This window comes from Peromyscus californicus, unplaced genomic scaffold (genome assembly GCF_007827085.1).
Source record: "Peromyscus californicus insignis strain IS unplaced genomic scaffold, ASM782708v3 Scaffold_5__1_contigs__length_169319896, whole genome shotgun sequence".
NCBI lineage: Eukaryota > Metazoa > Chordata > Mammalia > Rodentia > Cricetidae > Peromyscus > Peromyscus californicus.
This window is the reverse complement of record NW_026294573.1, coordinates 145,634,427-145,706,515: the sequence shown is the minus strand read 5'-3', so window position 1 is coordinate 145,706,515 and position 72,089 is coordinate 145,634,427. Positions and strand designations below refer to the sequence as shown.

General features: G+C 41.6%; 1 long non-coding RNA gene across 1 annotated transcript; it reads right to left on the bottom strand.

Annotated features, from left to right (window-relative positions):
* Positions 1 to 42,027: 42,027 nt before the first annotated feature.
* On the bottom strand, positions 42,028 to 48,601 carry LOC128097257 (uncharacterized). The gene is made up of 3 exons (XR_008213824.1): positions 48,505 to 48,601; positions 44,518 to 44,688; positions 42,028 to 42,245 (listed from the first exon to the last, which is right to left on the bottom strand). It is a non-coding gene; the product is annotated as an uncharacterized LOC128097257 (long non-coding RNA).
* Between the last annotated feature and the right edge of the window lie 23,488 nt (positions 48,602 to 72,089).

The following is a 72,089-nucleotide window of genomic DNA, read 5'->3' as shown; positions in this document are numbered from 1 at the left end:
GAGTTGCACTGAGAGATTCCATCCCTGTATACATATAGATAGAGCTGGGCTCAGGAGTTCACCCTCTTTTCCATTCCTCTAAATGACGCTGCCCAGACCTGGAGCACTGGCATGGAAAGCAGAGTTAAGCTGAGTTCCGTGGGATGAGATGGCACTAATCCACCTTTGTTGGCAGTAGATTGGCCAGGCAGCTCTGAAACACAGGAAGTGATCCTCTTCATAAATTCTAGTTGTGGGGGTAGACACGATGGTCAGTCCATTTAGGTTAACCATACCATGGCTTTTGATGTGCCGGACAATGTTCTTTTTTTTTCAGAGAGCTTTGGCAACTTGCAGTCTGACCATGTGCTTAGCAGTATCCTTTGACTGTGGTACGATTTGTGATGAGTTACAATGCAATGTGATCATCCAACAGGATTTCTTTCAAATGAGTGGAAGAAGAAGAAGAGGATGGAAGAGGAGGTGGAGGAAGAGGAGGAAGAAGAAGAAAACCAGCAATGGGGGGAGGAAGGAAAGAAGAAGTGAAGGGGGAGAAGGGGGGAGAAATGAGAACTTTTGAAACATCCCCAGCCAGAGTCGGCTTCATTCAGACTTATTAGCACATGGACGACAGTGCTGGGAAGTTGTCAGGGCTCCTGCACCCAGGCTCTCCACAGCAGAAGGTAATCTGGGAAGACACAACTGTGGCTGAGCTAAAAAAAGCCTTCAGCAACAAAGCCCCTTGAAATGGTTGTTTAATGGCTAGCATTGGTACCCCCACTGGTGAGAGATCGTCAGGAAGATGGGAGGTTGGGCTTTTATGTCCTTCTTTCCTTCAGTTGCTTTGTGAAGTGTTTGGTCACAGCAATGGGAAAAGCAGTTTAGAAGGGACACCAGGAGTGGTGGTGCTGCTGTGATGAACCCCATCACGTGGACTTCTAAAATGGTTTGTAGAAGGAATGTGGAAGAATTTAGAGCTGAAAACTAGAGAAGCCTAGAATGCTGTAAGAAGAACTGTAAGCTGTTCGGATGGGAGGTTAGAAGCCCAGAATGCCAGGAGAAATCTGGATGCTACAGACCCAGTGTCAGAGAGGAGCATGGGCACTGTCAGAGACCAGGAGAGAGGCCATTCGTGTCATTTTCTGGCAAATAATCTAGCTGCATCTGACCTGTTCTGAACATTTTAGTGAGGCTGACCTCAAAATTAATAGTCTAATTTGTTTGGTGGAGAGAATTTCAAAACAAGACAATATTTAGGTTGTATCATGGTTGCTGTTCACTGCTCTCATCTAGAACTACAGATATATAGATGATAGATAGATAGATAGATAGATAGATAGATAGATAGATAGATAGATAGATAATAGATAGATAGATGATAGATAATAGATAGATAGATAGATGATAGATAATAGATAGATAGATAGATAGATAGATAGATAGATAGACAAACAGCACACAGTAGATGGAGCAGAAAAATATTGGAAGTGTGTGGTATGGAAAGAAGAAGAATGAGTTTAAAGTTCCAAACGACTGCAGTCAACACTGCTGCGACTGTTGAAGGGATTTGTCCCATCAAAGAGAACTAGTGTTCTGTTCTAGGACAATCGCAAAGATGCCCTACGGGCAGCACCCCTCCATAGGATACTTTGTGAAAATGCAAATTCATTGGATGGCAAGAGCCTGAGAATTGTCCACCTGACACTGGCTTTGTAAGCATGAACATTCAAGAGCAAGGGGGTCATGGGTTCTTGTGCCAGGGTTCTAGAACATGTGCCACCAATGTGTGCCAGACAATGTGTGCTAGTGTCAGATTCCCCTGTAAGGAGGCTCTGAGAGGCCATTCCATGAAGCTGAGAAGATAATGTCTACATTTGAATGATGTTAGAGATGTCAGGACTGTAAGACGTCTGCCAAGGAAAGCTGCAGGCATGGAGCAGCAGCCCAAGCGAGAAGGTGTGTGTGCTGTTGGGGGAAGACTAGAGAGGGAGAGATACCCAAGGTCATTGGAACACAGATGATTCCATCATGTGTTCCAGATATAAGACAAGGAGCTGCAGGGTTTGATGTTTGTCTTGAGGGGATTTGGTCCTGTTTGGCCCAGTCTTTCCTGGCTGTCTTCCCATTCCTCCCCTTGAAATGGAGGTATTTACTCTGTGCCATTATATATTGAAATCATGTAACTTTTTTTGTTTGTTTTATAGGATCTCACATTTAAGAGAGCTCCTTGAATCTCAGAAAAGGTTTCAGGTTTTTTAATTAGGTTTGGACTGTTAAAGACTATAAGGATCTTACAAATGAAATAAATTCATTTTACAATATAGGATAAATGAGACTTTGACCTCAAGGGTTGCAATGGTATGACTGCAGAGTGGTATTTGTAGGCGTCAGGTTGGCGGTTGCAATGGTATGACTGCAGAGTGGTATTTGTAGGTGTCAGGTTGGCAAGGGGTAGACTTGTGATAGTTAATCTTAAAGTCAACTTGATGGGATTTAGAATCCTGATGGAATCACACCTTTGGCTTTTGTCTAGGAGGGTGTCTTCAGAAATGTCCAACCAAGACTCACTGGGAGTGCAGGCAACACCATTGAGTGGCCTGCAGTCCTGTACTAAGAAGGGAAATAGAGCTGAGCACAAGCATTCCTCTCTCCCTCCTGATTGCAGATACACGGGTTAGCTGCCTTCACTCTACTGCTGCTGTGACTCCCCGCTGGGAGACTGTCCCCACAACCGGGAGACAAACTGAACCCTTCCTTGAGTTGCTCTTGACACGTGTTTTGTCACAGAAGTGACTGACGACACTGGCTAGACAAGTTGTTCGCATTTCTGTTTGTGTCCTGAATGTTGGCACAGATTGGCCAGTTTTAAAAATCATCACAATGAACTATATGACACGGGCCAATTTTACAAAGAAATGTATCAAACTCATAGTTTTGGAGGCTATAGGTCCAAACGGCACAGTGCAGGCTCAGGTCAGGGCCCCACAGAAACTTGCAGAGCTCTTTGGGAGGGAGTATCACATCTGTGAGGAAGCAGAGAAGGGCTGTGGCACCTGCGAGGAGGGAGAGGAACCCCAGTGACCCAAGCAGGCCCCACCTCAACACCCTATCATGGGTACTAAGCATCTAACACATGAACTGTTAGGGAGACATCTAACATCCAAAGCATAGTAGTAATAAAGATGAAATAAACCCCCATAAATTTATCCCCATATCACTGGGAACTTCAAAAAGAAAGGGAAGGGCTGGTGAGGCTGTTTGGTGGATAAAAGCCTCATGGGATTGATGACCTGAGTTTAACCTCCAGAGTCCACTGCAGAAGGAAAGAACTGACTTCTGGACGTTATCCTGACTTACACATGTGCTGATGGCGGGCACCCACACTCTCCCTCATACACCACATACACACACACACACACACACACACACACACACACACACACACACACACACCAGGATCCACTATGGAGGAAAGAACGAATTTCTGGAAGCTATCCTGACTTACACGTGTGCACAATGGCATGCACTTGCACACTCTGTCTACACCACAGACACACACACACACACACACACACACACACACACACACACAAAAGGATGATGATGATGATTTTAAAGAATTTTCAAAAGGAAATAAAGGAAGAGGAGACAGAGGTTTGCTGTAGATAGTTTGTGGTATTGGAAAGGAAGGATGAGGGCAACAACTTCCCAAATTGGGAAGAGAAGACCAAGTAGACTGGAACATTTTAAAATATCAGAGCAGAGAATGTGATTACAGCAGAAACAATAGATGGCCAGAGCAGGAGGGAACAGAGCAAACTCCCTTGGTGTCTGCTGCCATGACAGGACACAGCTTCACTAGGTATATAAACATGGCTAACTTCAGCATCCTTCGTACTTGAGGATTCTTAAAGGCTGTGCAAACTGTCCTAGCTCATGTGCCAGGCCAACTTTACATAGCATACATATTCTGTAGAAATGAATATGTATGCTCAGGTAATCGAGCAAATACACAAGTCATTGGAGGGACTTTTTTCCTTTACAAAAGCCGTCAAGCTGAAAAGGAAGCCAGTTTCATGCATAACTGAAATTTGTTGAATCTTCATCTTTACCTGGTGCATAGCTGTGCCAACTTGAGACTAGAGGGAAAGTAATTCTAAGTCTATTCGATGGTTTAAAGGCAGTTGAATAAAATCACCAAGTATCACTTTCATAGGGCTCCAGTTCACTCTTACCAAGTAATTCTAGAGTCAGGAATCTTTCCAAAGAATTCCTGCTGAGCTATACTGGGATAAAATCTGGCCCATTGTGAATATAAAATGGCCATTTTATTTAAACAGTTGGAGCTCCTTGGGTCTCCTCTGGCTGACTGCACTATTCTCCTTGTCTATATACTTTGGACACATTTTCACCTCACTCTAAAAGAGTTTTACTGCTTAATCATCTTCCTCTTGCCACCTTCCCCCTTCTAGAAAATTCTATTGGAACATGAGATAACTTGAGTAGTGGTTGGTTGACACATTTCACAGGAAAAGTTATCACTTATAATTTCTACCACATGTCCCTGAAGTCAGCACACTGGCCAAGTCATGTACCCTTCCAATTCTACCATTTTCCAGCTGTAAAATTCAGCTGATAAGTCTTCATGCTTTGAGTCTTTCAACTGCAAAGGGCTTGTCACATCACCTTCCCAATATTCCTTTGCCCAGAGTGACTCATGACTTTGAAAAGCTAAGTCACAGAGGCTAACATCAATTATTGCTTTGCCTTGTGATTTCTCTGGCAAACATGGGCCACTAAAAATTTGTGTGGCCAAATTTTTAGCTTGTTTTACAAAGTATTTCTAGTTTAAGTCTGTGAACTTGAATCAGCCATGCACCAGATGAATGAACTTATCATGAGACCTAGTCAAGATAAGTTTGCACTTCACTCAAAAATAGATTGTTGTTTACATTTTGATCAGAGAAAAACGCACTTTATTATATTCAGCCCCCCAAATAATAACAATATGCCAGGCTTAGTGAATCATGGTGAGGGCTGTTTTTTCCATCAGTGGGAAAAGGAGCTTATTATGGCAGTGTATTTTAAGACCATGGGGGAGGCATTTCTATGACCTTGGGCATCGACAAAGGGACCCACAGGTAGTGGCCCAGAGAATCTCTCCCTGTTCTGCTCTCTAGGGTCAGCTCAGGAAAGCCAGGATTGAATACTTTTTCTCTACCAGTTTCTTGGCCAGAGTAAAAAAAATGGAGCCTACATCCCTGGGAAGGAATGGCATTCATGATAAGGCATATCATATCAGCTATGTCAGTCCTGGACCTCAGCCCTTAGGGAAACTCATCCTGAAGCCTCCCTCCAGCAATGCTCTAGTCTTTCTTTCTTTTGCTGTTAAGATCTTGAAATCAAAAACTGTGTCTACTGCCTGAATTGTTTACCACTTTCTTGCCCTTCCAGTTCCTCTACAATACCACACTCACTGTGGGATCTGATCACATCACTTTTCTGGTTCCCATGGGTGTACTATGTCAAGTCCATCAAATTCCTACAGTTCAAATTGTTCATTTCTGCATCTTTAATGGAAATTTTGCATGTGCTGAAATAGAGACTAGCACATACTAGCCATCTAAACCACACCCTAATACCTAATAGGAAGTATTCTAATTAGAAAAGTAGCTAGTCTTTATTGAACACTGAGTCCATATCAAACATTTCTGATCCACTTTTTTCTTCACTTTTTTTTTTATTTTGGTTTTTGGAGACAGTATTTCTCTGTGTAGCCTTGGCTGTCTGTGAACTTGCTCTGTAGACCAGGCTGGCCTTGGACTCAAAGATCCACCTACCTCTGCCCTCTGAGTGTGGGATTAAAGGCGTGTGCCACCATACCTGACTGCTATCTGATTTCTAAGTACTAACTCATTTATCTTCACAGCTACACTGTAAGCTTCATGCAGTTAATTATTAGCCCAGATTCCAAATGAGCAATATAAATACCAAAGAGAATTAACTAAAAGTGAGCCATCTCAGAGTAGGTTGTAGTTCAGGCCAACATGATTCACTAAGAACTCCTACGTGTCTGCCACCTTTAATACTTTCTTGACTGGTCCAAAACCATTGCCCTCTGTCAAGAACCTCCACCCATTTCAACAGGATAGCCTAGTGCAAGAGATATGGGTTATCCTTGAAATCAGAGGCCTTCTACATTTTCTGCTAGTTCTCAGTATGCACAGGTGTCTCCAGACCAAATTAAAGTCTGAACTCTGGGGAACACACAAACAATGCAAGAACAAAGACATGCATTATGGAGAACACCAAAAGTGATATTTACCCAGTCTTGTGATAAGAGGGAAACATGGCTTTGGTGTAACTACACTGGGTTGTATATACTTGTGTATACTATACTGTGTTGACGAAGACCCCCTTATAGAGAAAGCAGAGGGAGCCTACCTTGGAATCAATTAAAGCCTTTGACAATCACCAAAAGGTGACCCCAAGCCCTATACACACCTTCAACCTTATCATCAATGGAGCCCCAATGAGTTCCATGAAGGCTGCAATCAGAATCATGTTAGCATTTTGTTTCATGATCTCAATAGATGGTAAACACCTCATTTTTCCTTTAATTGAAACTAAAATTTTTTCTTATGTAATATATCCTGATTACAGAATTAGATTACCCTTCTCCTCATCCCTCCCTCCTCCTCTCTTTCCCCTCCCCTCCCATCCAGATCCACCCCCTTTCTATCTCTCATTAGAAAACAAACATGCTTTTAGGAGATAACAATAAAAAATAAATAAGATAAAACAAAAACTAACACATCAGAAGAGGACAAAACAAACAGACAAAGGAAAAGAACCCAAGAAAAGACACAAGAAACAGATATGACTAAGAGACAAGCTGGTTCTCACATGCAGGAATCCCATAAAAAGGCTGAACTGGAATCCATAGTATGAACCCAAAGGACTTGTAGGGTAAAAACAGAGAGAAACATTTTTTAATTAATAAAAATAAAAATAAGATAAAATTAAAAAGAAAAAGAAAAGGGTCCCAACACCATTACGAAACAAGGAACTTCCAAAAGATGCTGTAGAGTTCATTTTCTGTTGGCATCTACTTCTGGGCATGCAGCCTACCCTTGAGAGTGGTTTGCTTCCCAAGTGAGACTTTCTTGGGGAAACTAAATTTTCATTTGCAGGTGGTTATCAGTTGGAGAGAGATACTGGGTTATGGACAAGGGTGCATGACCACTTCTCCTTTTAGCTCTAGGACCCCACCTGGTGCAGACCTTTGTAAGCCCTGTGCATGCTGCCTTAGTCTCTGTGAACTTATACATATGTTAGTCCTTTTGATTTAAGGGCCTTGTTCCCTTGTGTCTTCCATCCCCTCTGACCCTTTCACTCTTTCTGCTCCTCTTTTTCAGGGTTCCCTAAGACCTTAAGCAGGGAGGGATTTGATAGAGACCTTCCATTTAGGGCTGAATGTTCCAAGGTCTCTCTACTCTTGGTGTATTGCCTGGCTGTGGGTCTCTGTATTTGTTCTCATCTGCTGCAGGAGGAAACTTCTCTGATGATGGCTGAGCAAGGCGCTGATTTATGAGTATAGCAGAATGTCATTAGAAGTCATTTTGTTGCTATGTCCTTTTAGTAGCACAGTAGTGTTTCATTTTACTCCAAACCCAACTAGTTCTCGGTCACACTAGCAGTGTCAGATATGAGTTCCATTTTGTGGAGTAGAATTTAAGGCAGATAAAATATTGAGTGGCTACTCCCGCAAGCTTTGTGCCACCCCTGCACTGGCATACGTTGCAGGCAGGACACAACTGTAGATCAGAGGGTTTGTGGCTGGCTTGGTGTTTACATTTCTCTTTTGGTAGCATGCAGAGTACCTTCCTGCACCAAAGACACTAGCACATAGGGGTGAAGGCTCTTTGTGGGCATTAACTCAGCTTCTCCACGTTCCATGAGTTGTGTAGGTGTTTCTTCAGCAATAGGGCCTTGCAACTGATACTCTTGACAAGAGCTTGGATTGTTTAGGTCCCATGGGGACCCTTGGCCAACAACTCAATTAGATGTAACCCAGTCCCAGTACTGGAAGCTTCATTTGGTGACAAGAGATGTCCAGTTGGGGCTCTTTCTCTCCCATTATGCGGTAACCTCATTTAGATAGCCTTCCAATATGCATATATTTTAGGGAGCCTCTACTATATTAGGTTTCCATACTGCCTCTCTTATGGCCCTTAATTTTAGCTGTATCTCCCTTTTCTACCTCCCTTGTCCTGCTCTTCCCTCCATCCCTACTTCATTCTCCTATGCCAGCTCCCCTTCCCATCCATCCATAATTATCTTTTCTATTGCACTTTCCTAGGGAGATCTACTTGTCCTTCTAGTCTCTTACTTTATACCTAACTTCTCTGGGTCTACAGATGTAGATTGGTTATTATTGACTCAGTAGCTAATATCCACATATAAGCAAATACATATCATATGTCTTTCTAGGCTTGGCTTACCTCACTCAGGATGATTTTTTTCTAGTTCTATCCATTTATCTGCAAATTTCATGATTTCATTCTTTTACATAGGTGAGTAATATTCCATTGTATAAATATACCACATTTTGTCATGCATTCATCTGTTGAGGTACATCTAGGTTGTTTTCACCTTCTGGTTATTATGAATAGAGCATCAATGAACATGATTGAGCAAGTGTCTCTATGGTAAGATGAGGCATCCTTTGGGTATATGTCCAAGAGTAGTATACTAGATCTTGAAGTAGATCAATTCCCACCTTCCTGAGGTACCACCACATGGATTTCCATAGTGACTGTACAAGCTGCACTCCCACCAGTGATAGATGGGTGTTCCTCTTACTCTACATCTTTACCAGCATGAGCTGTCATTTGCTTTATCATCTTAGCCATGGTGACAGGTGTAAGATGAAATCTCAAAGAAGTTTTGATTTTCATTTCCCTCATAACTAAAGATGTTGAGCATTTCTTTCAGTGTTTCTCAGCTTTTTGAGTTTCCTCTTCTGAGAATTCTCAGTTTAGATCTGTATTTCATTTTTTAATTGTGTTGTTTTCTTGATATATTGTTGTTTGTTTTTTGGCTCTTTTGGGGGGCCTGCCACCCAGCTCCCAAATAAATCACACATGGAGGCTTATTCTTAATTATGAATGCTGGCCTTAGCTTGGCTTAGTTTCTAGCCAGCTTTTCTTAACTTATCCTGTCTATTTTTTGCCTCTGGGCTTTTCCCATTCTCTTACTTCTGTAAATCTTACTTTTACTCCGTGGCTTGCTGTGTAGCTGGGTGTGGAGTCCTCCTCCTTCTCTGGCTCCTCCTTACCATTTCCTGTCAGTTAATTGCTGACTCAGCCTCCTGACTGCAGGTGAATTTTATTTAATCAAACACATCTTTGCATCATTAGATAAACATTCCAGAGCATAAACGAAGTAACACACCTTGAAATAATATTCTACAACATTGATATACATTTTTAAAATTTTTTTACATATTTTGGATATTAGCTCTCCACTGGATGTGGAGTTGGTAAAAATCTTTCCTGTTCTGTAGCAGCTACCTTGTCTGAATGACAGTGTCCTTCGCCTTACAGAAGCTTCTCAGTCTTATGAGTTCCCATTTATTAGTCATTGATCTTAGTGCCTGTGCTAATGGTGTTCTGTTCAGAAAGTCTTTTCCTATGTCAACGTGTTCAAGACTATTCTCCAGTTTCTCTCTAACAGTGTCAGTGTATTTGGTGTTATATTAAGGCCTTTGATCCATTTGGAGTTGAGTTTTGTGCAGGATAATAATTATGTGTTGATTTGGATTCTTCTACATGCAGACACCATGTTGTTGAAGATGCTTTCTTCCAGTGTGTATTTTTTATTTTTTAATCAAAAATCAGTTGTCCATAGGTGTGTGGATTTATGTCTGGGTTTTCTATTCAATTCCGTTGATTGACATGTCTGTTTTTGTGCCAATGCCATGTTGCTTTTATTACTATAGGTCAGTGACGGTGATACCGACAGCAATTCTTTTATTATTCAGGATTTTAGCTATCCTGTTTTTTGTTGTTGTTGTTGTGTATGTGTGTGTGTGTGTGTGTGTGTGTGTGTGTGTGTGTGTGTGTGTGTTTCCATGTGAAGCTGAGACTTGTCCTTTCAAGTTCTGTAAAGAACTGTGTTGAAGATTGCATTGAATCTGTAGATTGTTTTTGGTAGGATGGCTATTTTTGCTATGTTAATCCTACTGACCCATGATCATGGAGATCTTTCCATTTTTTTTTTTTTTTGATATCTTCTTCCATGTCTTAAAGCTTTTATCATACGAGCCTTTTGCTTTCTTGGTTAGTTACCCCAGCATATACTATTTGAGGTTATTGCAAAGAGTGTAAACACCTTATCTTATTGTCTCATATACTAGCAGCTAACAATGCTTGGGCGGATCAACTCTGCCTTCATTTGGCCATGAAACATTAGATATTTCTTACTCTATTTGGCAAAAGAGCTGTGTTAAAGTTGCATATAATTCTGTCACTTGCCAGCTGACACAAGGTCATCTTCCCAAGCTCACTCTCTTTGTTCTCTCTCTCTCTCTCTCTCTCTCTCTCTCTCTCTCTCTCTCTCTCTCTCTCTCTCCTTCTGCTCCAGCTACATTGGTACATTTTGTGAGCTCTCTTCACACTCATCTTTCTTTTGTGTTTTGGGATTTCTTCTCAAGGCCCCTCTCTTTGGATAGTTGTGCCCAGACACTCTATCTGTATAGCAATACCACCATCCGTCTTCAACCTCTGACCTCTCCCTGCTTTGACCTTCCAGGCATTTTTTTTCCTGGTAACTGTCTCTTACAAGAGGAGGTTAGCTCCTTGAGGAAGGCTATTCTTGGTTCTCTCTCAGTTGAATAAGAACAACATGAAGTACAGCCATGCCTCAGGGTCAGAGGCACATGGGCTACCAGATCCCCAATACCACCCAGAATACCCAGATCTGAAGCTGTTCAAGTTCCTTTTATGAAATCACGTAACATACATGTATAACACATTGCTCCATAGAGGAGGATTTCTACAAATGTTAGGAAAACAGATGTTTGTCTTAGTTAGAGTTTCTATTGCTGTGAAGAGACACCATGACCACAGCATGGAAACATTAATATAAAGGAAACATTAATTGGGGTGGCTTGCTTACATTTCAGAGGTTCAGTCCATTATCATCATGGTAGGATATGGTGGTGTGCAGGCAGACATGGTGCTGGAGAAGTAGCTGAGAGTCCTATATCTCATAGGCAACAGGAATTGGTCTGGAACACTGGACGGTATCTTGAGCATATACAAGATCTCAAAGCCCGCCTCCACCGTGACACACTTCATCCAACAAAACCACACCTACTCCTGCAAAGCCACACCTCCTAATAGTGCCACTCCCTTTGGGGGCCACTTTCTTTCAAACCACCACAATGTTATACTGAATTAATGGATAATAAAAGGAAAAGTTCATAATTTATTTATTCATTCGCTTATTTATTTTGGTTTTCCAAGACAGGGTTTCTCTGTGTAACCCTAACTGTCCTGGAACTAGCTCTATAGTCCAGGCTGGCCTTGAATTCACAGAGATCTGCCTGCCTCTGTCTCCTGAGTGCTGGGATTAAAGGGTGTACCACCACCACCTGGCACATACTTTTCTGTATGTATTTGATAATTAAAATATTTTTCACCCACAGTTGATTGGACCTACGGATATGAAGGGCCTGCTGTAGTCTATTCTCTTATAACATGGTAAGAGCTTAATAAATGTTTGTTGAGGGAAGTAAGGAAGCCAGTCAGTCTGTAAGTAGATGTAGATTGTCGTTTTCATCCTATAACCTCTGGCATCTGGTAAGTAGGCCTGAAACAAAAGAAGAGCTTCTTAGCTGATTTCTGGTATAAATTCGAGGCATGTGCAGAGAATCTCCCACCTCTACTGAGCAGTGGAACAAGGCACCCTTCTCCGCTGTATGCCCTAGGCATAATGCTCTGCTTTAACCTCACAGCTGTATGTGGTATTCCTAACTGCACCCACTTAGGAAGGGCATTGTGCCAGAGAGCTGACAACACTTTCCTGAGATCAAAGCAGCTGAAGGACAGATCTGGGAGTTGATATCATCACCTATGCTCTTCCTTCTACCTGGTACCTCTCCTGAGAGGTTTAAACCTTTGTTTAAACAAATGGACATTCAACTCCAAGTCCTGTAACTAATGAAGTAAATCAAAGCAGAAACTTCAATTTATTCACCTAAGTAAGCTCTTTTACTTGCCCTGAGTTTGAATTTTAGCTTTTGGGTTCCTTTTCAAGAAAAGTAAAATGGGAGCAGTTGTGATGGTAGATGTCACACTTATTTCAAGCTGTTGTGAATGCAAAGGACTACACAAGACAGAGCAGTTGTGAAGCTCAGGTCATTGCCACAGTTTTCAAAATAGCTACATCACCACCACTCCCAAATTAATTTGCTCTTTGAATTATTTCAACTTACCTTTCACCATTTGTAAATTTACTCTTTTCAAAAACCAAGGGATTTTAGATAGTCTTTGCTACCCAGTGCTCAATGGAAGAGGCCCTGTTCTTGGACATATTCTGTTTGTGGTGTATCCTCTGGGTGTGAAGATTACAGTATCACAGAGAATTCTGTGCTCATAGAGGCCTGCTGGGAGACTGGGCAGTATTTTGCAAGAGCAGAGAAGCTTGGACTGCCTTTTACGCAATCGCTCCTATTCACATCTTCTGAGTCTGCAGTCAGTACTACTACTGCCAAGTGAGTCATCAGCCGGGCCATTGTGATCCATGTGCTCAGAGTTATTTAAGGACACATTCAGAGACAAGAATCCCGAGTAGGGACACCTGCAAGGAGATGTCTGTGTCCCTTTAACTAATAGCCATGGCTGTCATGCTCATAGTAGTGTTGCTAATGGGTAGTCCTGTCAATTAAAACAAAACAATTCAAAATAAAAAGGGTTTTCTACTTGTTTCAGAGCTACTTGGCCTCAGGTTCAAATACTGCCTGTGCACTGATAACTTTTTGGCTCACATCTTCAGAGTGAATCTCTCACATGGACTCCACACTGATCAGTCAGCTACTGCTCAACACCTCCATGTGAGTGTCCAATAGGCATCTCAATGCAACATTCCCCCATCTGAGCATGTATCTAGGTCTTCTCCTCTGTCTATACACACCAGATTCTTCGCTGAGCCCTGTTTCAGCAATGGCAGCCCTGCTCTTCAGATGGCTCAGTCTTATAGTCATTCCCAATCCTCCCTTCTCCCCTTCCACACAAGAGGTCTATCAGACATCCTCTTATCTTTGCCTTCAAGATATTTCCACGGTTTGGCCCCTGTGGTGGTTTGAATAAAGATGGCCTCCATAGGCTCATGTGTTTGAATACTTGGTCTCCAGTTGGTGGAACTGTTTGGGAAGTATTAGAGGGTGTGGCCTTGTTGGAGGAGGTGTGTCACTGCCTGAGGACCTAAAGATTTCAAAAGATTCATGTCATTCTCTGTGTGTTCTCTATCTCCCACTTGTGGATCACAGTATGAGCTCTCAACTGTTCTGCCTCCATGTCCTGGCTCCACCATCATGGAATCCAATCCTCTGAAATAGCAAGTCCAATTAAATGCTTTCTTTTATATTTGCCTTGATTTTATATGTTTTATCATGGTAATAGAAAAGTAGCTAAGCCAGGCCCTTTCTCATCATTTTTACTCTTGCTAGCCTTGTCCCATCACTATTAGTATTCACATCAACTTTATAAGGGATACTGAGATGGAATGCAGAAGCTGGTGCATGCAGGGCAAGCCCTCCACCACTGAGACACACCTCTCTCTGTGCCTCACTAAACTCTCAAAAAGCCATCTAACTGACCCACCATTTCTGCCCCTCTACCCTGCATGCCAGTGTTGTCCTCAATGTAATGTCTTTTTAATGAAAGTGAGATCACATTGTTCCAAAGTTTGAAGTCTTCTAATCATTTTCTCTATCACTCAAAAGATAAGAGAAGTCCCTTAACACAACCATGAAGGACTTTTTTATTTTTCTAAGATTTTTGTAACAATTAGCACAATCTTAGAGACTTAGAACAACAGCCATTTATTCTCTCGTGGTTCTAGAGGACAGATGTCTAGAAAAGAGATGTGCACAAGAGCATTAATGATTTGGGAGCTCCAAGAAGCAGTGTATGCCTTGCCCTCCGGAGCTCCTGGTACCTGCTGACGTTTTTAGCTTGTGGCTACATCTCTCTGGCCCACTTTTCCATCATCTCCTCTATGTATCTGTCCTTAAAAAGACATTTATAATTGCATTTGAAGCCCACCTGCCCATCCACCGCAAGCTCCCTAAGATCCTTAATTGAACCTTTTCTGCCATGTAAGTTCCATAGGAAGGAATATTCATGAGTTTCAGGAATTAAAACATAAATAAATGTGAAATAAAACATAAATAAATAAACCCTATTTATTTCCTGTCAGCTTCTCCATGTCTGTCTCTAACACAATTCTGGACTTGTCTCTTGACTGTTATTCTTGAGATCTCCTCTCCACACTCAGTGACCTTTTTTCCAGTCTTGTCTAACCCAGCTTCATTCCTACCATGTAGCTTTGAATATTCTAGTTCCTCTACTTGATGGGGCAGAGCAGAGACAGGATGAGAATTTTCTAGTAGGCCATTTGAAACACTCAATTTAAAAGATGTCAAGGCAGCAACATAAATATATGTGGGTCCTTGACTTTGGATCAACAGCTCTCTAGGCTTAGAGCTTCACTTGGGTATATACACCCCTGCTTCAGGAGGGTTCATCCCATTAGCCTAGAAAGAGAAGCTGATCCAACATCAGCCTTGGGAATGCATTTAAAACCAGTGTTGTTGAGGAGCAGGAGTGTCAACAAACTTACCAAAAAAGTCATCTGAATATTTTTTGGGTTTTTGTTTTTGTTTCTTTTTTGTTTTGGGGTGTGTGTGTGTGTGTGTGTGTGTGTGTGTGTGTGTGTGTGTGTACGCACCTGCTAATCAATGCAAGCATCATTGCTCCTCTGAGACTTGAGACTTGCTTCCTGCATGTTAACAGACTTCCTGGTAGAGATATTTCATGGTGATAATGATTTCCTTTTGACCTCTCATTTTCAGATCTCTGCCCAAACCAGTCTGAATTATCACAAGGGAGCAAAGATCCTTGTGAGCTGGAGGACAAGTGGCAAACCGGGGGTTAAGAAATATAAATGTGGTGGTTTGAAAGAAAATGGCCCCCAAAGGGAGTGGCACTATTAGGAAGTACGGCCTTGTTGGAGTAGGTGTGGTCTTGTTGGAAGAAGTGTGTCACTGTGGAGGCAGGCTTTGAGGTCCCACATATGCTCAAGCCACACTCAGTGTGACAGTTCACTTCCTGTTGCTTGCCCATCAAGATGTATTAACTCTCAGCTCCAGCACCATGTCTGCTTGCACACTGCCAAATCCCACCATGATGGCAATGGAATGAACATCGGAAACTGTAAGCCACTCCATTTTATGTTTTCCTATATAAGAGTTGCCGTGGTCATGGTGCCTCTTCACAGCAATAGAAACCCTAAGACAGTGAGCTGTCTCATGCCTGCCTTTTCCTCTTCTCACTTAACAAACTCTCTCTCTCTCTCAATGGCCATCTCTCTGTAAACTTGCTCCGACGGATGATCTTGGACTTCTCTGGGGCACCAGATTACTTTCCTGCCTATGTGGTGGGCATCTCCCCAGGCAGCCATCCATCCATTGGTTCATCTGCTTCTCAAACATGTGCTGGGTAGTAAGTGTTTTAGATGCATAATTGCATGAGAAACCTTGCCATCTGTCCTGCAGATGTTTATGGTAGGCAGGGAGAGCTGGAAGGCGTAGAAGCTCAACACACCCAATACACAACCTCAACTTCTATTCTCAGACCCCTCCTTTCTTTTCCAACTAAAGATATTCCCGGCCACAAACTGGTGACATTTACAACTTTGAAGTCCTACCTGGTTCCTCTTCCTCACTTTATCATCCTTGGTTTAGCTTTATTTCTGCCCTTGGCATCTGCTGGCCTGAAGTGAATTTCATTACAGTCCCTAAGCTCCCATCCTTACCTCTATTTCATTCTGGTTTTTTTATTTGCTTGTTTTTTGTTGTTTTAAAGATCCCCCCCCCCCCCCCCCCCGCTACCAGGTGACTGTGGACAAAGAGCTGCACTTTGTGCTTTATTGGCATTTACTTCCTGTCTTTGAAACGTTCCTCTCACCAGAGTTCTCATTTTGGAGGGTACAGTTACCAAGATTTCAAAACGTCTGACAACTCTTTTGTGTGGAAGGCGAAAACAAGCCAATAGACACGATCTGGTTTGTTGAGGCCAGGCCAGAGGGAGAGAAAGAAAGATCTTTGCTGCTTAGAAAGATGCTGATGGTGCTGTTCAGAAAGGGGCTCTAAGGATTCTAGTTTAAACAAACTCTAATAACAAAGCCCTCCAGCCAAAAGTGAAAGCCGACCTTCCGACGTGAGCAGTGCCAGCGATACCACCGTTCGCTCCTTCGGCGACGCTGCTGACGCAAAGTGACGCATCTTCCACTCGGCTTGTGAGAGAGCCAATCAGTTTCCTTTGAATTCAATCTTGATTCAAATGCTTCAGCACTCCAGGGAATGACAAGAGCAGTATTTCAGAAACCCGGGAGGACCCAAATGCCAAGTTTCTGTTCTTTTACTGTTCAAGTTTTGGCCCTATGAATTCCGTCTCAGTTCCATGTTTTTTGCTAAGCTGGTTTGTCTGGCAAAAATCTAACGATAAATACAAAACCCTGAGGTCAGTCTCACCTTACTCAAGAAACTACAGCTGGGAAGCTCAGCTTTCCGTGGCCGGGAAACCTTGGAAGCCACTGATCGGCTGATGACAGCAGGAGGCAGAGATATGGGCCAGATAGTTGTTTTTCTTTACCAACACATGAATCTAGGACTTTACCCTCTCAATCGCAAAGCACACACAAAAAAACGCTTTGTTGATGGCTGGATGGCCAGGTGGAGGAGGACAGGGCAGTCCAGGTGACCCACAGGGAAGTCTGAGTATCTCTCTGTAGCTGTCACTAGGCAGTCAATGGACTTTCTCTTTATCAGTTGGTAACCTCGGTTTCACACAGGCAGTCACCCCTGAAAGGGCAGAACATTAAGAGGAAATGGGTGCAGGAGGAGCATGCTGGGTCTAGGAGGACTTAATAGTTTGCTCTGAAGTCAGTCTGGAACAGTCTGTGTTGACTTCTCAAGACCCAGATCCACTTTCCTCCCGGTGACCTCCAGGTCACATCTACTCACATCAGTGTGTCATGCCCAAAGCATGTAAAATGTATGGTCACTCCCTTAAAATGGAAATGAAGGAGCTGACATGTGAAGAGGATTCTGTTTTACCACTGGAAACTTGAAGGTCAGGGTAAGTGTTTTTGTTCTGTGTGACACTGTGAAATCTTAATGGCAACAGGTATTAATTAAGGGCCTACCAAGTGCTCTGTGTGCCTGCCTCCTTAATCACAACAGTCTCATGAAACGAGTAGTAGTACTATCAGCCCACTTTTTTTTATTACTATGGGGACAGAGGCACAAAAAGAGGCTAAGTGCCTGCTCTAAAGTCACACTGCTGATAAGCAGCAGAGTTGGGATTTCAGCTCAGGCAATATGACTAAGGAATTGTCACACCGACCCAGCCTGACCCCTAAGTAAAGGTACACAGATAGCCAAGTGGTCTGGACAACACCAGCACATTCTCCTGGGTGAAGGGCTTAACGTGAGGGCTACTGGAAACATTGAGAGGACAGAGACCACGGCCATGCTAGGACACAGGGGCCATCAAAGCCAACCCACCACAGAGACCTGGAGGCACTGCAACATTGCCCAGATGAGAAACAGAAACATGAGCAACCAGCCTTAACATGGAGGGGTCCAGTTACATCTGTGTACATCTGTCTGTCTGCCCAGTGACGCTCCAATGATGTGCAGTGTGGAGTCAGTTCCCGGACAGGAAGATGAGCAGCTTAATTATCCTAACACAAAAGATTCGTCCCGTCCATATCAGTCAGCCAACTGCTTTCACAAAATACCATAGATAGGGTGCTTAGATAAGCATGGGTCTCCCACTGTTCTGGGAACAGGTGAGTCCATGATCAAGGCACCAGCAGATGCCCTGTCTGGTGAGGCCTCTTTTTGATATGTGAAAAGCAAGCTGTCTTCTCATGTTTTCACATGACAGAGAGCAAGGAGATGTGAAACATGGTCTCTTGTGATTCTTACATGTGCTCATCCGGTGGCACTTAATCTGTGTGTCGTGACCGTTCTGGGGGGTGGTGGTCACATATCAGGTTTCCTGAATATCAAATATTTACATTACAATTCATAATAGTAGAAAACTTACAGTTATGAAGTAGCAACAAAATAATTTTGTGGTTGGGGTCACCGCAACATGAGGAACTGTATTAAAGGGTCACCGCATTAGGAAGGTTGAGAACCACCATGCTAATCCTCTCGTAGGGCTCAGGACCTAATTTCCTCCCTGAAGCCTGTGTCTATTACCAATGCAAAGGGTTAGGGTTGCCACGGATAAATTTGTGAGGCAAAAACACCTGTATGAGAGGTCATCCTGTAGGTCTTCACCAGCACTGGAAAAACGATGGAGAGATAGACTGTGCAGATCCGGGTTGAACCCAGACCACCTTCCTCACTACTGAGCACCTCTCCCAGCCTGCAACCACAACATGAAATGATTTCTCTGCTCCTCTCTATTCCCAATGGCTGGCTTAATATTGCCATGCCATCAGGATGGACAGTTTATCTGTTTTGTTGCCAAATGTACCCCAATGTCACATTGCCTGAAGTGAAGTGCCCAGGCAGAGCTGTGGAGTCCAAATCATCCCATGACGTCACAGAACAAGATCTGCTTGTATCTCCTCCTACAAAGGTTGCATGTGTCTGAACTTCACAGCGTTTCTCTGAAGCTGTCCCTGTGGACAGACAGTGGAGGTGAATGATCTATGACTGTTACAAAGGAGTCATTCCAGAGTAGAGATCATTCGGGATGGAGATTAACATAAAAGTTGTTCAAATGATCAGAGAGAAAACTAAAAATACTTTTCTTTTTCACTTCTTAATTTAACTCAAGCACAATGGCTAAACTTAAAGAAACCCAAGTATTTGTCAAATCAAAGTCTCTTTCTGTTTCAACAAGACTCCCAAGCCCTTCCACTCTTGAATCTCATCTTCAGTTCTTGAAAATCCATAGATGTTTTCCTCTCAGGACAACTGAACTATGGAGCTGAGTTTAAGTCCATCAAGACCAAGTTCCAAATTGAAGTGTCAAGGACTGACGCTTCGTAAGTCCACCAAGTCATAATTTAAAACAGTTCATCAGTGATTCCATTTTCTCTCCCACTCCATGGATTTGCAGATAACAGCTTCAACGAGTGAGAGAATAAAAGTATGTACGGGTCAGCCAGCTAAGCAGTGTATTAGGACTCAGTATCCAAGATAATAAAATTCAGGATCAAAATTTCAGTGTGAATTGGCAAGAAAAGACACTTTGACAGGGGAGAAAGAAAACAAAAGAATTTCTGCCCTGAAGTGATTGCTCCTTCTTTTGCTCACGAATTTGTTACTGAAAACAAGGTCCTGCAAATGGTCTATGGTGTTCTGCATCTTCCCAGTCAGTTTCTCAGCAGGAAATGCCAACCTTAAGAGTTGAAGGAGGTTTGGGCTTTTTAAATACAGGAAATAGAGACCCATTAGTAATGATACTGTGACTCTTATGCACTGGGAGCAAAAATATCAAACCTTTTAACATTGTGACACATTGTCATTTCTCTCTTTCCACAAAGTTCATTGTCAAGAACAATCAAGTTAGGGCCAGGGTTGATGCTGCACACCTTTAACCTTAGCACTTAGGGGGCAGAGGCAGCCAGATATCATGAGTTTGAGGTCAGCCTGGTCTACATAGTGAATGGTCTACATAGTGAGACCCTGTCTCAAAAAGAAAGAAAGAAAGAAAGAAAGAAAGAAAGAAAGAAAGAAAGAAAGAAAGAAAGAAAGAAAGAAAGAAAGAAAAGAAAGAGAAAAAGGAAAAGAAAACCTTTAAGTAAGTTTACAGTTTCATAGTTTTGTGTTGGATCACACTCAAACTGATTCTGGGTGAGATAGTGCCCATGAGCCATGGGTTAGACATGTCTAGTAAATGATTCTGGTAGGTGATTGTGTGGCTATCTGCATGAGAACCAACCATTAGAGTGGAGCCCTGGTGTAGGTGCTGTGAAAATACATCTCAAGCAGCCTTTATGCATGTTCTTAGTTAAGTAAGAAAAATTGACTGCATGATTATTTTCGATTTTATCTTTACAGTACAACAGTTTTTCAGTATCCTTAATTTTAAAAACTACATTCTGGTTAACTAAAAACAATTTGTTGAAATTTGGAAAACATGACAAAACACAAGGAAAACAATTACTTAGAACCAACTCTAATTCCATTAAGTAGAGAGATTGCTTAGTACAGGGAATCCAAATCTAGTTCCCTGGGTAGACATCAAAAGATCCATGGCCAGGAGCTCTGAAGATATATGGAAAATTGTTTCTTGGCTTTTTCTTTTTTTTCTGACTCTCACATGTGATTTTTATAATATTAGTATTATATGTTTTGAGTTGATATTTATTAATTTTTAAAGTTAGCAGAGTGAGTGATGCAGAGAGAAATATGATTATGACATTTTCATAAATGTGTCACTATATTTTATTCTCATTGGTTCCCCTCTCACTGCATTCACTTACCCCCTGCCCCCACTTCTCGCTTGCTGGCTTCCTTTTTCCCCGTAAATAATCCTCCCCCTGCTTACAAGTAGTCTGTATTTTGTTACTCCCTGTGTCCTCCATTCATCTCCATTTTCCCTTTCAATATTTCCTTTCTAAAATCCTTTCTCATTTTAACACACACACACACATACACACACACATTCTGCATAAGAGTGAAAGCATAGTCACTTGTCTTTTTTAGTATGACTTATTTTGTTTAACATGATGCTCCTCAGGTTGGATTCTTTTCCAACGGATGCCATGATTTCCTTTCCTTCAAGGCCAAATAAAATTTCATTATGCATATGCACCATGTTTTCCTTAGCAGTTCATCTGTTGATGGACATCTAGCCCTCTTCCCTCTTCCATTTTTTGGTTGTTGTGGATGGCAGAACACTAAATAGGGATGCACAAGTGTCTGTCTTGCAGTATGTTCAATTAAAGTCCTCTGGTTATATAGCCACAGGAAGTTTAGCTGGCTCAGGTGATAGCTGTGTTTTCAGGTTTTTTGGAAGACCCCCACACTCATGTCTGCTGTGGATATCGTTCTGTATAAATAAAACACTGATTGGCCAGTGGCCAGGCAGGAAGTATAGGTGGGACAAGGAGAGAGGAGAATTCTGGGAAGTGGAAGGCTGAGCCAGAGAGAGACTGCCTGGAGCCGCCGCCAGGACAAGCAAGATGTAAGGTACCAGTAAGCCAAGAGCCATGTGGCAAAGTATAGATTCATAGAAATGGGCTAAATATAAAAGTAAGAGCTAGACAATGATAGGTGCCCCGGCCTGCAGGGCTTCAATGGGTTCTCGACCACCCTAAGGACAGAATGTAGAGACAGGAGATACAAAGGAAATACACCAAGTCTAGATTCTGATCAAGGTGCAACTTCATTTTTCTCCAAGAGGGTTTATATAGTTCCTGCAGGGTGGGGGGAGCAAGAAGCTGTCATCTGCATAAGGTGGGGCAAGCTAACAGGATGTTTGTATAGGATGTTTACAGGGTGAAAGGGTCAACGGCTCTGACTCAATGTCCTGTTTCTAGGCATCCTGTTTGTAAGATGATCTAGTTCCCTGTCTTATGGGTGTCTGTATTTTTCCACTAACTAGAGATTCTATCCTTGTCCCTGACCGATAGGCCTGAGCTAATGGCCAAGCAGTTTAAATAATGTAAGAGTCTGTGTGTTTATTTTACAAGTGGGCTCCGGGACTGACGGGACTTGGTGGGAGCTGGAGAGAAATTCTCCCACTACAAATGGCGCCCAACAGGTTGGCAAGAGTTTCCACCTAAAACCTGAGTAAAAAGATTCTAAAACAGTGCTAAAAACAGTTCCTAGTTGTCCCTTTCAAGTTAGCGGCAGCGTGCATGTTTGAGCTACTATCTATGGTGGGTTTCTGGCGTGCGTGCTCAACCTACAGTATGGCGGAAATGGGAATGAGGCCTCTGCAAGTGGCACTTTAAGCTGCGTGGTGAATTTAGCCTTTCCTAGTACAAAACAAAAAGAGGTTTCTGGGCTACAAGCTGCTTTGATAAAAGCATAGACCCACTGTTTCTGAGAGTTGATGGCTCCCAGAGCTGGAGGAAAATGTACCACTGCCATGTTGGGAAGCTGAAGTAGGCAGAGCAGGCAGCCACAGCGCTATTTCAGTCTTAGAATGCTGCAGTTTAAAACAATAGGTTCACAATAAGACTGATTCAGATGGAATAGTTTACAATGTATGTAAAAATGTATGTAGGCTTGAAAGAGAGAGAAAAAGGAATATGCAGTTATATAAACAAATAGATAGTTTTAAAAAATAAAGTCTTTAAAGAAACAGTAAAGATAATAAGCCATGTAAAGTTGGCTATCACACAGAAAATCTGGATTATGTTGCCTTTGATATTTGTAACTGAAGAAAAACATTTGATTGTAAAAGCTATTGAGTTATGCCAAAATGTATACTTTAAAGTTACCTTGACTTCAAAATTTGGATATAAGGATATGTTACTTTGGAAAGGAGGCTCTGCTTTTGTTTCCACAGAAAGCCAGAGGCTATGGATTTGTTCCAGATTAAGACACATCAGGTTTGACCAGCTAAGACCACCTGAAAGGTCTCTGATGACACCATGGCCCAGATGATCCAATATCCAGAATGGTTTCAAGGCAACTGGCTCAGACAATACAGCCTCATGGACTACTCCATAATCCTAAAATTTTCTTTGTGTCCCCATAAGATACAGCGCCCCCTTCCAGCAGGAAGTAGTAAGAGAAGCTACACCCAAATTCCCAAATATACCAAGCTGGCTTTAGAGATGGAATTGGCTCACTCCTGCTCTAAACCCAGGCATATTGCTGAAATAAAAGGTTAAGAGATTCTTGTGTCCCATATCAGAAGAGCCCTCTGGTATGGGACAGAGAAAAACCAATATTTTTATTTAAAACAGGTTGATTATAAGTGCAATCTCTTTTTAAAAAAGAAAAGGGGATATGATATAGATATATAGGATATAGATATGATAGGATAAAAGGGTAGATTAATGAACCTACCTTTAAAGAGCAACAACTTGTTTAAAATGTTTTACACTGGTATATATTTTAGTCTATTAATACAAGTTTAAACTTAATTTTGTTATACTGTATATATATATATTTCTATTCTTGTTTGAGGTATTATGTTTATGTAACATATTTAGATTGTAATGGATAATTAAAAATACACATTAATAATTAGTCTTCTATGATAGTCAAACTTGTACCATGTTAGTTAAGTTTTCTAGGTATACATAGATATATTTCAGATAGACAGGTAATCTTCAAACACTTCAAAGACCTACAGAATATGGCATTTAAAATGTTTTAAAAAATTTAGACTTTCTGGACAATGAGACATGTCTGCTCCTGGCAGCACCAATTTACTTCAGAGAGGAGAATGGGCATCGAAGACACTCCGTATGGAGTTTATCTTCACTTTGGCAAAAATAGCCATTGGGGCAAGAAACTGTTCTTGCCTGGACTGCTTGATCGACTGGACATACAAGACCCATGAAAAGGTGACCACTGAACTTTTCTTGGCAAAATGGTCCTTTGGGTTCCTGCTTCACAGAGGAAATTGCCAGACATTCTACAAGACACAGAGAGAAGTGACTGAGAGACTCTAGGCCTGTGGGCTGAAGACAGATGCCCCAACTTTACAAGAGAACTTTGGATGACTGTCAAGGCTGCCAGCTGTCTCTACCCTACAAGACTCCCAAAGTTGCTTGCATCCTTCTCCCATTTCTCAGATAATATTATATCCTTCTGAGGTCTTTGATATAGTTGTAGACTAGTTACAATTTTCCTTAGTTATGATAAAAGATAAGTTAGATATAAAACCTTAGACTCACAAATATAAGATAGATAGGATATCTTCTTTAATTTTGCCAAATAAGACTAGTTATTATAAATAGATTAGATATTATAACTGTAATTCTTGCTTGGTAATTGTTTTGTTATCTGTAATTTTACTATGTGAAAGTTAAAACCTTCCTTTAAAAAAAAAGAAAAGGGGAAGTGCTGTGGATATCGTTCTGTATAAATAAAACACTGATTGGCCAGTGGCCAGGCAGGAAGTATAGCGGGACAAGGAGAGAGGAGAATTCTGGGAAGTGGAAGGCTGAGTCAGAGAGACTGCCAGCCACGCCATGACAAGAAGCATGTGAAAATGCCGGTAAGCCATGAGCCACGTGGCAAGGTGTAGATTTATAGAAATGGGTTAATTTAAGATATAAGAACAGTTAACAAGAAGCCTGCCACGGCCATACAGTTTGTAAGCAATATGTGTTTACTTGATTAGGTCTGAGCGGCTGTGGGACTGGCTAGTGACAGAGATTTGTCCTGACTGTAGGTCAGGCAGGAAAACTCTAGCAACACATGTCCATGGAAACTGTTGCAGTTCACACCCCCACCTGCAAGGTTGAAGGGTTGATCTTTCTCCACATCCTCACCAGCATCTGCTGTTCTTTGTTTTCTTGATGATAGTGATTCTAACTAGGATGTTATGAGATATCGAGGTAGTTTTTATTTGCATTTCCCTGATGGCTTATGATTTTGAGTGCATTTTCAAACACTCATTAGTCATTTTCATTTATTCTATTGAGAACTGTCTGCTCAGTTCATTGGCCCATTCATGGATTGGATTTTCCGAGTCTTTTTGGTGTTTGATTTTTGGAGTTCTTTAGAAAGACTAGGTGAGCTTATGTCTACTATACAATTGGCAGAGAACTTTTCTCATCCTATGTGTTGTCTCCTCAGAGTTGTTTTCTTTGTTGCGAAGGAGCTTTTTAATTTCATGCAATTCTATTTGTCCGTTCCCAGAGTTGCTTCCTTGTACTATTCTTGGCATGGCTTCCTGTGCCATTCAAGTCCCTTTTGGAAAGTCCTTGACTATGTTGGTATCTTGAACTGTTTTCCCCACGTGTTCCTTTAAGCAGTTTCAAACACTTAGCTTTTACATTAAGATCTTTGATCCACTTTGAATGAATTTCCTTGCATGAATCTAGTTTTATTCTTCTACATGTAGATATTCAGTTTTTACAGCACCTTTTCTTGAAAAGATTGTCTTCTATCCAATGTATGTTTTTGATATATTCTAGATGCCTGTAACTATATGGATTGAGTCTATATCCTCTACTCTTGTGACAGTGTCATGGTTTTTAATACTATGACTCTGCAGTATAATTTGAGATCAATTACTGTGATACCTCTAGGCTTACTCTTCCTAGTTAGGATGAGTTTGGCTACTCAGGGCCTTTTTACTTCACATGAACTCCTGTCAAAAGTGGGATTAGTAATTAAAACTCACTCATATATCTAACATATCAAAGATGGTTAAAAATAGAAAATAAAAAAACTAATATAGAATGCGTTATGAAGTCAACTATTTAGGGTGAATACTGACATAGTAAATGAATGAGATAATAAAAAGGCAGTAAAAAGGGGGAAAATGCAGAAGCCAGGATAAGTATGATAAAGGAAAAAAGATGAGTGGGAAGAATGTTGTGGGGAGAAAGAGAAAAAAAAGCAATAGATGAGAAAAACTGAACAAAGAGAAAATAAAGATTTCCCAATGTGGTAGTTTGAATGACCCCTGTAGGCTCAAATATTTGGATACTTGGTCCTCAGTGGAACTATTTGGAAAAGCCTAGGAGGTGTGGCTTTGTTAGAGGAGGTGTCGCCTTATTGGAGGAGGTGGGGAGGGTGGACTTTGAAGTATCAAAATCCCAAGCCAGGCTCAGTCTTGCTCTCTCTCTGCCTGCAACTTATGGATCCTTGTGAGCTCTCAGCTGCTGCTCCAGCACCTGCTGGTCATGCTACCATGCTCCCTGCCATGATGAGAATGGACTGGCCCTCTGAAACTGTAAGCAAGCCCCTAATTTAATGCTTTCTTCTATAAGCTGCCTTGGTCATGGTGTCTCCTCACAGCAATAGAACAGTAACTAAGGCACCCAATAATGAGAAAACTTGAAAACAAAATTAGATAAATGTAAGAAGGGGAATTTAAAAAAGAACAAACTAAAAACTGAATTAAAAAAATCCAATACTACTAAAAACATGGTAGAAAGGGAGAACACAAGATAAAAAAGAAAAAAATAATTACAAAGTGGGAAAAACAAAAAACATTACCCAATAATAAAGATGTTACAAAAGCAAAACTAGGTAAATTTATGAAGGAGACTAAAAATTAAAAAAAAAAACAATGTAGTAAAAATGCTGCTTTTTGAAAATGTAGAAAATTGGAGATCATAAAGATAAGAAATCGGGGGCCGGGCGGTGGTGGCGCACGCCTTTAATCCCAGCACGCGGGAGGCAGAGCCAGGCGGATCTCTGTGAGTTCGAGGCCAGCCTGGGCTACCAAGTGAGTTCCAGGAAAGGCGCAAAGCTACAAAGAGAAACCCTGTCTCAAAAAAACAAAAAAAAAAAAAAGATAAGAAATCGGATAAAAGGTCAGAGCACCATCTTTCTGGGTGTTTGAAATTTGGAGACTTCTGCTGCTGCACAGGGGAATGGGGTGGGTCAGTCACCTCGTGGCCTCTCGTCTTCTGTGGTTTACGCTGGTCATCAGCCAGTGTTGTGTAAGTGTATAATGCCTGCCAGAGCTGTCTTCACTTTATCAGCTTCTCTTGTGTCCCAGGAGCCTCTGCCTACTAGACATAGCTTTGTGTTCTGGGAGCTGGGCAGGTTTCCTCTCCCTCCTAATGCTCCCCAGATCGTACTCTCAGAGGTGGCTAATGTTCTAGCTTGGGGATGGCTCCCAAATGTGTTGGGAGTGTGGGAAGCAGCCACAGCACCGAGATCTGTACTGGACAAATGGCCTGCCACTATACATTTGGTGTTAATCACCATGCTGGAGGGAAGTACTTCAGAGTTCTTATGCTCTATAGCACCCAATGGCAGGTAGGGGCTCCACAGGTTGTTCCAACTGCTGACCTCATACTCAGAGTGATGGGTCTCTTGTATTCTCCATTGATGAGACTGCCTCCCTGGCATCTAATGCAGGGTTATGTACATCACTGTCAGAGCTGAGCCTCCTACAGTCTCCTCTCAAGACGGCACCTAACCATTACATCCTCCAAGTTACATACAGTGACAAATTGGGATCCTTCTCCACTGCTGATGCATCATGGGAAGAACCATTGACTCACCAAAATCCACCATTGGATTGGAAGCTTGGTTGAGGCTTCTGGTCTCTTTGTGCAGTGGCTGCAGGGCTCATCCTTCGATGAGAAGTCCACTTTCTGCTCCTGACCGGGAGCAGTGTGAGCAGAGCCTTAGCCTACTTGACTTTTTTTTTTTGTTTATCTATTTCTCAGCAATTTTCAGCTGGTCCAACACTGCCTCTGTGAATTTCCCAAGCCTCTTACTCATTCTCTCTATTGAATAGTCTGTTCTTTTCTTATCCTGACTCTTCTCCTTAATTGGATTACACACCAGCAGCTTCTTATCTGCCATCTTAACTACAGGTATCCATTATATTTGCTTTGAAACAGATTTTTCCAACAAAAGTGAATACACATTGCACTATGTCCCTAAGTGTTATTTGAGAGTATATCTTTTTTAAAAAGTAAATGATATTCTACCTGCTATTCTCCCATTGTTAGATGGTAATATCATTTGCAGTAAATACCCTTGTACACAATCCCTGAAATTCTATGTCTATATCTATCTCTCTATCTATCTCTCTATCTATCTATCTATCTATCTATCTATCTATCTACTTACCTATCTAATTACAAATACATTGCATTAGTAACTTTTCTATTTCTATGAAAAATACTATGACCAAGGCAATTTATATAATGAAGGGTTTATTTTTTTATGGGTCCAGAGGGATAAGAGACTATCACCACCAGGGTGGGAAAGTTCGGGGTCAGGCAGGCTTGACAACTGGAGCTGGAAGCTGAGAGCTAAGCTGTCATCTTGAACCACAAACAGGAAGTAGAGAGAGCAAACTTGGGATAGCCTCAATGCCCACCCCTGGTGATGCATTTCCTCTAATGAAGCCACACCCCCTAAACCTGCCCAAACAGTGCTACAAACTGGGGAACACATATTCAAATGACCAAGAATGTGAGGGACATCTTGTTCAAACCACCACTCACAAATATACATTTCTTTCTCAATTTGAAATGTGGAATAACTGGGTCTAGTGGTATGTCTTTTTATTTATCTATTTTTTTTATTTTATGTTCAGAGATGTTTTGCTTGAATTTATGACTGTGCACCATATGCATGCCTGGTGTCCTTAAGAGGGAAGCAGGAGGAATTGAATGCCCTAGAACTTGAGTTACAAACAGTTGTGAACCATGATGTGGGTGCTAGGAATCAAACCCTGGGTCCTCTAGAAGAGCAGCCAGTGCTTTTAACCACTGAGCCACCTCTCCAGCCCCCCATATGTCCTTTTAAAGATTTTGGCATCATATTCACAAATTACTTTTGAGAAAGATCTTGCTGATCTGTGTAGCTACGAAAAGTATACTAATGTGTGAGCAGCTGTAGTCATTACATGCTTTTAAAATGTGTTGTGTACCTTTGATTTATTCACTATAGACTCCCCACTTAGTAAAGTTCTTTTAATGACAGTCTGATAAAAAAAAAAAAAGCCCAAGTAACCTTTTAATGAGTTACCCAAAGAGGAAAATCAAAACATTTGTGTGAATTGCCATCCTATCCTGCTTCAGGCTTCAGCCCAGCAGCTCTCCCTCAGAAAAATCTGATCATTCAGTTGTCTTTCCTCCAGTGTGTAAGTTCCATGTGTCTTTGGCACAGCCCTAACATGATGCAAGCCCTGCTGAGAGGCAAGCTCCTATCTTTTGGTACCAGTGCCTTAGGAGTCATCTGCCTCTCCCTGGCACTGGCAAAGACAACTGAACCAGGCTTCACCAACTACATATTCCTACCAGAAATTTTTGTCTCACAGAAACAATGCAAGTGCAGGGATAGATGAGAAATCACGGGGGCAGTTGTTCCAATAGCTGTGTTGTTAGTCCTGTGCTTCAGTCTAGTCCCACATCAGGACACCAGCTGTATGCACTGCATCTGCCCCGGCCCTCTATGGTACACTGAAGACCAGACTCCAAAGGTGTTCCCACTCCCACCCCTCACAGTGTGAATATGGTGCCTTCATGGCTAAATAACTTTGCAGGCATGATTCAGTGAAGGATCTTGACATGAAGAGATGATCCTGGGCTTTTTTACACAGGTTCAACAGAACATCAAGAGTTCTCAGACTAGAAAGACAGGACAGGAAAAGATGCATGAATTTGTTACAGTATATACCATCCTGCTAATTCCACGGCAGTCTCTCAATACAGATTTCTATTTACATTGCATATTGTCCACTGAATGCCACAACCTCCAGCCCCTAACTCTGGCCCCCATAACAATCCCTGCTTAACGTGAGGAAGTTCTAGTCCTGAGTTGGGATTCTCTGCTGCCTGGAACTTCCTTTCCCTACACACTGAGTTCAATAAGGAAAACGGCTGCTTGTGACTCATCTTTGGACCTCAGCACCAAGTACCCTGTATGAATAAACAGTAATTGTATGAACAAATTAAAACTTATTTGTACACAAACATATGTCTGAAGTTGGATATAACTTGTGGGAAAGAAAATTTGAATAGACAGAGAAACACTCATATTAGGCTCCTTTTCCTTAGACAATGAAAATCACATTTAATATATATATATATATATATATATATATATATATATATATATTTATCTAAAAGGAAAATACTATTCTGATTTATGATAGGATTTTAAAAAAGCCAACTAGACATGCACTATGTTCGTTAAATCCCTTTTATGGAACTGGAAGCAGAATCAGTGTGAGTGAAAACCTGAAGGGAAATAAAGTAGGTGTGGCCACGTTTCTCACACATCAGTGTTTCTGTAGACACTCCAGTGGCTGGTGCAGAGTTTTGATGGTCTGCTAGAACTAGCTTGATTTGGGCTGATGTAGAACATGCATTTGAAACACTCGAGCTTACAGGCTCTCACTCCCTTGCACAACAAGGAAACTTAAATGATTTCACCCCCTTCCCACCAACCACATTCCAGGTCTAAATTGTTTTAAGCTTTTGGACTTGATCCCATAACAGTTCTAAAAGACACGTGCACAGGGATATTCTCTGCAGTTCTATTTGTAATAGGGCTGGATTGGAAGCAACCCAACTGTCAATCAACAGTAAAGTGGTTGAATAAATTATGGCCCATCTATAATCCAGAGGGTTATGCATTCCTTTAAAAGAATGAGGCTGTTTTATACATACTTCTTGCTTTATAATAATATTTCATTGCTCAAAACTCTCCAGGGATTCCAGTTGCATTTACGGAGACTCCAAACTCCTTCCTCTAATCCAAAATGCCTTCTGCCTCCTTTTCTGACCCCAGGACCAGTCTCCTCTCCTCCCTTTGGATTCAGCATCCTGGTTTTCTACTTTACCAACTCCTCACCAGCTCCCCCAGATCATCCCATCACAGGGCCTTTGCACTTGCTGCTCTCTCAGAATATTTCCTTTAGATCAGCAATTCTCTGCTTAGTCATACATTAAAATCACCTTTACCCAAGACTGCATCCCAAAGCAGTCAATCCAATCTCCAAAGTGGTCTGGAGGATTGGTCACTTGGGGTTGGTTTGGTTGGTTGGTTGTAAGCTTCTTGGTGATTCTCTGTATGGTCTCGATTGTGAACCAAACTGGCTGCTGTTGGTGGCAACATCCAGCGCTGATGGCATAGGTCCAGCCATCTCATCAGAGAAAGTTCACATTGTACACTACTTTTAAAACTAAAGATTTCACCTATCAGGTGGAGTTTAAAAAACTAAATCAGAAGGAGAATATGAGTAGAAGCTGGAGTGGAATGTGTAAATGTAAAGTTGATTTGAATAGCACATTGTGAAAGCCCTCAAAAGTCAATTAAAAACAGGCCAAGAACTAGTCAGTGTTCCAAAAAAGAACAGAAAAATGGACAGCAGGTACATGAAAAAGTGCTTAACATCCCTAATGTTTAGGCAGTGCAATCAGTACCATGGAGAGACATCATCACATAACTGTTAGGGTGGCCTTTATGAAAAGCACAAGAGATGACCAGTGTTGGTAAGGGTGTGGAGAAGTGGAAACCCTTTGTACACTGGAATGGAGATGTATGTTGGTGCAGCCATTATGGAAAACCATGTGGATGTTTCTCAAAAAAATATGAGTAGAACTACCATATGATCTAGTAATTTGACTTCTGGGTATGTGCCCAAAGGAAACAGAATCACTATCTCATAGAGATACCTATGTCACTGTGCTCAGTGTAGCATAGTCCTCAAAATAAAAAGGATGTAGGGAAAACTGATGTTTGCTTACAGATGCATGGATAATGAAATTGTGGTGTGCATATGCAATGGAGTATCATCTGATAGAAAAGGGAACAAGATACTGCCATTTGCAACAAGAGAGACAAACTTAGAAGACATTGTGCTTAGTGAAATAAGCCAGACACAGAAAGAAAAATCTGTATAATCTCATTTATACATGGAATCTTAAAAAACAAATGCACAGGAACAGAGGGTGGGTGATAGCAGGGTGGGAGGGAAGGGAGCAGGAGGAACATAGCACAGATTTGCAGTTCTGTAGGATGAATCAGCATAGAGATCTGATGTCTAGGAAGACTGGGTTAGTGTGGATCTAATAGGGCCTACCTACTTGACAGGATCTAGAATCCCCCAGCAGACAGACCCCCGGACATGTCTATGAGCGGGACTCTAGATTATGTTACTTGAGGTGAGAAGATCCACTCTAAATGTAAGTGGTGTTTTTCTCTAAGTTGGGGTCCTGGATTGAATAAAAAGTAGAAAGTGAAGGCAGGCAAGATGGCTCAGTGGGAAAGCGTTTGTCACATAAACCCAATGATGGACTTTGATCCCTGGAACCCTTAATGGAAGGAGGGAACTGACTCTACAAATTGTCTCAGACCTCCACATGTGTGTCTGCACCACCCCAAGACACACACATGCCGTACACAGATATACACGTTAATAATAACTAAAACGTAAGTGTTGAAGAAGAGAAAGGGAAAATGCAATGCAACCAGCTGCCTCAAGCTCCCACCACCATGCCCTCTCTGCCACAAGGGACTGTGCTCTCAAACTGTGAGCTAGAATAAACCATTGCATCCTGAAGCTGCTCATGCCCAGTATTTCGTCACATATATACCTTTAAGGATTTGCTAAGAGAGGTTTCGTATATTCTTACTAATTGCACACACACAAAGAAAGCAATTGGGTGTAGCCATGAACATTCTAATTTCCAAGGAAGGGCAGCATAGCTGTATCACATCAGACAGAATTTAGACTCATTTTTTTTTGCTTTCTCATGCTACTTTATTCACATCTCTGAGCCTCTTGGGAAAGACTATAATAGTACTCAGATGGTTTAAAGACTAAAGGTGACCGTGAAAGGCACACAGTGAGTGTGAGGTAAATAACATTCACTTTGTTAAGCAACAAACGATTGAGGCCATGGGTGTCTTAAAAAAGTCATCTGAAATAACCTGGGGTCTGGGTATTAAAGAAGCTCCTCTGCATAAACAGCATGCAGTATTAGTTGTAAAGGTTGAATTTGGAGCAACAGGGAGAACGGTCAGGGACGCCAGCAGCATGCCGGGAAGGGAACAGAGAGAAGGGGGTCAGGCAGAATTCTGTGGCATGTTCAGGGATGTGGGAGTGAAACAGGAGGAGAGAGCTTGTCTACAGAGACAGTGCAGCAGTATGTCAAGATGGTCCAACCTTCTGCTTTCCATCATGTGGCAGGCATCTCCGTAGTGCCAGCATTACCTGTGTTAGGCGGTGTAGAAGAGAGTCTGTGATTGGAAGCAGATCTGTCATGTGCAGAGGCAGAATCTGAAGGGCCATTTCCTTCAGGGGGAACTTGTGTGGTCTCCTGGAGGTTGATTCTAGGGCATAAGTCCAACAACCTCAGAGTAGCAAGCTTCCAGGGCTGCCCAGGGACATATGTCAAACCAGTAGGCATATGTCAAACCTCTCATGGGGCAATTCGGACACTCTTGGGGAGGGCATAGGAAAGGAGGCACACCCAGTCAGGCTTCCAAGGAAAGTCCAAGGACTGAATGGGAGGAATACTAGGGGCAGGCAAAAGTCAGTAAGGACCAAACTTGATTGTGGAGGGTGTGGCATAGGAACTATTCTAGTCACTTTTCTTTTTGTACCAAAAAAAATATATCTGACAAAAGCAAATGAAGGAAGAAAGGGTTTACAGCCTGCAGCTCGAGGGTACAATCTGCCCTGGAGAGGAAGTGCGGCGGCAGCAGTGTAAGGTAGCTTACACTTCATCAGCAATCAGGGAGCAGAGGGGGTGACTGCTGGTGCTCAGCTCACTTTCTCCTTTCTTGCCATTCTATCCACCCAACACTCCAGTCCATTGGATGCTGCCACTCACATTCAGGGCGGATCTTTCCTTCTTCACTTAAACCTCTCGGGAAGCTCAAAAGAACAATACTCAACTTTATTTGTAAAAACAAAAAGCCCAGGATAGCTAAAACAATCCTGTACAATAAAGGAATTTCCAGAGGCATCCTGACCTCAAGCTCTACTATAGAGCTATAGTAATAAAAGACAGCTGATGGGCAGTGGTGGCACACACCTTTAGTCCCAGCACTCTGGAGGCAGAGCCAGGCAGATCCCTGTGAGTTCAAGGCCAGCCTGGTCTACAAAGTGAGATCCAGGACAGGCACCAAAACTGCATGGAGAAACCTTGTCTCAAAAAACCAAAGGGGGAAAAAACAGCTTGGTATTGGCATAAAAAACAGACACGTGGATCAATGGAATCGAATTGAAGACCCTGATATAAATCCCCACATCTATGAACATCTGATTCTTGACAAAGAAGCCAAAATCATACAATCGAAAAAAGAAAGCATCTTCAACAACTGGATGTCAACATGTAGAAGATTGCAAATAGATCCACATCTATCACCATGCACAAAACTCAAGTCCAAGTGGATCAAAGACCTCAACATAAATCCAGTTACACTGAACCTGATAGAAGAGAAAGTGGGAAGTAGTCTTGAACACATTGGCATAGGAGACCACTTCCTAAATATAACACCAGTAGCACAGACACTGAGATCGACAATTAATAAATGGGACCTCCTTAAACTGAAAAGCTTTTGTAAGGGAAAGGACAGCCAATAGCACAAAATGGCAGCCCACAGAATAGAAAAAGATCTTCACCAACGCCACATCTGACAGAGGACTGTTCTCAAAAACACATAAAGAACTCAAGAAACTCAAAATACCAAATAATCCAATTTAAAAAATGGGATACAGATCTAAACAGAGAATTTCCAACAGAAGAATCTCAATGGCTGAAAGACATTTAAGGAATTGCTCAGCATCCTTAGTTATCAGGGAAAAACAAATCAAAACCACTCTGAGATACGTGCCAGAATGGCTAAGATAAAAAAATAAAAACCACTGATGACAGCTTATGTAGGAGAGGATATGGAGTAAGGGGAACACTCCTCCACTGTTGGTGGGATTGCAAACTTGTACAGCCATTTGGAAATCAGTATAGTGGTTTCTCAGAAAGTTGGGAATTAATCTACCCCAAGACCCAATGATACCACTCTTGGGCATATACCCAAGGGATGCTCAAGCATACCACAAGGACACTTGCTCAACTATGTTCATAGCAGCATTATTCATAATAGCCAGAACCTGGAAACAACCTAGATGCTTCTCAACCAAAGAATGGATAAAGAAAATGTGATACATTTATACAATGGAGTACTACTCAGCAGTAAAAAATAATGACATCATGAAATTTGTAGGCAAAGGGATGGAAGTAGAAAAAAAATCATCCTGAGTGAGGTAACCCAGATCCAGAAAGACAAACACGGTATGTACTCACTCATAAGTGGATATTAGATGTAAAGCAAAGGATAACCAGGCTACAATCCACAGCCCCAGGGAAGGTAGGTAACAAGGAGGATCCTAAGAGGGACGAATGGATCTCCCTGGGAAGGAGACATAGATAAGATCTCCTGGGTAAACTGGGGGAGGGAAAGTAGAGGGGAGGGGATGGGGGATGGGAACATGAGGGATAGGGATGGCCGAATTGGGGGAAGGATGGGGAGGGAAAGCAACAAAAGAGATATCTTGATAGAGAAGGCCATTATGAGGTTAGGGAGAAACCTGGTGCCAGGAAAACTCCCAGGAATCCATAAGGATGACCCCTACTAAGACTCCTAGCAGTAGTGAAGAGGGTACCTGAACTGGCCTTCCCCTGTAATCAGATTGGTGACCACCCTAAATGTCATCACAGAACCTTCATCCAGTAACTGATGAAAGAAAATGCAGAAATCCACAGCCAAGCACTGGAGTTCTTGGAGTCAAGTTGAAGAGAGGGAGTAGAGGTCATATTAGCAAGGGGCAGGGCATGAAGATCACCATGGAGAAACTCACAGAGACAGCTGACCTGAGCTTGTGCGAGCTCGTGGACTCTAGACCGGCTGCTAGGGAGCCTGAATGGGACTGACCTAAGCCCTCTGCATGTGGGTGGTAGTTGGGTAGCCTGGTATATTTGTAGGGTTCCTAGCAGTGGGACCAAAATCTGTTCCTGGTGCGTGAGCTGGCTTTTTGGAACCTACTCCCTATGGTGGGATACCTTGCTTAGCCTTGATACAGGGGGAAGGAGCTTGGTGCTGCCTCAACTTGGTATGCTATGCTTTGTTGACTCCCATGGGGGCCATTACCCTTTCTGAGGAGTGGATGAGGGGGAGTAGAAAGGAGGTGGGTGAGAGGCCTGAAAATAAAAAGACACATAGACTGAGGGCAGCACAGGCAGAAAAATGTTTACTCGAAGGAATGCCCATCTGAACAGGAAACTGTTCTCCAACCAAAATCTCAACGGCTGCTTTCAGTGAAAACAGCCCCATCAGGCAGGGATGGGAGGAAAAGGGCTTCCCTGAGTTGTTTGGAGGAGAATGGGTTATTATAAGCTTTTTAAAAAGGCAGCTGTGAAATATTAAATATTATAAAGCATTAAATATTCATCCCCCTACACCCAACATCTTCACTTCCCCAAATCTAGTAACTTTCTGCACACAGAATGAAGTTCAAGCAGCTCACTACAGTATGTAACTTCCAAATCCCACTTCCCACATCTCCTGGCTGCCATTGGTCTCTCCATCAATGGGAAACTATCTTTACTCTACTCGAAAAGCCTCTCACCTCCTTCTTGACTTCACTCACTCTTCTGCAAACAGCTAAGTTGTTGGGTTTTTCCTGACCCGCATCCACTGAGTCAGGTTCCCTTCTCCATGTTTTCATTGCACTAAGGACATAGTTCTTTACATAATTTACATAATACTTTCATATTCATTTACATATACAATTGTGTATTTGTCTCTACCATATTGGTTCCTATTCTTATATTCCCTACAGTGATTTTCAAAATGGGGGCAACTCTGCTCCCCCAAGAACATTTGCTAATATACAAAAACATTTGTTTTTTAACATTTATTTTTAAGATTTATTTATTTTTATTTTATATGTGTGTTTTGCCTCCATGTATATATGTGCACCATATGTGTGCTTGGTGCCTGTGGAGGTCAGAAGAGGGTATTAGATCCACTGGACTGGAGTTACAGGTGGTTATGAGCTGACATGTGGGTACAAGGAACTGAACCCCAATCCTCTAGAAGAGCATCAAGTGCTCTTAACCACTGAAGCATCTCTCCAGCTCCTAGAAAGAAAACAACTGAGAGCCAGAAGGTGGCAACAGTATTTAGTGTAGAGAAGGCAAAGATTTTGTTAAATAGTCAATAGTTCCAGCTAGCTCTCCAGAAATTATTCAGCCCAAACATTCATAATTGAGAAACAATGTGCTACATTTAGTTTTCCCCTGTCAGGGAACATAAATGAGTACATGTTCTCTCTCCAATCTCCACAAAACTATACTGAAGCAGGGTAAAATGAATTTCAGTTTTGTTTGTTTTGGGTAATTTAGTTTTACCATGTATCCCAGGCTGGCCTTGAACTGGAGATCTTCCTGTCTCAGCCTCCTGAATGCCAGGGTTACACTTGTGTACCACAATGTGTGGATTTAAAATGAAGTTTTTGTGCCAGAGTATTTGTGTGTACATGTTCATGTGTGTTAAATGAACCTTTACAGTCCAATTTTCTACTCCATGTCATGGGCCAAATATCATCCATAGCAGGAGAATAAAGTGAAGGAAGATAAATGAGACAATGTAGAAGTCATGTTTGCAGCAAGGCTGGTATTTCATCAACATTGTTATTTCAGAGACTAAATCATCGACCTCAAAAGGTGCTGGACCGAGTCATAATGCCTCTGTAGTCAAGTCCCTTCATTTCATAGCTGAAGAACTGTGAATGGAAAGGTTAGCCTTGCTGAATCCTTGACCTCACATCTGAGTTTCCAGCTTCAGTGGTGAAGCAAAATTTAAATACATGCATAGAAAAGACACTGCAAGCTGACTCCTGAAAAGAAATGATTATCCCTTCTGGTTTGGATTAGAAATACAATCTGTAGGTATGTAAAATTAGAAGAAATAGTTAGAAGCCTAACAGAGCATTAATTCAATTGAGTAATGTTACCAGAAGTTTCACAGGGGTTTATTTTAAAATTACATATCTGGCATTTATGCAAAACAGGCAAATGTATTAAATGCAAAGTTAAGCAAATAATACATTCTTTCTACTGTAGGAGATCTAGTCAGAATCCAGAATTATTTAATAGTTTGTCATAAAACACTCAAATATCCACAGGCTTTCTGGCAAATAGGCTAAAATGTAACTACCTAGTAATGAGTCAGCTCCTCCTGATGATTCCCGACACAGACAAGCACATTTCTTAGCCAGATTTAACTTAGATGAATCATCAGATCTGAGGTTTCAGATCCTAACATGCTATGGATCTTTTAAGACCATTATTTCTATATTTTCACATGTGTGTGTACATGTGCACATGTGTGTACCTGGAGGTGAGAGGACAATTTGTGGGTTCGGTTCTTTTCTTCCACCACGTGACAACTCAGACTGTCAGTCTTGGTGGCAAGGACCTTTACCCACCGATCCATCTCACTGACACCATGCTATGCTTTTTATACCAACACCCACTATAATCAAAATTTAAACAAATTATGGCAAATACATTAAAACATTTATATTTTAACAATGTTTTAACATATATGGACTTTATTAGGTGTTCCATGTATAGTCATCTGGTATGTTTAAAGAGTGAGCAATCATATAAAAGGAAATATGGTCATAAGTGATTGAAGTAATAAAATCCCCAAACTAAATAACATCTCATAATTCATGGCAAAGCATATATTAGATTTCATTACATCAGTATATAGCTTAGCAGTAAATTCTCCTGACGGCCATAAACCTGCAAGGTGTTGTCATCCTGAAAAATGAAAGAGAGGGAGTTGGTGAGGGGACAAAATGGATAAATCTTCCCCAGTGCAGTGTGCCTTGAAGTCGCAAAGTTGTGGTGCATTGCCCCCTAGTGGCAGAATTTGAGTCCTGTAATAAAGGGATTCTGCTTTCTAAAGAAAAGGCAGTCTGATCCATCCTGCCATACTCACCTCTGAGGCGGGGCTCTAAAGGGCGTCCCAGGCACAGTGCCAACAGCTCTGCTCTGAAATGGCTGCCTGATCCATCTTTTCATACTCACCGGAGGCTGGACTCTAAAAGGTGTCACACACACAGTGCAAACCGCTCTGCTCCTCATCCACTGGGGTGTCAAGGACCCGGGTGTGAGTTTTTATGTTCACTTAACCTTTTAATTCCAAGCACCATGGTTACTTTCAAAACCATTTGACATACTTCTATTTTTAAACAATGGTTGTGATTTTGGAAGGATTAATATGGCTGTAGGTTTTGGACTTTTGGATGGGTTTTTATTCTACTTTTGTTTAGCAGGTTAGAATTAATACAGAGCCTTGCAGGAGTCCTTACATAGATACATAAAATCATTATAATCCATACTCTATATTTTAAGATTCTAGAACTTTAACACAAGTTATCAGGATTGTTAGAAAAGACTCCTTATTGAGCATATGGTGTCACACACAAAGACTATCATTAAATATGCAATGTGGACTCAGGCCAGCATTTGAGGTCTGAAGTCCCAGAATGACTTACTCTACTTCCCACATTTTGGCAACAGGAAGGGTGAGTGACAGAACAGGCAACCTAAGCCAGCTCTGTTTTAGACGGACTTTCAGAGTTCAGTAAAAATAAAATAAAAACAGAGCATAGACCACACCTCAGTAACAAATACAGCTTCCTTCAAGATTTAGGAAGGCCATATATTTCAAGCCAGGTTCAAATGGTGCAAAGCAAACTACCAGGATGTGATATCTGAAGTCCAAGAACACTGTCAGGCAAAACCTGGAAGCAGCTGGGTTCCACCTTTACCAAAGCCACTACACAGATACACTTCCTCCTCATCCCTCCTTGGGCAATAGAAACGTCATTCAGTGGCAGGTATTCAAGGGGAATGATGGAGTGACCCTAGAAGAGAGCCCCTCGGGCCTTGGTTATTAGACTTCTGTTAGTTTTGATGGGATTTGGTGTTTCCCCAAATAATTCTGTGCTGTAAGGTCTTGACATATAATACAGTGAGGACATCTTTACACTGTTGTAAGATATGTCCTATCGTTAGCTTTATCTTAGAGTTGAGCCGATTGATGCACAGAGGTTGGTTTTCCTAAACAAAAGAGGGAGGGGAAAGAATTGAGGCTTATGTGGTCCACCCCGGAATCAGCTTGGAGTGACTTGGCTTCAGCTGTTTGATTGCCCACAGTGACTTGCAGACAGGACAGCTCTAACACAAAGGCTCTCCTCTTCCAAGGGCAGGACTGCACTGATCTGTTCACAAGTTCTTTCCACCAGTCTCCCAGTGATCTGAATCCAGTCCTACTTAGTCTCACAACAAACAGAGAAAGAATCATTTACAACACTGAAAACATCAAGCCAGTTGTGGTGGTGCATGGCTTTAATCCCAGCACTTGGGAGGCAGAGGGAGAATCTCTGTGAACCAACCAGGTCAAAATAGTGAGTTGCAGGCCAGCCAGAGCAATGCAGGGAGACCATCTCAAAACCAAACCAAACCCCATCAACAGTAAGTGCATTCTGCGGTTTTCAGGAAACTCATGCATATTTGCTCTCATTTAGAATTCAGTACCCAAGTGATGTAGATTGGCAGTTTGGTTTTTTGGGGGAAGTCTCCCCCAGAACAGAGGTTTCCCTATTGTTGTGCTACACTTTCAACTGTGAACACGTGGCTAGCCTGGAACCTTCCCTTCCTGTTAAGTCAAAACCTCTTCTGTGGAAGTCCACCTCCTGGGATTACCATTAGTTTTTCTTTAATAGCTTAAATGTTAATAATATTAACATTTTACTATAAGCAAAACCAATTTGAGGAAGGCTCTACCTCATTGGCAAACTGGCAAGAATAAATTTCAGGATGAGTTTCAAAATCTGGTCAAAGATCAGAGGAAGTTTTCCTGGAAAATAAATTAGCCTTCTAATCTTTTAAGATATTATTTTCTAATCTTTTAAGATATTTTTGGTTGTTTTGGAAACAGTCTCACTGTATAACCCAGGCTAATCTCAAACCAAAGAGCCAGTCATCTGTGTTTCTCAAGTGATGGGACTGCCAGAGTATACCACCACGCCTAGCACATCTGACTTTAAAATACATTAGGACCATGTTGTTAAAGGCCAACATAAATCTCGTCTTGAACATGTGTGTGAAAGAATGTATATATGCACCTGCACGTTTTGATCATTTTATGAATTTTAACAGGAAATGTCCCCACCATCTGAAGCTCTTCCTGCACAATGGGCATTCCTCCCCCTGCCCTGCCCACTGCAGTTCTAACACTTACTTCCACCAAAGAACCTCAAAACTCAGCAGGAATGGCTATGTTTTTAAATTAGACTATGATCTGAAAACTCTTTGCTGATTAGTACCTAGGTTTGTGGGGGTTGGTTTTGGTGTTTTTGAGACATGGCCCTGACTGTCCTGGAACTCACTATGTACACCAGGCCTGCCTGCGTCCTGAGTGCTAGGATTAAAGGCATTTGTACTATGCCCAGTCAGTACCTAGTTCTCAAAGCGGCATTTAAAAGAAAGTATTTGTCTTTGTGGTTTTTCCCAATGCCTTATTTTTTAATTTTCTAAACTACATATTGATCAGCACAGGGGCATGTGCATCTGTACATAGACAGAGAAGTTATATAAGCCCAGACTGGATATACACATTTCTTTCTAAATGGCAGGATGTAAAATAAATCTAGGTAGAGCAGTGTTGGGAAAGGCTCTGCCCCATGTCCTGGGACATCAGGTATAAGCCTTCCCTTCTTTCCATTGGCCACTTTGGAAGCTGATGGTCCATCTGTTCAGTGCTGGTTGCCTCTTCCCTCATCTTCCAGCTGTAGTTTAGGTCTTGTTATAACTTCCCAGTGTCTCACTAGCCACAAGGGGAATCTACAGCTGACTGTCTGGCTTGTAGAATATGCTGTATCCTTTAGTAACCTGGCTGGTTATCCAGCCAATGAAGAGATGATAAAGCAGCCTCTCTTGTCTCCAAGTAGTTAAGAAGCAACTAAAAATATCTTAGAAGTCTGGAAAACTCTATCAGAAAAGTGAACTCAGTAATTATCCGAATAAGAGTTTGAATTCAGAAATTCCAACATTTATTTAAAATGAGACATCTGCAGAGCAAATAATTCTTAAATTGTGATTCAGGCTGAACCAACTTCATAAAAATATGCTGAGACCAGGCACATCCACAGATTTCAACTACAAGTTCACTTCTTTGCCCATTCTTCTCTCTTCTTTCCCGAATAACCTCTTTCAGATAAGAGTTCAAGGGAGAATTTGTCCTAAAATGAAGAAAATAAGAGGTCATAAACCACAAATGAAATTCACTGCAATGAATTACTTTTTGTTTGTAACTTAAGAAAATATACTACAACCTTCTCCAACTTCTAGGAACTATGTGCTTTTTTTTGGGGGGGGGGGGTGGCGAGACAGGGTTTCTCTGTGTTTTGGTGCTTGTCCTGGATTTCACTTTGTAGACCAGGCTGGCCTTGAACTCAGAGATCCGCCTGGCTCTGCCTCCCGAGTGCTGTGATTAAAGGTGTGTGCCACTGCTACCCGGCACTATGTGCTTTTTAAATGTAAAACCTCATGAAGATCACACAGGTCAGGAAGAGTACCAGGGAAGAAGCAAAGTCTACAGGCTCTCCTGGTGTCAATGAGGCCTGAGGACAGGGTTCAACACATCCCAGAAGCTAGAAGATCACTAAGTGGACTTCACAGATCTAAAACTCTGCATTAGAGCAGCAACCAGAGGACAGGAAGACAATAGTGGCCCATGAGGCAGAAATCCTGGATTCTAGCTCAGGCCTTTGCTGTGGATATTGCTCTATATAAATAAAGCACTGATTGGCCAGTGACCAGGCAGGAAGTATAGGCAGGACAAGGAGAGAGGAGAATTGAGGAAGGAGGAAGGAAGGAGAGACCAGCTGGAGCCACCGCCAGGACAAGGAAGATGTAAAGTACCGGTAAGCCACGAGCCACGTGGCAAAGTATAGATTAATAGAAATGGGCTGAATATAAGAGTGAGAGCTAGACAATGATAGGCCTGAGCTTAAAATGTTTTACATTGCTATAGATTTTAGTTTATTGATACAAATTTAAACTTAATTTTGTTATACTGTATATATATTTCTATTCTTGTGTGAGGTATTATGTTTATGTAACTCATTTAAAATTGTAATGGATAATTAAAAATAGATTAATAATTAGTCATCTATGATAATCATATTTGTAGCCATGTTGGTTAAGTCTTCTAGGTATACATAGATATATTTCAGATAGACAGGTAGTCTTCAAACACTTCAAAGACCTACAGAATATGGCATTTAAAATGTTTTAAAAATTTAGACTTTCTGGACAGTGAGACACGTCTGCTCCTGACAGCACCAATTTACTTCAGAGAAGAGTATGGTCATCAAAGACACTCCATATGGAGTTTATCTTCACCTTGACAAAAATAGCCATTTGGACAAGAAACTGTTCTTGCCTGGACTTCTTGATCAACTTGACATACAGGACCCATAGAAAGGTAACCACTGAACTTTGCTTGACAAAATGGTCCTTCAGGTTCCTGATTTACAGAAAAAACTGCAAGACATTCTACAGGACACAAAAAAAAAGTGAATGAGAGACTCTAGGCCTGCGGGCTGAAGACTGATGCCCCAACTTTACAAGAGAACTTTGAATGACTGTCTAAGCTGTCAGCTGTCTCTGTCTACCCTACAAGACTCCCGAAAGTTGCTTGCATCCTTCTCCCATTTCTCAGGTAGTATTATATCCTTCTGAGGTCTTTGATGTGGTTAAAGACTAGATACTTACAATTTTCCTTAGTTATGATAAAAGATAAGTTAGATATAAAACCTTAAACTCACAAATATAAGATCGATATCTTCTTTTATATTGTAACTATAATTCTTACTCGATAATTATTTTGTTATATGTAATATTACTATGTTTAAGTTAAAACCTTCCTTTTTGAAAAAGAAAAAAAGGGGAAGTGCTGTGGATATTGCTCTATATAAATAAAGCACTGATTGGCCAGTGACCAGGCAGGAAGTATAGGCGGGACAAGGAGAGAGGAGAATTGAGGAAGGAGGAAGGAAAGGGAGACCAGCTGGAGCCACCGCCAAGACAAGGAAGATGTAAAGTACCGGTAAGCCATGAGCCACGTGGCAAAGTAAAGATTAATAGAAATGGGCTGAATATAAGAGTGAGAGCTAGACAATGATAGGCCTGAGCTAATGGCCAAGCAGTTTAAATAATGTAAGAGTCTGTGTGTTTATTTTATAAGTGGGCTCCGGGACTGGCGGGACTTGGTGGTGGGAGCTGCAGAAAAATTCTCCAGCTACAGGCCTCCCATACTAGAGACAAGCTTTAGAAGTCACTTCAGCTCCAAATCACCATATTCTTCTTTAAAATAGAGCTGACAGTTTCTGCTACTGAAATGCTACTTATGTGGTGTGACTTGGAGAACACAAATGTACTGCCCAAATGAGTGTGTCTCTGTTTCTGACACTGTAGCCTGAGTGGCCAACATTGCTAGACATATCAAACCTGTTCTAACTCCTCATATTTTGTCCACTGCTCCTTAGGCAAGATCTGATGCCTCAGTTGGGTCCAGGGCTCTCTCAATGCTAAACAGTCTGCTGTTTAGAAGGCCAGGAAGCCTTCTTATGGCTTCGTTCACATCTTCAGTCTCAGATGCTGTATGATCTCACATTAACCCTGTGAAAGGAACAGATAACCAGATTAAAGAGCTATCTCAAAAAACAGTGTTTGTTGTTTGTTTTTATGATGTTATTTAAACCTTTGAGACAGGGTCTATGCATCCCTGGCTAGCCTTGAACTCACTATGCAGACCAGGCTGGCCTTGAACTCAAGAGATTCATTTGTTTCTGCCCACCTGGCCCCAGACTCATAACTGTCTTGAAATTACCATCTTCTTGCCTCTGTTTCCTCACTGCTAAAATCACAGGTATAACTCACCATACCTGGTAGGAGTTTTTCACATGTGTGTACGCGCATGCATGCATGTGTACCTTCATATGCATGCTTGCACTACTGTGTCAGCTTGGGTTCTGAACTCAGGCCATCAGTTCTGATGTGTGGCTCACTAAGCCATCTCCTTCACCCAGGACTTTGCTTTTCTAATGAGCAAAATATCTTTATGACTTACAACTCAAGACTTGGTGGAAAAAGCACCAAGAGTTCAAGTCATTAGGTAAGATGGAAACCAAAAGCATTTCACACCCCAATTATTTCTTGAAGCAGTATATGGGCCTTTTAAAGCCACTATGACAAAAATCACTATTTCACTTGAACCAACTCAGAAAATATTTAAAATATGCATCTTGTCCTTGGAAACATGAGTGGGCCACATCTCTTCTGACCTGAGATCAAGGTATTAAAGTAACTAGAAACAGTGAGACGGCTTGGCAGGGGAAGGCACTTGTTGCCTGAGTCTAATGCCCCAAGTGTGACCCCTGGACCCCACAGAGGAAGGACTCCCAGAAGCCCTCCTCTGACCTTCACAAGCACACCCTGGTATATATGAAAATGATTAAATATTTCTTAAAAGACGTAAAGAACCTAAAATTATTGTAAGGGCCCCTAAGACTTACTGATGCTTTCATTCAGTTTCTAGACTACAAAGTGAAGTTTATGCAAATTAGAAAGCTCACAGATCCCATAAAGATGTTAAGAGCAAACATTTAGGACTGTAGCCTCTTGTCAAAGAACACAAACTTAACAATAAAATAGTTTAATTTTAAATATGATTCACAGAAACACAAAATAAAACATCTTTTTCGAACTAAAAGAATTCTTTAAAGTACTACATTTGGGAAGAACAAGGAGAGGAAGAGGATGACAGAAAACAGATCCTCACCCAGTCTGTTGTTTATTGAATCCTGCAGCATTATGATATCATTTCAAAAAATGATCCAGCACTTGCTTGACACTGCAACTGTAATTACCCACTGTCAGTTGCTACAATCCACTTATATTAGTTGAATGCATTGATAGGCAAATAGCTAGTACTCTTATAAACCTAAGAAGCAATTTCCCTTCGTATACAATGTAGATAATCATTTCACCTATGGCGTCATGGGAGAAAATCGTGAGCTCAAAACTAAAAGTGCCCAATATTCACAGGAATACTTCTACCACTTCAGGTTCTCAAAGCTCAGGCCCTCTGCCTTACATCACTTGCTATCATCAGAACTGAAAGGGGCAGGAAAGGGACTTGGAACATTTCTATCATTTGTAGTTGCAGAAATAAATTTTTCTTTTCAAAGTGAGTGGAGCTATGAGAGAATCAGGTTAGGTGGCAAACTTCTAATCTCCAAAATTTTTAGTCCATCTTTAAAATATACTTATTTCTGGAAAAACTTTTATAGCATCAGTTATCATTTAAATATTAATAAATTAATAAAAAGAAGCCTATTCTCCTCCTCCCAACAGCTAACTACCCATCAAAGAATTGGTATTTGAACATGGATAAAGAAATCCACTCCGTTTTAACAGAGCATGCCTGTAATCTCAGCACTCAAGAAGCTGACACAGTAAGAGTGTGAATTCCAGGCCTTAGCTAAACAAATAATAATAATAATAATAATTAATAATAATAATAATAAATAGGGGCTGGGAATGCAGCTCAGCCTTAAAGTTCATGCCTAAGCATGCAAAATACCCTAAGCAAAAACAAAACAAAAGCATCTCACAAGTATCGGAAACAAGTCTGAGCCCAAGAGGGGTAACCTAGAGGAGGCCAAGGAAGCAGGACAGTGCCTGGTGTTGACAGGACAGATGTGGTACAGGCAAAGAAGTGGAGCAAGCCTAAGCCTTCTTCTTAAAATGTGAAGGGTGGGGGAGTGCAGGTGTGACTGCCAGAGGATGTTAGCTCCTTTTTTCATTTCTGGCTCTCTGTTGTTGATGTTGTCCCTATCCCTGTCAAAGTCCCCTAGGCTGGGCCCCAGGGATTCACCTGTCTCCACCTCTCCAGCACTGGGGTTAAAAGCATGGACTAGGACTGCAGGCTTTTTTTTTTTCCGTTTAGTTTTCTGAGGCAAATTCTCTTCCTTCCTATTCCTTAGTACAGATTGCTACATGGCTTCCTCCAACTTTAAAAATTAAGTGTCGTGTGTGAAATTGTTTTTAAGAGAATTAAAATCGTAACAAGCTACTGATGGAGCTCCGGTGGGTGGTACAGTGACCACCTAGCATGCACAAAGCTCTGGGTTCCATCTCTAGCAGCACATAAAATGGGTGTGGTGGTGCACACCTGCAATTCCAGCATTCTGAGGGGAGAGACAAAAGGATCCGAAGTTCAGGGTCATCCTTCAATACAAAGCCAATACAAAACCAGCGTGGCCTACATGACATCCTGGCTCAAAAAATAATACAAATATAAAAGAGTTAAAAAGAAATCTAAAAACAAATGTGTAGGAGATAAACTGTAAACACGATGAGCAGTAATTATGGTAACGGTTAACATTCACCTAACACTTAGAATGTGCCAGGCACTACTCCGCTCACCCTTTCCACATGTGCTGGGTTAAAAACCTATTGCAGAAAAGGAAGCAGGCTTATAGAATGGAGCCAATTCGAGCTCTGTTGAAATCAAGTCTCTAATACCAAACAAAAACACCGAAGCAGAATCCCTTATATTTAGTAAGGTCCCTTAAGAACTTGTCAAGCGGGTGAAATTAATAATTTCACAATTTCTGGGGACTCCGAGAAGGGGGATCAGTATTGTTTTTTAAAGGCTATTCCAATTTATACCGCCAGAGGGCAGAAATTAGCTTTAACTATAGGGGACGGGGGACTACTACTTGAAGTGAACTTTAACATATTCTGACATTCTATCCCATGACCAATTTGTTCTACTGCATACGTTTGATAGAGATCCTTCCACCTCTACAGCTCCAGCTCGCGTGCATACAGTAAATAAAAATCCTTCCAGCTCTGCAGCTCCAGCTCGAGAGCATACAGTAAATAAAAATCCTTCCAGCTCTGCAGCTCCAGCTCGAGAGCATACAGTAAATAAAAATCCTTCCAGCTCTGCAGCTCCAGCTCACGGTCCAGACACACCAAGGTTAAACTGAAACCTCACTGTATATTATCTCCCTGGATTCTGAAAGAAGCTCGAGGGGCGGAATGCGGGCTCAACTGCTATTTGCTCCGACCACCGTCCCCAGCGTGAAAGAGAAAGACCAGCGGTAGGGTGTAGGTAGCTACTGCAGAGGATGGCGTCTGACTCCAGATGCTCCGCAGCCCACCGCGGCAGACATCCACTCCCTTCACTTCCCCTAAGGCCGAGGGGAAGGAGGCCGAACTCAGGCCCAGCCACGGCGGGCTCCCCCGCAGAGCACCAAGCCTCGGGCTGCCCAGGCCGGGCATGGCTCAGCGAACCTGTCCTTGTCGCCGGACTGGGCCGCCACGGCCCTTACGCGCAGGGCTGACTCCTTAGCCCGAGCAGAAGGGAGCCTGGGGACACAAACCCGGCCCTGGATACCCACCAAGGAGGAGCCAGTCACTTACCGTGAGGCCGGCCGGCATTCTGACCCGGGAGCGCACCGCGCCTTCTGGGTAAGTCCTAGAGGGCGCGCGGGCTCGTGCGCAGGCGCGAGGGAGGGCAACCGCGCAGGCGCAGCTCTGAGAGCTCGGGAACCCGCTTTTTGAGGCTTTCCTGTGTGAGTGAAGTCTGTGCAGTGGGCCCAACATTTTGCGCACCCTGTTGCAAGAAACATTCTCTATGACACGATGGGGAAAATATCAAGAAAGTAGGAGACGGGGCACGGTGTTTTTCGAGGTTCTGTTACAAGAAGCACCTTTTGCGGTATTAATGCATCAATTGCTTGGAGACAGGTAATGCGGTAAAAGATCCTCAGGCACACAGCTCCTCAGTAGAAGAAGGGCGGGAAGGGAGTTCCAGGACGCCCGAGGATGCCCTTGATGGTCGAATTCCTTATGTCAAATGGTGCAGCATTTTTATACAATCTACACACCTCTCCTATATTGCTTAAATTACCTCTAGATTACTTTTAATACCGGATATAAAGTAAACGCTACAGAAATAGTTGTTCTACTGCATTATTTTGGAAATAAGAAAGGAAAAATGTACATATATACACTCCTCCCCAATCAGTGATAGATCGAATCCGTAGGTATGGAATCTTCGAGTACAGAAGGGTGACTTTGTTCTCATTTAATTCTAACTCTGTGGTGTAATTATCGTAGTTATCAGTATTAGAGAGAGAAGGAAGCTGAGCCTCAGAAACGTTAAATACTTATCCCAGTGCATTAAGTTGAGATGAGTCCAGGTTGTTTTTTTTTTTTTTTTTCTAGAATTGAGAAATCCAGGTTCAAATTCAGACCTCCTTATTTCTAGGATCATATGCTGCACAACTAACCCCAGAATACTTTAAACCTCATAGGCTTCCACTTTCTCTACCTAAAGATCCACATCAAACCATCTTAGTGGAAAGTTAGATCAGGTTCCCTTTAAAAATATTAAATATAAGGCACATGCCTATGATCCTAGCATTCAGTAGGCTGAGGCAGGAGGATCACTGCTAGACTTGTATACATAGTGAATTCGATACCATTCTGGGTTATCCAACAAGACCTCTCCTAAAACAAAACAAAAAATATTAAACCTAGGATATAGAATCTTTATATACTATTAAAAGCAAAGCATAGACTGTACACTTGCAAGGTTTCACATTCAACAGGTGAAGCCAAAGACATAAGACTAAGGACAGAAAATGGGGAAACTGACCATGACTCAACAGTGCTCTTGCCCTGCTGTACTTCCATCTTAAGCTGAGACCCGGGACGCAAAGAACTGTCTCATTATGAATTCCAAATGTTATTTAATGTCTTTAGTCACAAGTTCTGAAGTTCTGTTGCCATCTCCCTGTTCTTCTGTTTCTGTGCCAATATTCCTTGTATCACTGTGTGCAGCTCTAAGAGTGTATGCAGCGATCAATGTGAAGTCTGAAAGATAGGGATACACAAGCTTATTTGTACATTTGCACATCGTTTTGCAAAGTGTATTCACTAAACTCTTCATCCTGACAGTTTCAGCATGGTGGAAGTGCCTGGAGGGGAAGATCATATGCCAAGGTGTGTCAAAGCATCAGATACCCAGCCTTATAGGAAGTGAGTTGAGGGCTTGGTGTTTGCTCATGCTTGTTAGAAATCATTTAAAATGTTTTAGGGGGTTGGGGAGATGGCTCAGTGGTTACAGACACCTGCTGTTCCAGAGGACCTGGGTTCAGTTTGAACACCAATGTCAGGCAGCTCATCTCTACCTTTAACTCCAGGGGATCTGATTCCCTCTTTTGTCTCTCTGAGTACCAACATGCATGTGTGAACATACATTCATGCACATATACATGTAAGTAATTACTAAAATAAATCTTAACATTTTAAAATTTGTTTTATTTCTTTCCTCCTGGCATAGCAATTACACTAATTTTCCCCTTTAAATTTTAGACACATACATGTGATGCTTTGTTTGGTAAAACCCCCAAACAAGTTTTAAAGAGTAATCTTTAGCATTTCTTTTCCCTGTAGTAGACTGGCAATTCCAGTCATGATGTAGACAACCATGATACACTCATCTGTACCATTAAAACACTTATAGTTTCTCATGCGTGTAGATAGACATGCATGAGAAACAGACCTTTATGGTTTTAAATGGTAAAATATTAGGATTGTTCACCACAGCATCACAGTCTAACTTATTCTTTGTGCGCCTCTGTGTGTATGTGTTTGTGTATCAGTATGTGTGCAGACCAGAGGTCTAAGTTGAATGTCTTCCTCAACCACCCTTCACCTTAGCTTTTGAGACAGGGTCTCTCACTGAACCTGGAGCTCACCAATTTGGACAAGATTGGCTGGCCAGCAAGCCCTAGGGATCCTCTGTCTCCATCTCCCCAGCACTGCAGCCCTCAATGATTGCGTGGGTGCTGGGGATTAAACTGAGGTCCCCATGTGTGAGCAGCGCTTGACTGACTGGGTCATCTCCCCAGCCCCAAGCTAGCCTATTCCGAGTGGATTGCTCATAAAGGCCAAATGGAGTTCCCAGAAAAAGACAGACCGGCAGCTCTGTGCTTTCTTTCTCAGCCGTTTCTTTGTTTGTTCACTTTATCCCTTGGAGAACTGAAACCCACATCTCTGTCCCCTTAACCAGTGTATTCTAGAACCCTAAATGTCAAGCTAATAATAGGAAATCTGGCTCTGAGAAATCATCAACTTAATTACTCAGAGTATTCTTTCAGGATATCTGACACAACATGGAACTCTGCTATATGGTAAACCACTTTCTAATTTAATGGCTTAAAACACTTGTTATCCCCCAACTTTGACTCACTCAGCTGGGTGTTTTTGCAAAGGCTGTGTGTAGTACGCTGCCCCACATCACTCAGAGTGCTGCTGGTTGCATGTTTTTGGCTTTGTTTTTGTTGTTTTGCCAGCTGTGGCTGCATTCCTGCTGAGTTACGCTTGGCCTGGCTCCAGAGAGTAGCACCTAGCCCTAATCCTTCCTTTGTTTAACCCACACCTTTTGTTTCTCTTATTGCCCTATGTGAGTCTTGTCTGAGAGTCTCCCAAGGATCAAAGGCCTATGGAAAACTTAGTTCAGGAAACCTGGAAAACGGTGGTTCCTGAGAAATCAAGGAATTTGCACTTGGCATTTTATCTCTAGGACCTCCTTTCAGGTTGCTTTGAAGGTAAGAAATTAACTGGCTAAATTGTAAATAGAAATAAAAATGCCCTAGGCAAAGGGCAAGTGCTTCATTCCTTCGAGGCTGGACCCACCCCCCCCCCCCCAAAGCCGCCAAAGGCTAAATTCATTCTTAAGGTGGCCCTGAGTGTTCTTTGCATGGATCCACATGAAGCCACACACCCGTGTTGCAAAAAACAATGACAGCCGGCCGTCTTTCACTTCCCTCAGTTCCTCCAGTAATTGGAGAAACCCCTTTACAGAGTGCTTATGGCTACAATACCTATTCCAAGACCACACCTAATATACAAATGGTTTTTAAGGCTCTGCTTAATAATGTTCAATGGGCCAAACCATATGGCCCAGAGTCACTGTAGGAGGGAATTCTTGAGACTACCAATGCCAGGTACAGTTCACTGGGGTACTACCAGTATTAACAATCAGGTGTCCCTAAGGCAGACAACTAAGGTCATGGTGACTCACTTTATAAACAAAGAAACAAAGACTTAGGGACCAAGTCCCTTTCCCTGGTTAACATATAAATGGTAATGGGGCAAATGTACTAGCTCATGCTATAAATCTTGCTGGTGCTAAGTCCAAGGTTTCTTATGGCTGTCACTCTGTCTCAGTGGTTGAAATGAATGTTAAGTGGTGCTGGTGGTGGCTCTGGTTACTGGCGGAAAGGTCACAGTCACGACGAAACCCAGTATCAGTATTCAGAGCTTTATTAGGAGGAAAGGGAGGGCAGGGGAGAGAGGAGAGCCAGGCCTGGAGAGGAAAGAGAGAGAAAGATGGTGGGGTGGGGGGAGAGGGAGCAGAGCAGAGAGGGAGGGTGGGGTCTGCGTCCAGCTTTTAAGGGCTCCCAGTATGGAGCTACACCACGCATGCGCTGATTACATGACCATACCACGTACACATAGTCGCCAGCACACACTGATGATGTAAGACACAAGACCTTTTGCTTACTCCTGGACTGCGCATGTGCAGTTATGCAGCTGGGCAAGGGCAGAATTCCAACAGTGGTTATCTTCAGCTTTTCCTGATTCCAGTAGCCAACTATGAACAATTTTAAATACTCGTGCTCAGGGAAGGTGACACTGTAGATAAGCCCAAATGTACTGTTATGAGTAGAGTGGTAGATAGTAGATGAATAATATTTTGTGCTCTAGTAACATAACATTTCAAGGAGAATAAAAACATCTTGTGACAAAAACTATTTTCAAAGACCACTGAATGCAAAAGGAGAAGTTCCTCCACTATTCTTGAAGCTCCACAAGAATGACACATTGTTGGCCAGTAGTAAGTTTATTTCTTCTCTCTAAGCTTACGGTATCTTTGTTCTTCCTAGGAAGGATGGGGGTTAAATCAAATAGGAATTATTACTAGAAAATTGTAAGAAAGCCATCCCTGGGTGTATATCTGCAAATATACAATATCAAGAAGTTATTTCCATGGTTGGAGAGATGGCTCAGCAGTTAAGAGCACTGACTGCTCTTCCAGAGGTCCCAAATTCAATTCCCAGCACCCACATGGTGGCTCACAACCATCTATGACTACAGTCTCATGGGATCCGATGCCCTCTTCTGGTGTGCATACATGCAGACAAAGCACCCATATACATAATGAATAATAAATCATTTCCAGTGAGATCATCACCTTGTACCATTAACTTGCAGTAATAAAAATGTAAACAGCAATGATGGCTCAGCTAGTTAAGGGCTTGCTGCACAAACATGAGAACCTGAGTTCAAATCCCCAGCACCATGTAAAAAGCTACCCATGGCGATACATGCTTATAACCCTAGTCCTGGAGAAACACCAAAGAAGGTCCTTGGGGCTTGCTGGTCAGATAGTGTTGTGGAACTGGTGAGCTCCAGGTACAGTGAGGAACCCTGTCTCAAATAATGAGGTGGACAGAAAAGATACCTCTGCACCACCATCCCCCAGCACACACACAATTGAAGACTCCATATGCTACTACAGAAACTTGCTCAGTCATGGTCATTTGCTGCAGGCTGCAGGAATATATCATAAGAACTCAGCTGGTTATGGCAGTCACTACCTGGAGGAATCAGGGAATTCCTCCAGAGGAAGCCAAATCCCAAGGAGTTTTTGGTGTTACTTGGCTTGTTATATATCAGCTGTCTTCTGTTATGAAAATCATGTGTGCCTTCATAGTTTTCCCAATTGACTTTTCCCTAAAAAGGGCTAACAGTGTAGACTGATCACTCTCTGGACATACACACTCCAGGTATTTGGAGAACTGCCTCAGGAAAAGCTTTCTCTGGAATCAGATATCTCCCTTGGCCACTTTCAAGAACTAGCAGTAATAACAATCCACTTGCAAGTCTCCTGATTTAGACAAATTCCACAAGGAGACACCGCCTAGGTCAGGTGGATGTTCAGTAATAGCTGAACACAGTTTAGCTCAGACCCTCCTTTCTTACAGCCTTAGTAGCTTTATAGACCTCTAACTCCTTATCTAACCACTTCTAGGAATATTTGGATAACCTTCTGCGCTGACAGCTATGCTCAGCCAGAACCCCAGTTCAAGCCTCCCTGTAATTATCATCATTAGCAGCATCCGGCCAGGTCCATCCCCAGATGGAGGAGAGTACTTTATCAGAGATACCTCTGTATTCTCTAAGAACAGACTTAACCATCCAGGCTACCTGTTCGAGAAGGCCTGGCGGATATGCCAATTAAGCCTTACTTCCTCCTTTCCCAAACCTTACCTCCAGTTCCAGATCTCCCTTTCACTATCACCAGAGGCATCTAGCTGTACACAGGTTGCCTAGCGACTGAGCACACTTTCCCCCACCCTGCAGAAAAACAACAGATAGCTTGGACAGATAGGAGACACAGGAAAAAAGAAGACAGTTTTATTTTCTCCCATTGACCTAGCAACTTATAGATTCTTAACATTTTCTACCAATCACGTTTAAGATTATAGTTGAGCACATAAGAGCATAAGAGCCCTCTTCTTAGATATTACCTGAATTCAGCCTTTAGTTAATTCATTTCCCCATTGGTCACTTCCTTTGGGGTTGCAAATGATAATTAACGATTATTGCCTCCCTATGTGATTCTTATCACCCCTCCGTTTGACCCTGGAAGCCTGATTTTGCACTGCTAGGGAATACTGCTTGTAAGTGTATATATACCAGGACTTCCAGGGCACAGAGGAGAGAAAAGAGAAAAGAAAAGAGAATGGAAGAACTAGATGCGTAAGAACTTGAGAGGAACAAACTGAGATAGGGAAGAACAAGTTGAGGAAGAATGAGATGAGGAGAGAGAAGGAGATGGGAGAAAAGATGAAATGGGAAGGAACAAGATGGATGAGAACCTAGAAGGGGCAGAACTAGATGAAGGAATTAAGATAGAACCTAGAGGGGACCGCAGACAAGTGTAGAGAGAAATCAGGCTAAAAATGAGCTAAATATGAGAGCAGAATATAAGCTTGTAACTGACACAGAATAATAAAGTATATAGACTAAGGAGTTTTGTGTACATAGATTCATTTCTTCTCATCAAAGGTTAATTATCAGCTGGTTGTAGATTCTTCCCGGACCCTGGGAGGGGACTATCGAGGGGCTGGACCCCCATAGTCCCCAATAGTCATTGCCTCTCTATTTACAAGTTAGGAAATGGAAACAACATCAATGCACTTCCATTGATAAATGGATGATGAAAATGCACATAACCACAATGTAATTATTTTCAGCTGTGAATCAAAGTGAAATCATGAAACTTGCAGTTAAGTGGATGGAGCTGGAGAATAATATATACTGATCTCAGTGACCCTGACCCAGAATGGATGCTGTTCTGTTTATTTGTGAGTCCTAACTTTGAATTTCAGATATGAGTGTGTAGCCTGGAGAAAAGCAGAAGCCAGGAAAATAGAAAGGGATCATGGGGGAAGCAGGGAAGAGGAGCTCTAGAGAGGGGGTAGTAGGACAGAGGTACATAAAGGGAGACATGGAGGGGAGCTTTAACTGGGGAGGGAGGAGGAAGACAATGAGGGTAGGGTGGAGAGATAGGTAACGTTTAAGGTTGTTTGAAAAAGCTACAAGGAAACATTTTACTAGCTTTCTTAACAATACATGTAAACCCATTATATATTTTTAAACGGAGTTATTCCACATAGGCTGAAAAGACACTCAAGAGCTATAGTCTACAAAAAGCACTTGGTGTCAGACATGTAAAATCTCCCTTCAAGTTGTTGGTCAGGAGAGTCCAGGAGATTCCTCACAAAGCTATTTCTATTGCCCTGGGTTGCCTCCCAGAATTTGAAAAAAAAAGAGCCTATTGCTGAAAACACCATACAGTTTGGACATAGGACTTAGAGAAATTGAGCTGGAACTGACCTGGAAGCCTCTTCCTTAAGGATTAGCTCTTAATGAATTGGAAGGTGCTATGCAACATGTCAAGGGAGAAAAGCACTCAATAGTCCTACCCTGTTGTGGAATATTATTTCAACTGGGCAAAGATATGTTACATTTGTTTATGTTGCAGAATATTACTTTAACCGTTTAAAAGTGTGTTAAATTTATTTATGCTGCATTTGTTAAACAATATAAGGATGTATGCTTAATTATGTAAAGATGTGTTGCATTTGTTTCACCTTGCCGGCCTAATATTGGTCTAATAAAAAGCTGAATGTCCAATAGCTAGGCAGAGAAAGGAACTGCAGGGCTGACAGGCAGAGAGAATAAATAGGAGAAATCTAGGTTTGGGAGAAGAATGTGGTGGCCCACAAAGGCTTCCTAGTGAGACCTTACTCAGGGTCAGTCAGAGAATCTGGACTTGCTTTACTCAGCTGGGCTGCATAAGGAGATGATGTGGCCACAGGCATGTTTACCACATGTTTGGAAGGGTCTACACTTGGCTGTATGGTGTGCTTTGATCTTGCAAGGGGGAGGTCTTTTGCATCTCCCCTTGGCATATTATAAAAAACCCTTTTGAATAAAGCTCTGGGTGGCTGGGTTTTGACTCAGGACCCTCCCGAAGCTATCCTGTGTCTCTGTCTTTCTTATCGTCTCATTCTTTCTACCTAGTATTTCCTCATTCCTCTCTCCTCCCCACAAGAAGCCTTCCAAAGGTGGGAGCAGGTCAGAGCTGGACTCCAGCAGACTCCCACAGAAGAAGGAGGAGGAGAGAACAAGAGACATACCTGGGGCCAGAAGCTAGGCAGCTGCCAGACAGACAGACATAGAGACAGCAGAAGAGTAAGATATACAGAAAGAAAAACAGTAAAAAGCCCTGAGGCAAACCACAGGTGAAGAGAAACAGGTTAAGTTATAAGAGCTAGCAAGAAAAGAGCTAAGCAAAGGCCAAGCATTCAAAACTAATAATAAGTCTCTGTGTCACGCATGATTTGGGAGCTGGTTGGTGGCCCAAAAGAAAAAACCTGGTACATTACCCAGATGTAAACCGTATGAACCACAACAATGATGGACCCAGCAAGATATTCCCAACTGTGCAATAATAGGGATATCTAGGGGTTGACTAATAGTTGTTCAATTGCACTTAAAGCCTGCTCAGTAAGTGGCAATTCATGCCTATTACTGCAAACCTGCCAGCTACCAGGAGAGAGGTCACAGCATCTAGAGGAGAGCCTACTGTTGCCATTTTCCCAAAGCAATATAATCTCTAACTGTGTTTTAATACATATCTAGAATTTACTAGCAGCATTTTACTAGACCAGCATAATTCCTTAACTACATTCTAAGTCATTTTTTTTTTTGAAAATACATTCTTCTCTACTGCAGTACATCCCTACTAGTTTTATTTCCCCCAACTCCTTCCAGCTCACCCCACTTCTCATCTCTCTTGAATCCACTCCCCTTCTGGCTCCCTTCAGAAAAGAGCAGGCCTCCAAGAAACAACAACCAAATAGGAGGAAACAAAATACAATAAGACAAAGTAAAAGCCCTCATACCAAGGCTGGGCAACATAACCCAACAGGAGGGAAAGAATCCAAAGAGCAGGCAAAAGAGTCAAAGACATACTTGCTCCAACAGTTAGAAGTCCAACAAAAACAGCAAGCTAACAGCCACATAATATGCACAGAGGACCTGGTGCAGGCCCTGTGCTTGCCACTTCAATCTCTGTGAGCCTGTATGAGTCCTGCTTAGTTGATTCAGTGGGCCGTGTTCTGGTGTCCTTCATCTCCTCTGACTCCAACAATCCTTTTGCCCTTCTGCATGATCCCCAGATCTCTGAGGGGAGGGACCCAATGGAGACCTCCAATTTAGACCCTCCACATAATGTCTGCCTGTGGGTCTCTGTATCTGCCCACATCTGCTGATGGATGAGGCTTCTCTGATGATGACTGAATCTAAGGCACTGACCTAAGAGTATAGAATATCATTAGGAATCATTTCACTGAATTTTTTGTTTGTGTGTGTGTTTAAACCTGTAGTGTTTTGTTCTACCCTAGGTCTCTGGGCTATCCAGTCTCTGGTTCCTGGTCATCCAAGCAGTGCCAGGCATGGGGTCCCTCTCTTGGCATAGGCCTCAAGTTAAATCAATCGTTAGTTGGCCACTCCCACAAGTTCTGTGCCACCCCTCAATCTAGCTGTCTCTCCTAGCACTCTTTCCCCCCATATCATCTCCCTACCCACAACCTGATCCCTCTAGCTCCTTCCCTGTCTACCCCCAGTCCAGTCACAAAATCTACCCCCCCCCCCCCCCCGCACCCCCTCCTCACTTCATCAGGGAGATCTATGCATCTCTCCTAGACATTTCCTCTTTACTTAGTCTCTTTGGGTATATGGATTGTAGCTTGGTTATCATTTACTTAACAGCTAAGATCCACTTGTAAGTGAATACATACCATATTTGTCTTTCTGGGTCTGGGTTACCTCATCCAGGATGCATTTTTCTTGTACCATTCATTTCAATGTGCACATTTCATGATGTCAATTTTTTTTAACAGCTAAGTAATACACCATTGTGTAAAAATATCACATTTTCTTTATCCATTCTTTGGATGAGGGAACATCAAGGTTGTTTCCAGTTTCTGGCTATTATGAATAAAACCACAATGAGCAGAATTGAGCAAGTGTTCTTGTGGTAAGATAGAGTGTCCTTTGGATATATGCCCAAGGTATATGGTATAACTCTGTCTTGAGGTAGATTGAGTCCCAGTTTTCTGAGGAACCACCATATTGATTTCCACTGTGGTTGTACAAGTCTGCACTACTGCCAGCAATGAGGAGTGTTCCCCTTGCTGTACATCCTCACCTGCATGAGCTGCTACTTGTGTTATTGATCTTATCCATTCTGACAGGTGTAAGATGGAATATCAAAGTCATTTTGATTTGTATTTCCCTGATGGTTAAGGATGTTGAATATTTCATTAAGAGTTTCTCAGCTATTTGAGGTTCCTCTGTTGAGAATTCTGTTTAGATCTATACCCCATTTTTAATTGAATTATTATTTTTCTTTTTGGTATCTAATTTCTCAAGTTCTTCATATATTTTGGATATTAGTCCTTTATTGGATGTGAAGTTGGTTAAAAAAAAACTTTTCCCACTCTGTAGGCTACCATTTCTGTCCCATTGACTGTGTTTTTGCCTTACAGAAGTTTTAAGTTTCATGAGGTCCTATTTATTATTATCGATCTTAGTGTCTGATCTATTGGCTGTCTGTTCAGGAAGTCTTTTCCTGTGCCAGTGCATTCAAGACTGTCCCCCATTTTCTCTCCTAACAAGTTCAGTGTATCTAGTTTTATGTTGAAGTCTTTGATTCACTGGACTTGAGTTTTTTGCAGGATGATAAGTAAAAATCTATTTGCAATCTTCTACATGCAGATATCCAGTTTGACCAGGACCATTTGTTAAAGATGCTTTCTTTTTTCCAATGTGTATTTCTGGTTTCTTTACCAAAACTCAGGAGTACATAGGTGTGTAGATTTATGTCTGGGTCTTCAATTTGTTTCCAATGATAAACATGTCTGTTTTTATGCTAATACCATGTGGGTTTTAACTACTATAGTTCTGTAGTACAGTTTGAAATCGGGATGGTGATACCTCCAGCAGTTCTTTTATTTTTCAGGATTGTTTTAACTATCCTATTTTTTTGTTTTTGTTTTTGTTTTTTTTTTCCATATAAAGTTGAGTATTGTCCTTTCAAGGTCAGTAAAGAATTGTGTTAGAATTTTGATGGTGATTGAATCTGTAGATTGCTTTTGGTAGGATGGCCATTTTTACTATGTTAATCCTACCAATTCATGAGCATGGGAGATGTTTCCATCTTCTGTAGATGAATTTTTAAATGGTTTTATTAATAGAAAACAGGGAGCCAGATATAGGGGTAAAAGCCTGAGAGAGATCAGAGAAATAGGAACAGCCACATGCTAACCTCACCTCACCAACTCCACAGCTTCCAAAAGTGAGATACTTCCTGTCTACCCATGCCTATATGCCTTTCTGTTCTGCCATCTGACTTGCTCTCTCTGTCCAGCTACATCACTTCCTCTTCCTGCCCAGCTCTGTCACTTCCTGTCTGTCTGTACAGACCTCCAGACCTCCATGGTTAACTAGTGTTGGAATTTAAGGCATTTGCCACCACACCCAGCTCTGTTCCCAGTGTGGCCTTGAACTCACATAGATCCGGATAGATCCCTGCCTCCCAAGTGATAGGATTAAAGGCCTGTGCTAACACTGCATGACTTTTGTGTTTATTTGTAATGGCTGGTTTTTTTCCTCTGGTCTCCTGGCAAGCATTATTTACTAGAGCACAAATAAAATATCAACACATTTCCTTTTTTTGTCTAATAAAAAAATAAAAAAGTTATAACTAATATAAGAAAAACTATGTACAATAAGTACAATAACTATATACAGTATATACAAGCAATAAATACATCGACAATCTCTAGTCCATTTGCATTTGACAAATTCAGCAAAAATATTCCATTATGTATCCTATTTTGGTGAGTCCACAATGTACCTGATTCACTTTCTATCCTAACTTACATTACAAACAGAAAACTATCTTATGATGTCTTTCAACCTTACATATTTAACACCTCTTAGTGAGTTTCTTTTTTGAATTTCTTAACAAGGAAAACTGTAACTACAACTATCTAATCTTCAGCTCCCTCAGAGACCCAAGAAACATAATATTACCCAGTAAAACAGGTTATGGAAAAAAAATTCTTTTTTAAACTTTTACTATTGACATTATGTTTTCTATGAAATTCTGAGGCCTCCAACACATTTCCTATCAACAGTTTATTGATCTCATCATTACCTTGTGCTAGAGGGCCTGGCAAACCTGTATGGGATCTGATGTGAGTTATATATAAGGAATATTTCCTATTTCTGATTATATCTTGTAACTGAATAAATAACAAAGTTAATTCTGACTCATCAGGGATAAATTCTGCAGTCTCAATATGTAATACTACTCTTTCAGCATACTGAGAGTCAGTTGAGAGGTCCCGAAAAATCTATTAGTACCAACAGAATAGCATACAATTCTGATTTTTGAACTGAAATATAAGGACTTTGAACCACTTTACTTAAATTTTCTGATTTGTAACCTGCCTTTCCTTGTTTGTTTACATCTGTATAAAATGTATGGGCTCCAGATATGGGCGTTTCTCTTAAAATGGGAGACAGAATCCAATCAGCTCTCTTTATAAGTTGAATTTGATCATTTTTGGGATATTTGCTGTTAATCCCTCCCAAAAAATTACTGTAACCTCTTTTCCAAGGTTCACTCTCTACCCATAATTTGTCAATTTCATCCTTAGTTAAATGTACTACAATTTCTGCTGGGTCTATTCCTGCTAATTAATGGAATCTCAATTTTTCTTTTAAAATCAGGTCAGAGGTCTTTTCCACATAAGTTTTTAACTTTTTACTCTGTTTATTTGGTAGAAATACCCATTCCAATATAATATCTTCCTTCTGCATTAAAATTCCTGTAGGAGAATTCTTAGAGGGTAGACTAACCAAAATACAATCCAGCTTTGAATCCACATGATCCACATGTCCTTCCTGTAATTTCTTTTCCACCAAGGCCAATTTTCTCTCAGCTTCAGCTGATAATTCTCTTGGACTATTTAAGTCCTTGTCACCTTCTAAGATTTTGAACAAATTACGCAGTTCATCATTTTTTAACCCAACAATAGTTCATAGATGGGAAATGTCTCCAAATAATCTTTGAAAGTCATTAAGAGCCCGTAATCGATCTCTCCTAATTTGCACCTTTTGGGGTCTAATTTTTTGTAGACCTATTTTATATCCTAAATAATTAATAGAATCTCCTCTTTGTATCTTTTCAGGAGCAATTTGTAATCCCCAACAAGGCAAAACTTTTCTTTACTTCTTCAAACATTTTTTCTAAAGTATCTGCTTTTGAATCAGCTAGTAAAATATCATCCATATAATGATAAATTATAGATTTAGAAAATTGTTTACTTCTAATAGCTGTCATACAAAATATTGGCACGGGGTTGGACTATTTAACATTCCCTGTGGGAGAACCCTTTATTGATATCTCTTAGCCAGATGAGAATTATTATAAGTAGGCACCATGAGGGCAAATCTTTCTCTGTCTTTTTCTTGTAAAGGTATTGAGAATAAACAGTCTTTTAAATTGATAACCATAAGAGGCCATCCTTTAGATAATAAAGTAAGCAAAGGAATTCCAGAGTGTAGAGAGCCCATTGGTTGAATTACTTTGTTAATTGCTCTCAGGTCTGTTACCATTCTCAATTTACCAGATTTCTTTTTAATAACAAATACAAGAGAATTCCAAGGGCTGGTTGATTTTCAATATGCTGAGCATTTAACTGCTCTTATACCAGCTCTTCTAAAGCCTGCAGTTTCTCTCTCGTTAAAGGCCATTGCTGAACCCATACTTGCATTTGGTTATTTAATTGCTCTGAGAAGGGGTTTCTTCTATGATGGCAGGAAAGGACTGAACTGAATTTGTCATAGGGGCCTACGAGAGGTCCCTCAGGAAGTTTCCCGACAGCAGAGGCAAAGGATTACCTTGTCTGTCCCTTGTTGATCTACATTCATTAGTCCAATATTTACCTTACCACACCTTCTGCATAATCCAGAAGGGAGGGGCATTCTCTTGCCATTGTTCCTTGAATCAACATTATTTCTAGGAACATCCTGTTTATAGTCTCTTTTCAAATGACCTTGTTACTGTAATTGAAACATCTGACATTATTATTTTTCCTCAAAGTTTTTGATATCACCTCTCCTATCCACATGTCATCATGGTCATGAGACTCATTATTAATTGTGTCCCTAATCCAATCCTCCAAGGGTGCTGATCTGGCCTTTAACAGCCTGATTACCCTCTTGCATGCTGCATTTGCATTCTCAAAGGCCAAAGATTCAATTATTATCTGTCTAGCATCTGAATTTGGTATCATTCTATTTACTGCTGAATATAGCCTTTGTAAGAAATCTGTAAAGGATTCTTTGGGGCACTGTATAACTTTTGTAAATGATTCGATTTTCTTCCCTACTTCCTCAATCCTGTCCCATGCATTCATGGCTGCCATGCAGCATAGAATTAGGGTTTGGTTATCATATAAACATTGTCTTTGTATATCAGTACAATTGCCTTCTCTAAGAAGCTGATCCTGGGAAATTTCCACACCTCTAGTCCTACATCATTGTTGTATCATTTTTAGCCTCCTCTTTAAACCATATTCTCCACTGTAATTGTGAATTAGCCTCTAGGACAGCTGTAATTAATTCTTTCCAGTCCTGGGGGATAATTCTATTCCAAGTTGACCATGAGTTTAACATCTGCTTTACAAATGGAGAATGCATGCCATATGGTACTATAGCTTCTTTAAATCTCCTTAAATCTAACATTTCCACTGGAGTCTAGTTAGCTTGTTCACACTGTGAGCATTTCGCAGTTCCTGTAAGATTACCAGGCAGATTAAAGTTTTCTTTACTTCTTCAAACATTTTTTCTAAAGTATCTGCTTTTGAATCAGCTAGTAAAATATCATCCATATAATGATAAATTATAGATTTAGGAAATTGTTTACTTCTAATGGCTGTCATACAAAATATTGGCACAGGGTTGGGCTATTTAACATTCCCTGTGGGAGAATCTGAGGCTGTTTCTCTGTAACCATATAATTCAATCCTGAGATAAGTTCACCTTTAAATTCTTCTGTCTGGGTCTGAATTTCTCTATGATTCATTTTAACAGGTTTTTCTAAAACTTTGGCACTTAAATTGACCAAACTTTTTAATGCTAAAATAAAAATGATCAAACAAATAATATTCATAATTGATGTTACATACATCCCATCAACATTAATTATCCTCTCATTTAATTGTTCCATTTTTAGACTGCCTAATGTGTTATCAAACAGTGACCAAAATCCTTCCATTATAAAAATGTTCCCATTTTTTAATGTGGGAAAAAAATTCTCTTTTAACTAATTTGTCCCTTTAAGATATTTTAATTGACTTACCAAATCTGTCAACTGCATAGAACAGTAGAAGTCCAAGGGAATTTCAAAGCAGCTACCCAGTGTTGTAATAGTCCAAGATGGGAACCAGAGAGAGCCCACCACCCACCAGGAAAGAAAAAGCCAAAGAGATTCTGGCCATGTGCTCCAGACTGAGCCATGCAACCGGGCCTAATCCAGGGGCCCAGTTTATCCCACAAGTGGCTTTTTAATGATTCTTGCCATGTTGGAGTGCCAATTGTAGATGAATTTCTAAACAGTCTTATTAATAGAAAATACAGTACATCACCACATTTCCCCTTTTTTTGTCTAATAAAACCTGAAAAGTTATAACTAATATAAGAAAAACTATATATAATAAATACAATAACTATACACAATATATACAAGCAATAAATATATCAACAATGTCTAGTCCATTGTGGTGATGTATTGTGTCCCCCAATATACTGTGTCTCCCAAAATAATTTACCTGAGGATCAGAGGAAAAAGCCAACCACTATAGTAAACAAAAGACATGCAATGTTAGCACAGGCCTTTAATCCTATCACTTGGGAGGCAGGGATGATCAAGGATGATGTGAGTTCAAGGCCACACTGGGAACAGAGCCAGGTATGGTGGCACATGCCTTAAATTCCAACACTAGTTAACCATGGAGGTCTGGAGGTCTGTACAGACAGACAGGAAGTAACAGAGCTGGGCAGGAAGAGGAAGTGATGTAGCTGGACAGAGAGAGCAAGTCAGATGGCAGAACAGAAAGGCATATAAGCATGGGTAGACAGGAAGTATCTCACTTTTGGAAGCTGTGGAGTTCGTGAGGTAAGGTTAGTTATGGCTTTCCCTATTTCCCTGATTTCTCATGTTTTCACCCCTATATCTGGCTCTGTGTTCTTTATTTGATAAGATGGTTTAGAAATTCATATACATACAAGGGAATCATCTGAGAGTTTTATGGGTTTTTAAAGACTGAAATGTGCTGTGGAATAATTCCTCTGTATACTGTGAAGATTTGTCGCTGTGATTGGTTTAATAAGGAAATTGGCTGGTCAGTAGCTTAAGTAGGATAAGGTTAGGCAGAAGAGCCAAACTGAGGATGCTAGAAAGGAGGAAGGAAGAGTCTGAGGAGATGCCAGCAGATGTAGAGGAAGCAGGATGTGTAGAAAATGAGGTAACAAGCCATGAGCCACCTAAGAAGTAATGCTGCCAGGCAAAGAGATGAAGTTTCACTGACAGCAACAATGACAACATCCCAGCAAACGGGGAAGTTTGAACACAGAGAACACTTAATGCAGCGTTGAATGTGTGAAGATGGGGAAAGCCTCCTTGTAAAGGAGAGTCCATCAACTCTCTAAACTTGTCCTTGCTTAACAACAAAATTACAGTTTTGAAACACTCAAAGATAATGCTAAATTGATAGTATTACAGAATATGAGTGACTAAACAAGATAACAAGATACTACACTGGAACCTTCCACTTTGGGGTTTTAGTTAACTCCAGATGTAATCAAGTTGGCAACCAAAAATAGCCATCACATCACCCAAAATCAAATTCTTCTTAAGGTAAAATGTTGCATGGTTGAGTAACTACTGGTATGAAGACTCTAATAAATTCAAAGACCCCAGAGCATCCAAACCAAAAGAAAATGGCAAAGACAGGCCGTTAGTATCCCAGTAAGTGCCAGACAGCCACAGGGTAGCCCTATGTTCTGAACACAGTAATGAGATTCTTAACTGAACAGGACTGTTTTGGAGCAATATAGTTAAGCAACCCAATAAAGCCATGTTTGTTTATATGGGGGCAGCGGGAGACTTGGGCTAGGAAATAGAAGCCTCTCTTCAGCCATCACAATGAAGCATTGTTCCCTCAAATGAAGAGAAAATGGGAGACTCTTCTACAAGAACTCTGCAGTCAATGAGTTTGGAATCTTTCCCATACCTCTTCAGGCAATCTGGCTCTCCAGGATAACAGACACCTTCTTATCCTATTATGGCACTGCTGAAGCATTGCCCTTGAGGAACTTGAGTTGACAAGGGAAGAAATGAGGCACTGCTTAATGTCTGCCAAGTTTACATGTAGTGTCTCCTTGTTAACCAGACATAACTGGCTTTATAGAACTCTGAAACACTCACAGTGCATGCTGTAAAGTTAAATGTCGGGCCCTCGCTTACAGTTACCTGAACCGGTAAACACTGCATAACATTATAGTGCTTTCTCCTACATCCCAAATGCCCTGAATCCAGAAGCTGAGACATGAAAAGGGAATGTGCAATATCCACCAACTGATCTAATTGAAGGTTCCTAAAACACTTGCCTTGGGTCCCAGAGGCTCTGAGCCCAGCTTTCAGAGATTATAGCACTCATTCTGCTGACCTCACTCAGTGTTTAGAGGATTTTTGAAAGGTTAAGAACTCTTACTTTCCCATGAATATGCAGTTTAGATAAGGCTTAGAGGGAATAGCATCAGACTAAGAGGCCCAAAGAACAACTGTGGAAACCACTTTAAGGCTCCCTCATTCATGTCCGAAATCATGACTGAAGACTCAAGCCAGGATCCTGACGGGCTCTCTGTTGACTCTGAACAAGCCTGCTGCTACCTGGTAATGTCTTTAGAAACTAACTAGACTTTTGTCAGCTATGGCCACCCTACATGTGGTAGGCCAAATAAATCCCAGCATAGCTATGAATGCAACTGAGATGCATTGTCAAATGATTAGACACACCTGCTGAATGACTTGTTGTAAAAGGGTGTAAAACTAACACTTCCCCCTGCTAGGGACAGCATCAGCACCCAAAAGGAGGGCTCATTCCTGAGAAATAAAATGAGTTTACTGGGCATAGATGACTACATAGAGCTTCATTTTCCTAGAGTAATAAGCCCTCTGTGGAGCATACATGAGCTACAAAGATGGTGCCAGAGGAAGTTAGCTCAAGTTGTTTACGCTGAGATAAGAGACAAAGATCAGAAGATGATGTCAGTGCATAAACAACAGTTTATAAACAAAGAAATGAGTATAGGGTGACCTTTAAAATGATTGGTTGGCTCCTTCCACCCCCTCCTAGGGTTCTGAGGATTTTTGCTATAAAAGAGGCTTACTGCCTAATAATAAATGAGTTCTTGGCTTGACTTGACTCCACACTGCATCTGATTGTCTCTGGGTAAGAGGAAGGCTGGGAAACTGGAGCTCTTACCTTTCCTCAGTTCCAGGCCACCTCTTCACAGGTGACCCAAGTTCCCGGTGGGACAAGACCCCACAGCCCTCCACACACACTTGCAAGCTCCTATTTCACCTGGCTCTGAGTCTGCCATGGGATTCATGCAAACCTGGGTTCAGAGTGATACACAGTAGGAAAGCCTTAAATGTGTCCATTGTTCAGGCACTAGGACAGACAAATCAAGCCAAACCTTGGGAAAGGTTTGTATGCACTCCATCCTTGGCCTTTGCTGATTCTGTTGGTCTTTGAAAACATCATCACACCATGGAAAGGTGATGGCTTCTTGTCCTGCAGCTGGATACATGGGCCAACTAAAGTGTGGCTTGCTGAACATGGAGTTGCTCTAGTGAGTGTTCAGAGAACTAGTCTCACTATGCACACTTAATTGTATACATCTATCTTACTCCATTAGGTGAGGTATACTCCATAGGATGAATATGTAAAGATGGGTCAGACATTTTTATTGGCAAATGTGAGGTCAGTGGGGATCACTGATCGGCTTCTGCCTACTCACCACCCAGCCTCCAGTCCCACCAGCATCTTAAATCATCTGGTGAACCTTCCACTGTGGGATTCTGGGAGAGAATGCAGTCACTTTCCATGTGGAAGCCGAGCTGAAAACTTTTATCTCTGAAGTCTAGCAAATTGTATCCCGTGGGTATAACTTAAGTGTCTGAGGGAAGGAGCAGTGGTTGGGAATCTAATCCAGTAAGTGTATGCAGTAGACTGGAGAGTGTACCCTTCATCCCTCTGTAGCTCCCTGGTGCTTGGTCCATCACTATCAGCCCAACCCTCTGATACCTAATGATACCTTCAGATTTTAAGCTTATAAAACTCAGAGATCATGTTTCACATTTGCAGCAAAGAGCACTCACTAATGCACAAACCCCTCTTTTAGAGTAGGAATGTATTACATTTACACTCAAATGATATCAAAATGTTCATTTTTGGTTTTATTGTGTATTTTTTCTATTAACTATTTTTTTCCAGCCCAATCATATTTTCTCCTTCCTCCCTGCTCTCTCCCAGTCCCTGCCCCTGACTCCTTCCCATCCACTCCTCCTCTTTCTCTTCAGAAATGGGCAGGCTTCCCATGTATATCAGCCAGTCATGGTACATCAAGTTGCAATGAGACTAGGCATCTCCTCTCCTGTTAAGGTTGGGCGAGGCAACCCAGCAGGAGGAAAGGGTCCCAAAAGCAGATGATAGAGTCAGAGACAGCCCCTGCTCCCACTGTTAGGAGTCCCACAAGAGGACCAAGTTACACAACTGTAACATATATGCAGCAGGCCTAGGTCCGTCCCATGCATGCTCCCTGATTGTCAGTTCAGTCTCTGTGAGTCCCTGTGAGCCCAGGTTAGTTGGTTCTGTGGGTTTTCTTGTGGTGTCCTTGACCCCTCTGGCTCCCACAATCCTTTCCCCTCATTCACAGGATTCCCTAGCTCTGCCTGTGTTTGGCTGTGGGTCTCTGCATCTGTTTCCATCGGTTGCTGGGTGAAACCTCTCTGATGACAATTGGGCTAGGCAACAATATGAGTTTAGCAGGATATCATCAGCAATCATTTTATTGACTTGTTTTCTTATTGTCAGTCATGTTTGGTTTTATTGTGGGTCTCTGAGCTGTCCAGCCCTCCAGGCAGTGATTTTTAAATCACTTTTTAGTCTTTATCCATTCTTGCAACTCAGGATTTAATTAGACATCTTTGTCTTGCGTTTGCTTGTTTTGAGTTAGGAACTCATGTAGCCCAAGTTGGCCTCAAACTTGGTATGTAGAGGAGGATAACACCGGATTCCTTATGCCCCTGTCTCCTCCTCCCACGTGCTGGCAATAAGCACGTGTCTCCACTCCTAGTTTCTGTGGTGCTGGGACTTAAACCCAAGGCTTGAAGCAAATTGGGTGAGCGCTCAACCAAGTGAGTTACCCCCGAGCTGGCACTTTTGCTGTGAGCAGATCTTTAAAAAAATCCTTTTCGGGACATTCTGAAGATGGTCTCTTCTTTCATTTTTATTCTGTTTATTAAATGGGGTCTGATGCATGTGTCAGCTTCCATCACAAGTGCCTCTATAATCAGCTTATAAAAAAGCAAGGTTTTCTTTTGATGCATGGCTTTAAAGGATCAAGTCTGTGTTGAATTATCCCTATTTCTTTGAACCTATGGTAAGACAGAAGTAGAGGGCAGGATAAAACTGCTCATCTCATAGCCAGTGTATAAACCAAAAACAGAAACAGAAGAAAGGAGTGGGTCCCATGATGTCCTTCACAGGCATATCCCCAGTGAGCTGAAGACCTCCCTCTAGGCCTCTTTAGTATTTGCCACCTCCTGATGACACTACCCTGATGAGCAAGTGTGTAGCCTGGGCCCTAGGAAACCATGTCGGATCCATGCTGCAGCAGTACAGATCATACAGATACCTTTAGGAGACCATGTAGGATCCATGCTGCAGCAGTACAGATCATACAGATACCTTTGCATTCATCCCAAGACTTCTTTTCTTCTGTCTTTTTTTTCTTTTTTATTAAAAAATTAATTTTACCTTTGCAAATGAGTGTCGATGCAGATAGTTTCTTGGTTAGGGGTGGGAGCCCATGTCCACTTCTCCCTCTCAGCACTGGGATCCCACCTGACGTGAACCTGTGCAGGCCTTGTGCATACTGCCACAGTTTCTGTGAGTTCATGTATCTATCAGTCTGTTGTGTCTGGAAGATGCTGTTTCCTTGGTGTCTTCTACCCTGTCTGGCACTTATACTCTTTCTGCGTGCTCTTCCCTATAATTCCCCGAGCCCTGGGGGAGGGGTTCTCTGAAGACATCCCATTTAGGACTGACTGTGCCAATCCTTCTCACTTTCTGCTTATTGTCTACTTGTGGGTAGTATTAGTTCCCATCTACTGCAAGAGGAAACTTCTCTGATGATGGCTGAGCAAGACCCTGATACATATGTGTAGAAGATTGTCATTAGGAGTCATTTTATTGCTATGATCCTTCAGCAGAAATATTTGAATATTTGGTTTTCTCCTAGCCTCATGGCCTATCCAGTCTTAGGTTATTGGCCACCCTAGCAGTGTCAAGAATATGTTCTATCTTGTGGAGGTGACCTTAAATCCAATTAGAGTAGTTGGTTACTCATACAGTATTTGTACCCTGGTGAAATCAGCATATCTTGCAGGCAGGTCACAGTTGTAAATCACAGGGTTTTCATTTTTGACAGCTGAATAATACTCCATTGTGTAAATGTATCATATTTTCCTGACCCATTCATTTGTTGATGGACATCTATGTTGTTTCCAGTTTCTGGCTATTATAAATAGAGCAGCAATGGACATGGATAAACACTTGTCTCTGTGGTAGAATGGAGTGTCCTTTGGGTATATGCCCAAGAGTAGTATACCTAGATCTTGATTTCAATCATGGCCTCACAAGCTTGTACTTCTACCAACACTGGATGAGTGTTCTCCTTACTCCACATCCTTGTCAGCATGAAGTCTTTTTTTTTTAATCTTGGGACATTCTGACTAGTGTAAGATGAAATCTGAAAGTAATTTTGATTTACACTTCCCTGATGACTAAATATGTTGAGTATTTCTTTAAGTGTTTCTCAGCCGGGTTTCTTTAATTCAAAATTATTTCTAGAAAACTGATGTTATTCTGTTAAAATACTGCTTCTGCCCATTTTTATCTCATATTCTAGGGACTGGTATGTAAGAATTCTCACTCTGTTTTCTGGAGTTCTTGCCATAACTAATCCTTAATGTGTGTTAAGTTCTTGGTTCCTTGTAAAGCTAGATATCTTTCACTGCTCCATGTTGTTACCAGAGTCGTCAGGGGCAGAGTCTGGGTCCTGGCAGCTCTAACAAGCTAGGATCATCTATCCATCCTCAGGAGGCCTACTAAACAGAGAATCACAAGGGAAAACAAAGAAGATGCACTCAATGTAGCCACAGTGGCAAGAGGAGAAAATAAGAATGTCCAGTGACCCTATTCCCCAGCACCCCAAGTCCATCTCCTGTCCTTACATGAGGTTCGGTAGATAGAGGTTTAAGTAGGCGGCAAGTGGCATGCATAAGTAAATATCCTGGTCAAGGTGTGGTCCCACCCATGACTGATGCTCCACCATCTCAGCTCTTATCTTCCAATAGGTGGTCTGACAAGTTGTCAGAACTGTGTAAAATCTCTTCTTCCTGAGAGACAAAGTTCTTCTCCGGCCACCACCTTGCTTCAACTCTCCTCCCCACACCCCACCATGAGATTCTGGTTCCTTGGGGACCTAATGGGGAGGACATTGGTATTTCTTTAGCATGCCTTCATTCCTGCAGGGCAGTTACAGAATTACTGAAGTTTTTATCTTTTATTTAGAAATAGCCGGGCGGTGGTGGCGCATGCCTTTAATCCCAGCACTCTGGAGGCAGAGGCAGGCAGATCTTTGTGAATTTGAGGCCAGCCTGGTCTACAGAGTGAGATCCAGGAAAGGCGCAAAGCTACGCAGAGAAACCCTGTCTCGAAAAACCAAATAAATAAATAAATAAATAAATAAATAAATAAATAAATAAATAAAATAGAAATAATTTGAAGCTATATTAAGCTATCTTTTCCTAGAAGATTCTTTGTCTACCCCCTTACTAGCAACCAAGTAGTATTGCAGTTTGGGGTACCTTAATCTAAAGTTAAAGATTGGAGGTTCTTTTATACTGAAAATAAAGATTGCAAGTCAGA